The 72,089-nt window shown below is 31.7% G+C and overlaps 3 protein-coding genes and 4 pseudogenes across 3 annotated transcripts; 2 read left to right on the forward strand and 5 right to left on the reverse strand.

The window, feature by feature from the left end:
- Nucleotides 1–3,080: 3,080 nt before the first annotated feature.
- On the reverse strand, nt 3,081–3,853 carry LOC110655264 (uncharacterized). Its single transcript, XM_058148030.1, has 2 exons — nt 3,723–3,853; nt 3,081–3,660 (listed from the first exon to the last, which is right to left on the reverse strand). Exons 1-2 carry the CDS (start codon nt 3,851–3,853, stop codon nt 3,081–3,083), a joined length of 711 nt encoding a protein of 236 aa, XP_058004013.1.
- A 6,793-nt stretch (nt 3,854–10,646) lies between these two features.
- On the reverse strand, nt 10,647–12,203 carry LOC131180673 (wall-associated receptor kinase-like 2; annotated as a pseudogene).
- A 2,817-nt stretch (nt 12,204–15,020) lies between these two features.
- Nucleotides 15,021–18,890, reverse strand: LOC131180674 (wall-associated receptor kinase-like 8). Its single transcript, XM_058148031.1, has 3 exons — nt 18,128–18,890; nt 17,214–17,324; nt 15,021–16,180 (listed from the first exon to the last, which is right to left on the reverse strand). Exons 1-3 carry the CDS (start codon nt 18,888–18,890, stop codon nt 15,021–15,023), a joined length of 2,034 nt encoding a protein of 677 aa, XP_058004014.1.
- A 438-nt stretch (nt 18,891–19,328) lies between these two features.
- On the reverse strand, nt 19,329–26,985 carry LOC110655044 (wall-associated receptor kinase-like 22; annotated as a pseudogene).
- A 20,483-nt stretch (nt 26,986–47,468) lies between these two features.
- Nucleotides 47,469–51,143, forward strand: LOC110654896 (receptor-like protein kinase; annotated as a pseudogene).
- A 6,180-nt stretch (nt 51,144–57,323) lies between these two features.
- On the forward strand, nt 57,324–60,797 carry LOC110637102 (AP2-like ethylene-responsive transcription factor At1g16060). Its single transcript, XM_021787410.2, has 8 exons — nt 57,324–57,707; nt 57,807–57,889; nt 58,035–58,043; nt 58,264–58,352; nt 58,510–58,583; nt 58,689–58,739; nt 59,456–59,532; nt 59,984–60,797. The coding sequence occupies exons 1-8, from the start codon at nt 57,556–57,558 to the stop codon at nt 60,505–60,507; spliced, it is 1,059 nt and encodes a 352-aa protein (XP_021643102.2). The 5' UTR covers nt 57,324–57,555; the 3' UTR covers nt 60,508–60,797.
- Nucleotides 60,798–64,722: 3,925 nt separating this feature from the next.
- On the reverse strand, nt 64,723–67,940 carry LOC110656399 (tubby-like protein 8; annotated as a pseudogene).
- Between the last annotated feature and the right edge of the window lie 4,149 nt (nt 67,941–72,089).

Genomic DNA, 72,089 nt, shown 5'->3' on the forward strand with positions numbered 1-72,089 from the left:
ATCCCATGTGTCACCATCTCATGGTGCCACGTGTCACACTATGAAATGACCAAAATGCCCCTGTGTCTTAATTTTGAGTTCTTAACCCAAAATAATTATTTTTCTTCTTCTAATTAATTTATATCAAGTATAAATTAATTAATTAATCTCTATTAATTAAATTCTCATTAATTAAATTCATATTTAAACACTTTAAATATAAATTTAATTTATACTACACATCCAATAATCTAGATTTGGTTTCAAGTCATGCTAGGGACTTTGCAATTTAATTGCAAACCAAACCTATTTAATTAATTAATTAAATCATATTTAAATAGGTGATAACTTGTGCATGTGTGTGACTTACTAGGCTCATCACTAATTGGCAATGAGACATGATATCAACTCTTAATATCATCAGAACTCTTTCTTACCATAAATGATTTCTCTAAATCATTTTATGAACCTCATAGACCATGGTTAACACCTAGCATAGCATGCCATGGCCACCCAATTAGTAATAAGGTTTACCTTAAATGAACCTATAATCATATGTTACCATGCACTAGAATCTCTCTGTACAAAATCCCAACTCAAGCTGTAGTCATGGTTTATGTCAAACTCCATTTGCTATGAATATTATGTTCTCTTTTAATTCCAGTTCTTGATTAAAAAGATTTTCTCATTAGAAACTCTTTTCTGAATAAATCTATCTGTCCTGGCCAAGAACTTGAAACATCAAGAACAATTAAATGAACATAGGATTTTATCTCTATTTACTTAGAAGAACAGATTCCATCTTGATCAACACCTACCTCCATATATAACTAGTAGGAGCCAACACATGCCCATATACCCATACATAGTACAAGTATGAAAGCAGTATCAAACTCAAACTACCTATATACAAGATAATTGTGCTATCTCAGGTCTAAAGATTATATGCACTGAGATGATTTATGACAAAACATTGACAAGAGTAAACTCCATGTGCTTGTCATAAGTGTCACTGGTTCGGCCTACTTATCATTTATAAGTGCCTATCATGTTTGTTACATGGCATGAGACTCACCATTCCATCTTATTTATATCTCATATAAATAACTTAAAAACAAATATGAATACAATCTTTCTGGATAAGTCATGTCCTTATTATGAAGTATCCTCGATTGTGAACCTATTTATGATACTTTATGCTAGAAATATTGTCACTCATATTCTTAACAACTTAAAAATAATATTTCTAACAAAATATCAATGGACCTTTTCTATTACACATAAATATATTATGTAAACGGAAAAGTGGAAATGCCTTTTATTAATAAAAATATGTACAAGATACATACTAAATGATATGCTCTAGGGCATACTACTAACAATTATTGCGTCAGAAAAATATGGTGGTACTGAAGAACCAGTAGCAGCAGAGTCAGCAGAGTCTGATGTTCCTTCTTTTGCTGCTGAGACTGACAAAAAGGACTGGTAACCTAAGATGGGGCAAAAGGAAAGATACCTTCACAAAAAAAAACATCACGAGCAACAAATTTTCGATGACTATGAAGATCATAAACTGTCCAGCCCTTCTGTCCAAAAGGATAACCCAAGAAAATGCATTTGGTGGCACGCTCATCAAACTTTTCTATAATCTTGGAATGATTGTGCACATAACATAATGAACCAAAAATTTACAGGTTATCGTATGACGGTGCCTTTCCAAATAACACTTCATAAGGACTCTTGCCATCATGAATCAATGTGGATGTTTTATTAATGAGATATCCAGCTACTAAGACACATTCCCCCCAAAAATGAAGAGGTAGATGAGCATCAAAACGAAGAGCTCTTGCAATATTAAGAATGTGGCGATTCTTGCGTTCCACTCGCCCATTTTGTTGTGGGGTATTAACACAGGAAGTCTCATCAATAATACCATGCTTAAGAAAATAAGACAACAAAGGTTTGAATTCAGTTCCTTGTTCAGTGCGAACACGTTGAATTCTAGCCCCAAACTGATTTTTGACCATAGCACAAAAAAGGATGAACAAACTTAAGGTTTCACTTTTTTCCTTCATAAGGAAAATCCAAATACTTTGACTGTAATCATCAATAATACTAAGGAAATAATGTGCCCCAGACAATGAAGGAACATGGTAACGTCCCCATAAATCACAATGAAGTAAAGCAAAAGGTTGTGCAGCTTTATTTTGACTAATAGAAAAAGGATTCCTTGATTGTTTTGGTCTATGGCAAATGTCACAACAATTAATATTATTTATCTAAGAATTATGAAAACTTGGTAAAAACTTCATACTGCCTAGCGACAGATGTCCTAGCCTTCTATGCCAAAGGATACCATCACTTCCTGAAGATGCAATAAGAGAAATGCCTGATTTGTGTGCCATGCCTTTCAGGTAGTACACTCCACTCTTTAATTCACCCACACCAATCAGCCTCTTCAAGGTATGGTCCTGAATAAGACAAAAATGAGAGCTATAAGTCACCATACAATGCAAATCCTCTGTTAATTGATGAACAGAAATAAGGTTGTAGGTAAATGTGGGTGCATAAAGCACATTATGTAAGATAAAATTAAGTGCCAAATGCACTGTTCCTGCTTGTTGAACTAGAATAATGTCTCCGTTAGGCACTCTGATTTGCAGAGGAATCTTCAAGTGATATAAATTTTCAATAACAGATGAATCAGAAGTCATGTGATGACTTGCTCCACTATCTAATATCCATGAGAGTTTTGGTTCATGTAGAATATTACCAATCATTGCATCTTGGACCTGCTTTTCTTTAGATAAATCAAATAACTGATTGACAACTTCTTTTGTGAGAAGACTATTTCCCGAACTCTCCTTGCTTTTGTGAACATGTTGATTAGTTGCAGAAAATTTTATACCTTGAAATTCTTCTTTAGCCTTACCAACATTATCGGTAGGTGAAATAGGGTTTAACTGAGCAGTATTTGCCATGGCAAATAGCAAAGAAGATCCATGTCTGCCTCTGTTGCCTCTACCGGATTGCCTCCCTTGATGATCAGTTGGGTATCCAATAATCTCCCAACAAGAAGCTTTATCGTGACCTGGTTTGCCTCAGTGAGAACAACTAGGCTTATTGACATAGTGTGATCCACCAGCATGGAAAGCTGCTGCTTCAAATGGCTTTGCTTCAAGTGAAGTAATAATGGTGCTTTGCCTTTCTTCCCTTACGGCTTGTGCATAGATTTGATCAATATCTTTCATTGATTTTGAATTCAAAATCTGAGATCTCATTGTACCAAAATGATGATTGTCTAATCCCATAAGGAATTGATGTATCCTTTCTTCATTTAGCTGTTTGGAGAACTCATCAGCAGCTCCACAAGTGCATTTGGGAATAGGGTTGTAGGAAGCAAGTTCATCCCACAACTCTTGCAATTTATTGAAGTAATCTGTCACACTAAGATTTCCTTGTTGCAACAAGCTAATCTCCCTTCTCAGTTTGTGAACATGAGGAGCATTAACCTGAGAATACCTTTGCTTAAGGATTTCCCACATATTCTTTGCTGTCTTAGCGTACATGATCGTCCCTCGAATTCTCTTTTCTAAGGACGCCACAATCCATGCCATAACCATAGAATTGCATCTGTCCCAAGCATTAGCATCTAGGGAGGTCTTATCAGGTTTGGAGAGGCTTCCATCAACAAAAAAACAAGTTTGTTTTTGGCTCTCAATGTAGTAATCATTGCACGAGACCAATTTTTGTAATTGAGGTCTCCTGTTAGGAGGAATCGGACAATAGGTATTCCAGGATTCTCGGATGTGCTAAGGTAGTAGTGAGAAGTAGGATCGACAGTGGAGATAGTGGCCTTTGTTTCTGTCGTCATTGTTCTTGAATCTGAGTGTGTGTTTGAGGTTTGGGTGTTTTTGGTAAACAGGCTCTAATACCATGTAATTTTGGTGAAGAACTTGATATATTTCATTAAAGATGAGACAGAATATATATAATACATTCAGGTATCTAATGGAAACAAATCAAGTATACAGCTATTCACACAAATCACTCCTAAGAACTTCACATAAATTACTCCTAAAATTACTCCTAGTAATATGAATGTATACGATAGCTGTACAAGGAAAATATCAATGTAATGCGTTCATGACATTAATAAAAATAATTTCCATAAAAGTGACAAAATTGGTACATCTAGTTATAGTGAGATGAATTTGAAATAATAAAGTAAAAATAATTATTTTAAATTTTTAGTTTTAAATTTATCAGGAATACACGAGATTTGGATCAGATTCAAATTCATTTGTAATATCCCAACAATGTATTTAGTTTCAATCCAAATCTATATGGTCAAATCCCTAAATCCAAATATAGCATAAATGAATTGCAAATATTTGCATAGCTAATATAATTATAATTATAAGATGTTATTCAATTTACATTTGCCAAAAATATTTTATATCTCTAATTGAATTATGTACAAAACTATACCCCTTTTAATTCTCCAATAGGTATGGCAAACGTTTTCAAATCCAACCTGTCTCGAACTCGATTAATTTTCTCCGATCTCACACCGATCTCAATTTGTGTGGGGCAGGGATGACAATACCTTCTCGCTGCCCTAAATTTCCGTAACCTACCTCGCATAGTAATATATTATTATTTTATTAAAAATAATTTATTTTTATATATTTATACATTTAAATATTATAATTTTAATAAAAAGAATATAAATATATTGTTAAAATAATATATAAAACTTATACTTCTAATTATATTTTATTTTTTAATAAATAAATTTATATTATATACTAATAAATTAAAAAAAAAAAAAAATAAAATTTCCCACTGAAAAACCCACCTTGCTTCCTATGCTAGCAAGGAAGTCCCTACCCAACCTCTCGCAATCTTGTAGGGCAGGGACGAAAGGAGTGATCCCCGCCTTCGATCCGCCCCTTTGCCATTCCTATTCTCCAATTGAATTTTATATAAGATATGTTTCAATCTATAAATGTTATATACCATCTAATTTCTAATTGAATTATAATGAGTAATTTTATATAGAATTAACATATATTATAGTACAATTTACTAATTATATGAAGTAAATATATTCATAACTAATATAATTATAAAATATGTTTCAATTAATAAATGTTGAGCCATATACTATTTAGTTGAATTAAATATAATTTATAATTCATTATTGCAATATATGCTTCAATTCATAAATGTCACATACTATTTAATTTGTAATTGAATTATAAAGAGCAAATTTATAAAGAATTAGCATATATCATAGCGCAATGTACTAATTATATGAAGCAAATGCATACATAGTTAATATAATTATAATTAAGTATAATCTATAAGTCATTATTGCAACACATGCTTCAATTTGTAAATACTATAATATTTAATCTATAAATTATAAATATCAAATTTATACAGAATTAGCAATGCAATGTACTAATTATATGAAATAAATATACATAACTAATATAGTTATAAAATATTGTTGAATTCATATGTGCCAAAAAGATTTTTTATATATGCAATTATTATATGATTAACTATTTTATATCTCCAATTGAATTTTAAGAGGACTAAGAAGCAAAATTTAATTTTTATTAAAATTTTATTAATAAATTTATTCTCAATTTATATTAATTATAGACTTAATAATTTTAACTCTTAATATTATTGTTAATAAAATTTAATATATATTAGAATTCTAATAATAACTTTATTATTAAAAGTAAAATGTTATCAACTTATTCTCATTAGTAGTTATAATCTTAATAATAATTTGTATTAATTTTTAAAATTAATATTTTATTTTAGTAGCACTTCCTTGATTGTTCACTCTTTCATTGGGCTTATCCTGGGCTTATCCTAGATCAGTGGCACATTCTTCCGTTTTCTTGAGCTTAGGCTTTGTGTTTCCTACCCAAAAAAACTAGTATTAATTAATTAATTAACATTACCATTTCTTTCTTTATCTTAATGTAAAAGAGAATAAGATATTAATTCAACACTAATAACCTTGGCGTTTAATAAAATTGTAAAACAATTATTGGATTAAAGGTTGCTCTATAATCAAAATAAAATTTGAATATTGCCCCTCTTCACATTAAAGGGTATTTATGTCATTAAATAATACTTCTCCGTTATATTTTAACAACTTTTAAAGTTTTTACGTAAATGTTAAGGAAATAATTGAATAGTTTTATGAGCAGTGCTAAATAGCTCAAATTGAGCCAACTCAAATGCATTGATTATACTCTTAATTAATGAGAGTAATGAGAAGAAATATTTTTATGACTAGTGTATCCTTATAGAAAAGCTTGATAGCTTGAAGGTAGTTTTTGGTGTCATATATTATGCATGCATTGATTACTAAATCGGTCTAATTGGTCAAATCAATTTACTTGAAAATTAGACTAATAATCCATTCAATTTGAGTGTTAAGTTTGAATTTCATAGAATTAGATTAAATCAATACGAACCAATTAAAAAAAATTTAATTTCACATAATTGTATTAAATTAATGTGAACCAATCAAATAACTAACGAATAAAAAATCTAGCTGATTTAAAACAAGTATTGCAATCGAACCAGTATACTTTAACGGAAAAAAAAAAAAAAACGCAAAGAGGAGGCACGAGGATTCGATTTTGGCACCTTTAAAGATATTTTGCAACTAATTATAGATTCAATACAATATATATATATATTAGTTACTTATTTCATAAATTATTTCTTTTATTAAATTATATTATATTAATATATAATAATTATTAATTATTAACCTTAAAAAAAATTTAGCTTCTCCCACTTATAATTTAAATAATTAATAATATCAATAGTTTATTTTATTAATATGTTAAATTAAATTATTAAATTATTGTTCTATTTTATTATCTTTTAAATAGCAAAAAGTATATAAAATTTTTCTAATTATTGTGTTATATAATTTTAATATATTAATATTTATATTTCATTAATACGAATAAATTTTATTATTATAAATTTTTTTACAAATAATTAAATAATATTATTTTAATTTTTATTTATTTTCTAAAAAATATTTAGAACTTAACTAAATTTATTTTAATAATTATTTATAAAATGTATAAAATTATTAATTATAATATAAACATTATTATTAATCATATAATATTTATTTATTAATATAACTTGGTTGAATTTTAAACATTTAACTCTCTATCTTTATCAGTTTAATGATCGGATCGAGTTTAAAAACTTTTTTCAACACATACTACAAATTGGTTTATACATCATATCACCTTTACAATATATTCCATTTAAATATATATAATATTAATATATAAGGGTATAATAATATTTATTATTAATATTTATTATTTAAGTATAATTTTAATATAAAACTTTAAAATTGTAAATCATATTCACAAACACAATTAGATTATGCTTAATTCTACACCATATGTAATTATATTGCTATTGCTCTTAATCCATTTCTTCATTAATAATTCTTATATATCAATTAAGGTATCTTATCTCTCTCCTCTTAGACTCTATGGTATAGATTTCAAATTAAATTCTATTTATTTAAAATATAATATATAAAAATTTATAAATATTATTATAAAAAAAATATATTTTATATTTAATTAGTCAATATGCTTAGCGTTATTGATGGAGGAAGAGAAAGAGAAATAGGGTTCTGCAAATAAGGAAATGAAAGTTATGGTCAAATGAGTTTAATATGAGTTAATATTAAGATTTTCAAATTCGATTCAGTCATTGAATCGATAAAAAAGAGAGTTAAGGGTCTACAATTCAACTACAGTCAAATCGAAATTTAATAAATATACTATTAAATAAATATTAATATATAAATTAATAATATTTTAAAAACAATAATAATATATTATTATAATTAATAGATTGGTATATTTTACAAATAATTATTATCTTATAATAAAAGAAATATTTAGAGTAAAAATTAAAATAATCATTTTAATATCAATGAATATAAATTTTAATATATTAAATTTTTATACATTAAAAAATTGAATCAGAAACTAATTAAATAATTTAAAATAGCATTAAAATAAATTATCTATACCATAAATGTCAAAAGACACATATTGACTAAGTGAAAAATGTTTTTTTATTTTCCCACATAAGTCGAGGGTTCGACACCTACTTAAAAAAATGCTTTTTTTTTTTTCAAAATGAAAAAGATTCATGATTTTTAACAAGACCAAAATCGACTAGTGATCCAAATTTTGTTTAATCCAGCTTAACTGGTCTGTTCGGTAGATATTAAAATTAATTAAGATTTTCAAACCCAACATAATAATAAAATCCATGAAAGTAAATGGTTAAAGATTTAAGAATCAATCAGAGTTGAATTAGAGTTTAATTGGTACATTATTAAATAAATATTATAAAATTAATAATAATATAAAAAATTAATAATTCAAGTTAATTTATTAATATATCATATTATTAACATTATTAATTATTTAAATAATAAATGGATAAAATTAAGAATTTTCAATTTTCTTTGTAATAGTTATAGGTTAATAATTTTTAATTATTTTAAATTAATATAAATAATTTAAATAATAGAAAAAATTTTATCTTATAAATAAAATGAAACTAAAATATTAAAAATGAGCATAAAATGCTTTTACTATATATTAGTAATTGGTCCGTAATGCAAACATTTTTAGAAAACAACATTAATATTAATATTAAAGAAGAAATAAAATAAAATAAAGAAAAAGGTAAAAAGTCTAAATCATAAAAAATTAAATACAATTAAAAAATAATTTATTAATTTTGAAAGTCAGCATGATATATGCATAAATGTGTATGTAAAAGATTAACTAAATGTTGTGATAGTTTAGGTGATTTCTTCCCACGTTAGAGGTGGTAGGATCAAATCCACCAAATCCTTTCCATTTTGCAAAGGGTTTTCACTTATTAATTAAATTAAATCAGATTAAATTTTAATTTCTAATTAAATAGGTCTGATTGGCTAGTTCAATTTTATTTTAAAATAATAAAATTAATTACTTGTTAAAATTAAATAAAAAAGATGATGAAATTTAAATTTTAAAAAGTAAATAGTTAAATGATTTATAAAGTTTAAAAGAAGGCTTAAATGGCTAATAAAGTTAAAAGTCTAAAAGAATGTAGATTATTTAATATACTTTTCACTAAAATTATTTTTTTAACCCATTTGATTTAGCCTAATTTTAGCTGAATATCATTATTGTAGTGTTATTTTTATAAAAAAAAATATTGACTAAAACAGTCTTATAGTGTCATTAGAATGTAGAAAGGTATTCAGAAGAAATAAATGCACTCCAAATAATAATAGATAAGAGTAAAGTTAAAAAAAAATAATTAATATTTTCTTAATTTTTTAAAATAATAAATAAAGTTGATAATTTTTTTAAATCTTCTATTACAATGGGATGGAAGGAGCAGTATTTACTATTAATTTTTTATTAATATAATTAAAACCTCCCTATTGATTGGATTAACTTGACCCGCTAAGCATTTTTGTTTTTCTAAATAGTTCTGTTTAAAATAATTGCGAATGAATTTTTAAAATAACTAGAATAATTAGCACATATTGATGTGCACAAATTTCTAAGTAAATATTTATTTTGATCTAAAAAATGAGCAGCTCCTTTTTACATGGGAATTAATTTAATAGCTACACATAAAAAAAATTAATTTTTTTATTGAGAATTTTTAGTAAATATTTATTTTTGTTATTCAACAGTTTTAATTACTTAATAAAAAACTAAAAAATTAAAAAATTATTCTTCTTTAATGTTAAGTTTTCATTTTTTTTTTCTGCTAATTTGTGGACAATATTAATATTCCAAAAATTTTTAAAAGTTACTATTATTTTTATTTTCAAAATTAATTACAGCGTCCTTTTCTATTATGGAAATTTTTAAAATTATTTTTAAAAATTTTTTGACACTGTAGTTATTTATATATCAAATTAATTTATAAAAAATTTTCACACTTTTACAATTATTATTGTATTTTTAATTCTCATATTTAATTTTTTACTAATTTATAAAATAGATAAAACAATCTTTTTTAGCATATTCTCATAAATAAAATAATTATAAATATTCATAACAGTGAAATTAAAGATTAAATTTTATTATTATTTTAATTTTCAACAAAAATAAATATATCTATACAAAAATGTTACTAATAAAATTTAATAAAATAATTACAGGAGTACTGTTTTATTAGATTTTTTAATTGTTTGTCAAAATTTTTAACTTTTTTAAAATTATTGCTAAACTATAAACATCTCTTTTACCTAAGAGAAAGCCATCCAACGGCTGAAAGTGAAAAAGAGTTGAGAATAGAGAGGAGAAAGTGAAACAGAGATGTTTGTAAATATGTCAGAAGGTTAGGAAATTATCCACACGTTTACAAGGCTAATAGGTATGTGTTGATATGTCTATTAAAAAATATGGCCTTTGTGGGATCACGCAAGCTCACTCATTTGATCCAAATTGCTGCAATTAATCAAGAGTTGGACCACTGGATTAGTCTCAGTTTCATTCTTGAAGGCTCAATCTTTAGTTTCATCCTTGAGTACCAGATGTTCTCTTACAAAGCGGTAATTGTTATGACACCCTTGTCGAATACTCGTCCGAAGGACTGTGAGAACTTGACATTGTCGAGGTAGATGAGGCATCCAAAGGGTTCTGTTCAATTTCATTGGCTGTATTTTGATGAATACTCATCGTGTCTTTTTGAGGTAATCGAATCCCTTGCAACTCTATCGACACTTCTTTCATAGTGGGTCGTAGCTTGCCTTTCAAGTTCAAGCATCTTTTTGCAAGGTTAGCAACTGCAGTAGCTTCTTCTGTGCCACATTGGTCCACAATTCGTGGATCAAGTATATCAAGGAGTTTGTCGTCTTCCATTGAAAGAATGAAATGTGCAGCTAATCCAACACCTTCTTCTACTCTTTCTGATGAAATTGGTTTTTGTCCAGTCAAGAGCTCAACGAGGACTACTCCAAAGCTATAGACATCACTCTTTTCAGTAAGCAAGCTTGATTGAAAGTACTTTGGATCTACATATCCAAAAGTGCCCTTACATGGATGGTTAGGTGAGATTTATCGATCTGGATGGACCTTGAAACTCCAAAATCTGATACTTTTGCTCTATACTTCTCATCCAACAGCATGATTGTGGACTTAATATCTCGGTGATAAATTGGCATGGATGCAACTGAGTGCAAGTAGTAAAGTGCTCCTGCAACTTCTATAGCAATTTGTAAGCGTATTTCCCACATTAACTGAAGCTCCGCATTTTGGTGATAGAGATATTGATAAAGCGTGCCATTAGGGATGAATTCATAGATAAGAATAGGAACCTCTGTCTCGGAGCAACACCCAAGTAGTTTTACCACATTCCTATGATTAATGTGAGACAGAATAACTATCTCATTAATGAATTCTTGGAGTTTTGCTTCATCTACTTTCATAGACTTTTTAACGGCAACAATTCTTCCATCTGCCAACATTCCTTTATAAATAGTTCCTTGGCCACCTTGACCAAGAATTCTAGTCACATTAAAGTGATCAGTTGCCATTTCCAATTCCTTAGAACTGAATATTTTGGTCTTTCCAACATTGGCTTGACGTGAACAACGTTGTTGGCTCAACAATAAACCACCGTTCTGCTTGAAAATTTTTCTTTTACGCCTGATCTTTTTCCTCATAATAAATTTATATAACCACCGTCAACCAATTAGGAGAATCAATGCTCCAAAGCCCACACTAATGCATGTTTAACAATTAACATATATAGTTGTCATAGGATGCTTGTTAGATAATTATTTGTGAGCCAAATGCATATTTAAACCCCTATATTATTTAGTATTAACCAACTGAACATCAGAATTAAAATCATAATTTACTGAACACCTAAACTTAAAAAATCATAACAATTTAGGCATGTCATCAATAACTGATATTAAAAAAAAATAAAAAATGGTCCAACTTATTGTTGACTACACTCTAAATTTTATTGATTGTGCTCTAAATTTTCATTGATAACAATCATTTTATTGAGAGTAAATTTGTCATTTTATGAAAACTTATAGTCTGCAAAATTTAGAGTACAGTCAGCAATAAGTGAGACTAGTTCTACCTTTTTTTTTGACAAGTCATCAATAACATGACCAATTTATGTTTAATTTTATGATTTTTATATGTTAGGTGTTCAATAGGTTATAGTTTTAGTTCAGGTTGATAAGAGACAAAATCCCTTGACTCGGCTGATAATAATTTCTCAAATTCGGAGCTAATGGTGGCAAATACAATCCATAATTTTGGAAAAACCAGTCCCCCTAGTTTTGACAAATCAATCACCAACAGCTACAAATGACAGCAAATGACAGCTCCACTAACATAAAAGATAGCAGCTCCTAATTATAGTTTTTGTATTAACAGTCATTAGATATTCACTCTTGTAGCTCCTAACAAATTGTCACTTGGTTCATCAAAGCCAAACAAACTCTGTTTTATAGATTCTGGATTTTGGAACCAATAACAAAACTCGAAATTTTTAATCTGTCCTTCTGGGGATTATCACCGGCCCTTCGAAATAATTAAGGCATACCTTGCTTTCTCCACGAGCAGAGATTAAATATCAATCAATGTACAATATATTTTTTGAAATGGAGAATACGTTTGGTAGTTTGTTCTTTGCACGTCCGCTTCGCCAGTCGGCTGTATTACTATTCACTAGAGATGTCCTTGGTGTAGGGTTTTATTGTCCCTATGTTAATTCTGCATCCCTTTGTGGCTCATCTTAATACATATTTTGTTTATTAAAAAATTAATATAAAAATTAATATTTACTTGCCATATATGACCGGAGATATCAACTCTGTCCAGTGGTGTACCAACTTGTTAGTATATATTTTTTTTTCCTTTTGCTAAAGGTAAATTTCATTGGAGAATAAATCTCGGTACAAGGCTCAAGTCTCATATTATGAAATTCAAATTAACAAACCCAACTACTCAAAGCCCAAAGAAGAAACAGAGACAAGAGCCCACGCAACAAAACCTTAGAGCTTTTTTTTTTTTTTTTTAATTGCAAACCCTAGAGATTAGCGGTGGTTATACGACACGTAATATTCATGACCCCACAAGCGAAGGATGTTGTGCATCAGAGTGCTGCCTACAACGCCGAGCTAAGCCAATAGCCAACCGGACGACATCAATCAACTAGGGCAACAAAAATGGGGGAGCCCTGTTCTACCAATACTCATGCATAGATCATAAAGCCTATCTGAGGCCAAGAGGAAGCCCTCGCTTCTAAGAAGTCGCCCTAAGAACCTCAAGATGGTTGAATCAGGGATCTATCTTCAATGACCCTAGTGGGAGGTATGAGCTCATAGCTTCCCATTCTCTTAGTGGGATAGAAACCATCAGCTAATGCTAGCAAGTTGCTAAAGGTGTCATCCTAGTTACCCCTTAGTCGAACCCCATAGAGCCAAAACAAGTGCCTAGGATAGATTTCTTCAAAGGTTCTTTCACCAAAAGCTAAGACCTGCAAAATAACGCCTAAAAAAGCTATATATATACACTCGACTCTAGAGTTGAAGAGGGAAACCCACTCTTGGGGCAGAGAATGAATTTTTCCTACTCAAAGAGGCAGAAAAGGTCTAAAAAAGGCAGAGCTTTTTGTTGAAAAACTGGGACTTTTTCCAAATGGTTGTAGCAAAAAAAAAAAAAAAAAAAAACACAAGAGGGTGAATTTCAACTTAATTATTAAAGGGATGAAATTTTATCGGCTAATTTATGGATGGGATGCTACTTTGAGCAGCGTTCCACTTACAATTTAGTTCTTATAATTTTAAAATCAAATAATTTAGTTCCTAACATTTTAATAAACATATAAGTTAATTCTTACTATTAAAATTTCAATTAAGTTAATGCTAATTTTAAAAAAAAATTATCAAAATATCATTAACTCTATTTTCAATTTTCAAATAATTTAATTCTTGAAATTTTATTTATTAATAATTTAGCCTTGAAATTTGTAAAAATTTTAAATTGAAATTATAATTATTAAAAATATGAATTAATTACTTTAAAATACTTAAAAATTTTAGATAATTACAAAATCATCCATATATTTTGCAAATTAATCCCTAAATATTATAACTATTTGCAAATAAAACCTTATAAATTTGTATATAAATAAAATAAAATATAAATCTGGAAGCAAATTGTTAATAAAATAAAACATCATGAAGTAAATTTTTTTTATTGAGAATAGAGTTAAAGGCATTTTGATCATTTTTACTAAATTTAATAAAAAATTAATGGTGATTTTAACAGTAAAAACTAAATTGTAAATTTATTAAAATATTAATTATTAAATTGGTTGATATTAAAATTATAGGGATTAAATTGTACGTTTAAACAAACTTTAGGGATTTATAAATTTATACATTACTTTATTATATTTTATTATTATATATTATATAATATTATTATATTTTATTTTTAATTTTTTTTTGTTGTAGACAGTACTTATAGTTGCATCCCATTAATTTTTTTTTTTAATTTTTTATGGTCCGCTGCTTATAGCGTCCCTTTTTGTCCAATTTATAAAATGCTAATACAATTAGTGTTCAACCTCTAAATCTCAATAAAATTTCATCCCTTTAATTAGTAATTACATTTCACCTCTAAATTTATTGTATTTTTAATATTAAAGATTAACTTATAATTTTAATCAAATTTTGAGAGCATTCTGCAATTTATTCCATATTATATATATATATATATATATATATATATATATATATATATATATATATATATATATATATATATATTTTTTTTTTTTTTTTTTGAAAAATTTGCATTACATCTAAATGGAAAATAAAAAAAAGGCATTCCATAAGATGATATATTGCAGTTTGCAGTGCTAATTCACCAAGGTTTTGCTAGAAGTCAATGCTTAGATTTCTATATAGACAAATCAGTACCACTATCAGAATTTGAGAATGTTGTAAAAGGGAAGGCATCCCAGAGATTGGATTCAAATTCATCACTTTTTCTTAGAATACTCAAGTGATCTTTTTGTGGAAATTTAAGCCCCTCCAATTCCACTGTCACCTCTTTCATCGTAGGTCGTTGCTTTCCATTTAAGTTCAAGCATCTTTTTGCAAGGCTAGCAACGACCATCACTTCTTCTCTATCACATTGGTCCACAATTCGAAGATCAAGTATGTCAAAGAGTTTACCTTCTTCCACAGAAATGATGAAATGTGTGACTAAACCAATGCCACTTCTTAAACTTGATGAAGAAAGTGGTTCTTGTCCGGTTAAGAGCTCAACAAGAACTACTCCAAAACTATAAACATCACTTTTTTCTGTAAAATGATTCGACTGAAAATACTCTGGATCTAAATATCCAAAAGTGCCTTGTACGCGGGTGGTGAGATGAGTGTGATCAATCGGAATGGACCTGGAAGTTCCAAAATCTGATACTTTTGCTCTATACTTTTCATCCAAAAGAATGTTTGTAGACTTAATATCTCGATGGTAAATTGGTATAGATGCAGCTGAATGCAGGTAGGAAAGTGCTCCAGCAACTTCTATAGCTATCTGCAATCTCATTTTCCAAGATAATTGGAACTCCTCATTTTGGTGATGCAGATAGTGAAAAAGGGTTCCATTAGGGATGAATTCGTAGACAAGTAAAGGAACATCAGTCTCCAAGCAACATCCAAGAAGCTTTACAACATTCCTGTGGTTAATTTGTGAAAGAATGACAACCTCATTAATGAATTCTTGAATTCTTGATTGGTCTACTTTCTCAGACTTTTTAACTGCAACAATTCTTCCATCTACCAACATTCCTTTGTAAACAGTTCCTTGGCCACCCTGACCAAGAATTCTATTCACATTGAAGCGATCGGTTGCCTTTTCTAGTTCCTTCGAACTGAAGATTTTCGTCTTCTCAACATTGGCTTCACTTGAACATACTTGCTGCCTTAACAATAAACCACCATTCCTCTTGAAGAATTTTTTCTTACGTTGGATGCTTTTTCGTGTTTTGATGAATTTAGATAACCACCATGAAGTAAAAAGAAGGCTTAATACAGCAAAGCCCATGCTGCTAACTGTTTAAAAATGGCCGAGCAATATGTTTATTAGTACTTCTATATATATTTTTGAATGAAAAAATTATGCGGGCTAAATGTTCAATTTCACCTTCTTTATTTATTGGAATGTTCAATTTTTTTTTTCTTTTTTTTTTTTTGTAATTAGTTCTAATTGGGATGTTCAATTTAGTAGATTTTTAACTTTTTGTCCAAATTAACTCAAAAATTTTAATTTAAGCTCAATTTAATCTAAAAATTAAAAATTTTTAATTAAATTTTTTGATGTCATAATTTATACAAAAAATAAGAAGTCTAATTTCTTTATTTTTTAGCTAAATTTTTTAATTTCCTGATTTAGCTCAAAAATCAAGAAGCTCAATTTTTTTATATTTGGGTTAAATTGAACTAAATTAAAATTTCTGAATTAATTTAGATAAAAAATTAAAAATAAATTAAATTGAACATCCTTAATAAATACAAAGATGAAGATAAATATTAAGTCAAATTGTGCTATACTTCAATGTATCTTCCCTCATATAAAATTTAGGCAAAAGGCCTTCGTGAATCATTGAAAAATAGGCTAATAGTCACTTAAATCAAATGGGTTGCTTAAACGTTAAACTTTTTTAAAATAGCCACTTAAGCTCAAAAACTTTTAAAAATAATTCAAAACTTAGCACCATTAAGTCTCCATTAAAGAACTGAAAAATAATAAATATTTAAGTCCTTAAGAAGTAATTCAATAGTTATTCAAACTCCATTGAACAAATAAATTTAATTTTTAATATTTTAATAATTAAGTTTATAAAATATTGTTAAAAATAACACTATTTTATAAAATCTATAAAATAAATAAAAAATATTAAAAATTTATAAAAATAAGTTTAAATTTATTAAAAAATATAAAAAAATCCTTTACTTTAATAAAATATAGAAAAAAAAATTCAGGTTTTTCTATCTTTTCTTATCAACCAAATACTTTAAAATATAACAAGTCATCATATTTCAAATTAAAAAAAATAATAATAATTTTAGGGAGAAAAAGACTGACCTAAAATGATAATCCATGATTTTTGGGCTTCGCATCTGTATGAACCATTCGTATTTATGCACTTTCCACTGCACCGACTTCGTACTTCCAAATCCAAGCATTCATCAACATCTGCGATAATAACCCAAGTTAATTTATCAATATCATAATTTAAATCTTCAATTAGGAAGTGTCTACTTAGCATGTTATAATTATTTTGTATGTATAAAGGTTGAAAAATTATATAGTAAAGCCATTATTCCATATCAGTCTTTAATATGAAATGACAATTCAATAATAGTTATACGCATATGCAAATGTAGTTATTATTTTTTTTATATATGAATGTGCAAATGTAGCTATTACTTTTTTTTTATTAAAAAAAAAGAACTTTAAGGTGGTTATAAATTTTTGAGACCCACCAATTTATATATATAGATTCACTAATGCATATATATTTATTTATTATTATTAAATTATCATTTAATATAGGATATTTTTGATAAAATAATCACTTTACTGTATAATTATTTACAAAAGTTTGAGAAAATTTTGAAATCAGGTAGAAGAGAGAAATTCTCAAATCAAGATAAAAGGGGACGGAAAGACAAATTTAAGGTATAAATCAACAAAGGTTTGGCCTGATTTAGGTAAAAGTTTTCTATAAATCCAGTTGAGATTTTTTGTTTGGTAGAAAAAAATTAGATAAGAGAAGGCTTTCCTAGCTCAGATTAAGAGATACTACCAACCTCTTTGAGAGATTATAAGGGAGGCTCATAAGACTTGAACTCTCAATTTAAGGAGAGCACTCAATGAATCTTACAAAAACCCCTTGTGTTCCCTTTTATAAACTCCGCCAAGAATATAGAGAGAAAAAAAAAATGTTAACCTTGGATAAAAGTTTGAAAAAAAAAAAAAAAAGAATGTTAACGTACCTTGGCAACCATCGGGTAGATACGGATTGCCAGCATAACCTTTCCGGCACATCAACATACTGTTGTTGGGATACGGGAAATCAAATCCATTGTAGTACCTAAAAGCCCAGTTTGTGGTTTTCTTATTTATTCCAAGCGATTCCAAGGCTGTTGCATTGATCTTCCAATCCACCAGCATTGGAACATATTCCCTCTCTTGCACCTTATAGGGATCTTTTATGTTAGACTTGAACCAACTATTTTCCACTATGAAGGCTAGCTTGCATCCCCTTTTGCCTTTCCTGACATTCACGTTCTCAAATCTCGGGTTAAATACCTGGAGATAATAAGGGATTGCGGTCTGGCAGCATTTGTTGCCAGAGCATGGAGGGTTTTTTCCCTCAGGTTTAAGCTTTTTGTCGCAGGTCGGCTGGCAACCAACAATGTCTGGATCAGCATAAGTCAGCAAAACACGGTTTTTGCAGCCCACAACGGTAAATCTGTTGTAGTTAGAGATGGTGAAAGGAGTCCGTCTCAAATCCACGACTCGGCCAGAGTTATGCACCGTACAATTGATGGAAATTACTGGGCTTTTAACTCGCAGGCGGCTTCTTTCATATAAAAAGTCTACCACCTCCAGGTTGATGCTGCTTATGAAAGCTCTCCGATTATTGGCAGTTCCATTGCAAACAATCACAAACCAATCGTTCATGGAACAATTGGGTCCAATACCAAATGGGTACTGGATATCAATGTCGCCACATTGAGATTCACAGCTCTTCATTGGTAAACCCGATAATTCTGATGACATTATTTGCAACAGCAAGAAAATGAGCGCAGATGCCAATTGCAGACCCATTCTGCTTCTACTTCAGTTGAAAGTACAAAGCTATATAGACAAATTATGTAGTACATATAGAAGATTAGTTGCCGGCCTTAAAGAATTATTGCTGCTTTTATATTATATGATCTGTCTCTTCTTTGTAGAGCATTATCTTTTGATTTTTTTTTTCTTTTTATTGGAATTTTTGTTGTTTTGCAGAGAATTATTGCAGGTGGAAGGAATATACTGTAGCACTAGAGGTAATGAATCGTGCAGTATATCTGTTTTAATTTTTTGATAATTAATGAACGAGTCAAAATCCAAGAACTCGTCATGCACAATTGTATATTTGGCCGGCACAGACCCTGGACTTGTTTGTTTGTATATAACAATTCTTAATCACCAGGTTTTGCCAAAAACCAATGGTTCAATGTCTATAGCACTATCAGAACTTGAGAATGTGGAAATAGTAAGGTTGGATTCAATGTCCTCACTATTGCTTGCAATCCTCAAATCTTTTCTGGATAATCGGAGTCCTTCCAACGCTATTGTCACTTCTTTCATCGTAGGTCGTTGCTTTCCATTTAAGTTTAAACATCTTTTTGCAAGATTGGCAACCACTTCAACTTCTTCTTTAAGACAATCGTCCACAATTCGAGGGTCAAGTATCTCAAAGAGTTTACCATCTTCCATAGAAATAATGAAATGTGCAGCTAAACCAATGCCACCTCGTCACTTTGCTGAAGAAATCGGTTCTCGTCCAGTGAGTAGCTCGATGAGGACTACTCCGAAACTATAAACATCACTCTTCTCTGTAAATTTGTTTGAATGGAAATATTCAGGATCTAAGTATCCAAAAGTACCATGTACACGAGTGCAAGATGAGTTTGATCAATGGCAATGGACCTTGAAGTTCCGAAATCTGATACTTTTGCTCTATACTTCTCATCCAAGAGAATGTTGGTGGACTTACTATCTGGGTGATAAATAGGTATAGATGCAGATGAGTGCTCCAGCAACTTCTATAGCTTTTTGTAACCTCATTTTCCTTGATAGTTGGAGCGCCTGATTTTGATGATGGAGATGCTGGGAAAGTGTTCCGTTGGGAATGAATTCATAGACAAGCAATGGAACCTCAGTCTCCAAGCAACACCCAAGAAGCTTTACAACATTCCTGTGGCTAATTTGAGAAAGAATGATAACCTCATTAATGAATTCTTCAACTTTTGATTCATCTATTTTCTTTTATTTTTTAACTGCAACAATTCTTCCATCTACTAGCATTCCTTTGTAAACTGTTCCCTGACCACCTTGACCTAGAATTCAATCCCCATTGAAGTGATCTGTTGCCTTTTCCAATTCCTTTGAACTGAATATTTTGCTGTTGTCCACTTTGGCTTGATTTGAACATAGTTGCTGGTGTAATAACAAACCCCCATTCCGTATGAAGAATTTTTTCCGGCGCCGGATGCTTTTGCTTTTCTTGATGAATTTGGACAACCACCATGAAGTAATGAGTAGGCCTAATAATCCAAAGCCCATGCTAATGCCTGCTTCAAAATGGAAATTATGTTCATAAAATAAATAAATAAATAAGGCAAATATGTTCGTAAGCCGATCGACACTCTTAACACTCAACGCTAATTCTTGCATGGCGAAGAAGTTTTTCGAAAAACTTATCTAGAGTTTGTTTATTATAAATTTAAAATATAAATATATAAATTTTATTTATTATATATATATATATATATATATATATATATATTTATTTATTGGACTAATATTTCATATAGAATATATTATATATAATAACCGTTTCACTGTAATTATTTCAAATATAAAAGAATTTGCGGAGAGACTTGCCTAAGATAACAATCCAAGAGTTGCGGCCTTCACATTTGTATGATCCTCGTGTATTTACGCAAGTTCCACTGCATTTGCTTACGACTTTAGGATTCTTGCATTCATCAACATCTGCAAACAAAATCCCAAACATATGTATAAATATTTTTTCATATACAATTTTTTAAGGAAAAAGCACCTGCCATAGTTTCAATATTTAACCATTTTCAATAAATTCAAATATGAAAATATTACTCTAATAATATAATTATTTCATTAACTTTAATTTGTATCACTAACACTTCATTTAGAATAAGTTTTTGGATTTAGGGTATGGTTATTTAATGTAATTAAGACATATAGACTTATTTAGGAGAGAAATTCTATAGGAAAGGCAAGATTTTTGGGGGCTTTTGGAGGTTTTTAAAAATTTTATTATCTTTACCTTCTCATAGTTTTGATCCAAACAATATAAGATTAGTAAATCATAATTTATCTTATCTTCATCCCAAACAACCAACGTAATATTAAAGTAATCTACCTTACTTTTCATAATTTTACCTTACCCAACTTCAAAAAAAAACCTTTTCTTTTTACCCTCCTCCCAACTGAAGTGTTAAGTGTTTGTACCACTTGAAATTTTCTTTTCTCAACCAACACATAAATAAATATTTTAATCACTTTTTTCTCAATTATCTTTGAATTAATTTCTAATTTTTACTTAAATTTGAGTTGGGAAAACTTAGATTACCTAAGACATGATTAAAGGCTAAATATGAGTATGTCATTTTCATAATCATAATATCAAAAAATAACAATATGATTAAAGAAAGGAAAATCGTAATTAATTTACCTTTGCATCTGTTAGGATAATTACAGCAATTAGTATGATTATAGGAGATTTGTGTAGCATAATTACAGCAATTATTATTCTTGTCTAAATTAGCTCATATTTTCATGTATAAATAGATGTAATATCTCTATAAATAAGACAAAGATAAATACACAATCTTTTCCTTCATTACTTGTATTATTTCTTCTAACATGGTATCAGAGCCGTAAAGCTTTTATTTCTAGTTTTTAGGGTCTCTCTTCTCTCTCTACAACCTGTTCTGGTTCATTCTTTCATTCCTGTTATTATACCATTTTTTTTTTCTCCTCATCTTGTTATCAATGGAGAAATCTGATATTTCAAAACCTATTGCAACAGTTCTGACTGGTTCCAACTATAATCTTTGGGTTCAAGGAATGAAATGTTTTTTGATAGGTTACAAGCTTTGGCGTATTGTTACCGGAGATATCACCACGCCGACAAGAGAGAACGATGAAACTGATGAAAAATTTACTGACCGTCTTGAGGATTGGAATAGTAAAAATCATAAGATCATCACCTGGTTTCGCAATACCTCTGTCTCGTCCATCCATATCCAATTTGCTAATTATGACTCTGCAAAAGAAATCTGGGATTTTTTGGCTAATCGATATCAGACCACTAGACTTGCCCACTATTATCAGTTGTGGACTACTCTTCATAATCTGAAACAAGAAGTAGGTCAATCTGTGAATGATTTTCTTGCCCAGGTCCAACCCAGTTGGAATCAAATATCTCAGGCCAAAATCAGTGAAGATCATCTTCATCTCATTCAAGTTCTAATGGCTTTTCGATCAGAATATGAGGCCGTTCAAGCGTCCTTGCTGCATCGAAATTCACTCCCATCATTGGATACTGCTATTCAAGAGATTATTTTTGAAGAGACTCATCTCAGTTTGGATAAAACTCCTCATTTTGAAATTGCTCTTGCAACTACTCGACCTTCACATCAGAAATCTGGCAATCAACTCTGTAAGAATTGTAATCAAATTGGTCATGGTTTTGCATATTATCCTACTACAAAATGCAGATATTGTCATGGTTACGGTCATATTCTTGAACATTGTCCCACACGCCCTCCAAGACCAAAAGGAGGGCATTCTAAATTCAAGAATGTCTCAAAGCCTGGATCTTCCTCTGTCACTACTGTGGCTGCTACTGAGGGTTCTACTGCCATCACCATGAGTGATCTTGAGGTACTATTCAAACAGGTTATCTCTTCTAATTCTCCTGCTGCCATGTCTGTCACTCCGGGTAATTCTTATTGGCTTTTTGACTCTGCATGTTGTAATCATATGACCACTAATATTAAATTCTTGTCTTTTACAAAACCTGTATCTTCCTTACCACCAATCCATACTGCAAATGGTACTAAAATGAATATCACACATACTGGTCATGTGTCTACCTCAAATCTTCATCTCCCTAACACCTATTATATCCCTAATTTGGCACTCAATCTTATTTCTATTGGTCAGTTGTGTGAAAAGGGACTAAATATTATTTTTTCCTCCCCATGGTGTCCAGGTACAGGATCCACAAACAGAACAGATTCTTGGTGAGGGTCGCAGAGTGGGTCGATTATTTGAGCTTGCATCTTTACATCTTCCTCAGAGATTTGTGTCTGCAGCTACAATCCCTAATTCCTCCATTCACCAATGGCATCTTCGTCTTGGTCATGCTTCTGCCAGTAAAATTCAACCTTTAATTTCTTATGGATTATTAGGATCTACTAAGTTTGAGTCATTTAATTGTTTAAATTGTCAGCTTGCAAAACAACCTGCATTATCTTTTTCTCATAATAATACTACTTCAGACACTCCTTTTGGTTTAATTCATTCTGACATTTGGGGTCCTTCTCCTATTTCTTCAATAAATGATTTTTGTTATTTTGTGATATTTATTGATGATTATTCTCGGTTTACTTGGATATTTTTTGAAACATCGATCTGAGTTATCACAAATTTACATCACATTTGCAAAAATGATTAAAACTTAGTTCTCTTGTGACATTAAAATTCTTCGAACAGACAATGCCGTGGAATATCGGGATTCTTCTTTACTTTAGTTTCTTAGTCAACAAGGCAACGTTGTTCAACGTTCTTGTCCTTACACCTCTTAATAGAATGTGCGAGCCGAACGCAAGCAGCATCATATTCTTGATTCTATACATACTCTTCTTCTTTCTGCCTCATGTCCAGAAAAATTTTGGGGAGAAGCAGCTCTTCATGCTGTTTATATTATTAACCATCTTCCTACCTTGGTTCTTCATAATTTATCTCCTTTTGAAAAGTTGTTTGGACAATCTCTTGACTATTCCATCCTTAAACCTTTTGGATGTGTTTCTTTTGTTCTTTTATAACCTCATGAACATACCAAATTAGAAGCCCATGCTCGTCTATGTTGTTTTCTTCGTTATGGCATTGAACACAAAGGGTATCATTGTTGGGATCCTGTTTTTAATAAGTTACGCATCTCTCGTCATGTTACCTTTTGGGACAATACTATGTTCTCTTCTCTTTCCAAATTTCATTACTCTGTCAATACTGACTCTCTATTTTTCACTGACTCCTCCAAAGAACTGTTTCCAAGTCCTGATCCAGGTGATTGTGATGTGCTCAATATTAGCCCAACTACATCTGCCCCTATTGAATCTGCACCAGTTGTTGATCCAGTACCTACGCCTGCATCTCTTCCTAGCACTACTCTTCGTCGTTCTACTCGTGTAAGAGAAACTCCTCATTATCTTTTAGATTTTCACTGTTACTCTACTATTGCAACCCTTTATAAGCCTCGTTCTTATCGTGAGGCAAGTACTGACCCTCTTTGGCAGCAAGCTATGACTGACGAACTTTAGGCTTTAGAGAAAACTCATACTTGGGATTTAGTTGATCTTCCACCAAACAAGACCCCTATTGGTTGCAAATGGATTTACAAAATCAAGACCCGTTCTGATGGAATTATTGAATGCTACAAAGCTCGCTTAGTAGCCAAAGGGTACACTCAAGAGTATGGTATCGACTATGAAGAAACTTTTGCTCCAGTGGCCCGATTAACATCTATTCGCAGTCTCTTAGCTATTGCTGTAGTTCGTAAATGGAAACTTTTCCAGATGAATTTCAAAAATGCTTTTCTTCATGGTGATTTAACAAAAGAGTTTTATATGCACCCTCCTCTTGGTTATCATTCTTCTCATAAGGTTTGTAAACTTCGGCGAGCCCTACATGGATTAAAATAAGCTCCTAGGGCCTAGTTTGCCAAATTTAGTTCCACTCTTGCTCAACTTGGTTTTCTCTCTAGTCCACATGATTCTGCATTATTCACTCGCCAAACTGACAGTGGTATTGTTCTTCTGTTGCTTTATGTTGATGATATGATAATAACAGGAGATGATTCATCTGGTATTTCAGAGTTACAATATTATCTCAATCAGCATTTTGAAATGAAAGACCTGGGTTCTCTCAGCTATTTTTTGGGTCTTGAAGTTTCTCAAAATTCTGATGGCTATTATCTATCTCAAGCCAAGTATGCATCTGACTTACTTTCTCGAGCAGGCATCACTGATAGCAAAACAGTATCAACCCCATTGGAGCTCAATTCCAAACTTACACCTCTTGATGGCACTCCTCTTGATGATCCTACTTTATATCGACAGCTTGTCGGGAGTCTTGTTTATCTCACAGTTACTTGACCTGATATTTCATATGCTATTCATCTGGTCAACTAGTTTATGTCTGCTCCTCGCTCAACTCATTTCTCTGCAGTACTTCGAATCCTTCGTTATATCAAAGGCACTCTTTTTCATGGTTTTCACTTTTTCGCTAACTCCTCCCTAGTATTATCTAGCTACTCTGATGCTGATTGGTCTGGTGATCTGACAGATCGTCGCTCTATAACTGGTTATTGTTTCTTCTTGGGTAATTCTCTTATCTCTTAGCGTAGCAAAAAGCAAACTATTGTTGCACGTTCTAGCATAGAATCTGAATATCGTGCTCTTGCTGATGCTACATCTGAGTTACTTTGGTTACGGTGGTTATTAACTGATTTGGGTGTCATTCATTCTTCTGCCACAATGCTTCATTGCGATAATAGAAGTGCCATACAAATTTCTCATAATGATGTATTTCATAAGCGTACCAAACACATCAAAATTGATTGTCATTTTGTACATCATCATGTTGCTCATGGCACTATATGTTTGATTCATGTCTCCTCTGTCAGCCAAACCGCTGATATATTCACCAAAACGCATCCTCCCGCTAACTTTCAGGATCTCTTAAGCAAACTCAAGTTGGCACCTATGCTACCACCTTGAGTTTGAGGGGGGGGGGGTGTTAGCATAATTATAGCAATTAGCATGATTATAGGAGATTTGTGTAGCATAATTACAGCAATTATTATTCTTGTCTAAATTAGCTCATATTCTCATGTATAAATAGATGTAATATCTCTGTAAACAAGACACAGATAAATACACAATCCTTTCCTTCATTACTTGTATTCTTTCTTCTAACAGCATCCATTGGGAAGATAAGGGTTGTCGGATTAACCTTCACGACACGTCAAGTAAGTGTTGTTTGGGTAGGGAAAACCATGTCCATTATAGTATCTAGTAGTTGAGTTCGTGGCTTCCTCATCTATTCCAAGTGATGCCAAGGCTGTTCCATTGATCTTCCAATCCATAATCATTGGAACAAACTTCCTGTTCAGAACCTTATAGGGATTTTTCACGTTAGACTCGAACCAACTATTTTCTGCCATGAAGGCAAATTTGCATTCTTCTGTGTCTTTCTCTTCTACCTTCTCAAATTTCGGTTGAAATACCCGGAGATAATAAGGGAGTTGAGTTTGGCAGCATCTATTGCCAGAGCATGGAGGGTCTCTTCCCTCAGGTTTAAGCTCCTCATCGCAGGTGGGTTGGCAGCCTACAATGCTTGGCTCTGTGGAGGTCAGCAAAGCACGGTTGTTGCAGCCCACGGCGATGAATCTATTTGCGGCAGCAATGGTGAAAGGGGTTCGTGTCATATTCACCGGTTGGCCTCTTTTATGACCGATACAATTGGAAATTATGGGACTTTTAACTCGTAATTGGCTTTGTCGATGGAAAATTTTTAGCACTTCCAAGTTGGTGCTGCTTAGGAAAGCTCTACGAGACTTGGCAGTTCCATTGCAAATAATGACGAACAATTCATTCATGGAACACTCAATTCCAATACCAAACGGATATTGAACATTAATTTTGCCACATTTGGTTTTACAACTCTGCATTGCTGCTGTTCCTGCTAATTCAGAAATTTGTATTAGTATGAAAATGATGAGTTTCAAAGCCATTCTTCTTCCCATTCTATTGCTATAATCTAGTTGAATTGTGCTTATCCAATTCGACAATAGTTATTTATATTCTTGGGTTGCTGGCCTTTAAGAATTGTTGCCTGTGTTTTGTATATTGTAAAAACGGTCAAATTATTAGGTGCATCTACTTACAAAATATTATATTCAATCTTTTTAATTTTATAATATAACTGCTTTTACGTAAATACTCAGTGTATTCTATAAATTACCTTAGAAACGACTCTTTCCAAGAGGCACAACATTGCTTTACTGTTCTTTATAGTAATAAAGTCTATCTTGAGATTGATATGTTGTAGTGAGTGTTGTCTGCTAGACTTTTGTTTTTATTTATTCGGCTGATCAACTAGTAAAGAAAATCTAATAAAATTTCATGGCCGGCATAGGCACATCTAATTAATGAAATTTATACCAAATCATCAAATTTAATAAAATATTTAATTGCCTTGCTAAATTATTAGTCAATTGTAATTAACACTCACTTGAGATCATGTGGACACAAATAGAATTGACTCAGTTATTTGTTTTTTTTTTTTTTTTAACCAGGTAGATTGATATATGCATCCGCTAAATAGTACACTCCACTTACACATACAATAGGATTTAATTATAAAAACAATGAATAAACCTTTAGAATTTTCATATTTATGGTTATTCTTATTATTGTGAATCTCAATAACTAAAGAAAAACACTTTCCTTAAATTTAATTAATAATTTTTTTAATATATTAAAATGTTTTATCATAAATATCCCAAGCACTATTATAGTTATAAGAGTAGTAGTACTACTCAAACTCCATTTAGTGTTATATGTTTAATAACATATAAAAAATATTTTTTTATTTATAATTTAAAATATTTATAATTTTATACAAATATTTAATTATTATATATTTTTTAAAATATAACATCTTAAAATTATACGAGTTTAATAATGAATACTCAATCTATAAAATTTAGATCCAAATTTATCATATTTATTAAATATAAATATATCTATTCTTGATTATATATTACTAAACTCATTTTATTAGGGTTGAATCGAATACTTGAAAATACTTTGATCATTATTATACCTACATTTTATATATATATATATATATATATATAAAAGTATCTAATAAATTTAAAATTGAGATTAGAATGACAATAAATTAATATTAATATATTGCTCATTAAAATAATATGAATTACATAATTATTCAAAACATTTATATTGGGGATTGAGTTCCCATTAGGGGTGTGTGGGTTGAATTTCGTTTCAAGATTATTTAGAAATTAAAATTGAATTAAAATTTTAATACACTTCCGATAGGTTTTTTGATGTTTTGTTTTTTATTTAATTTTTATATTTCGATTCCAGTTTGGTTTGATTAAGTTTCGACACGAAATTCAGTTCGTGAAAAAATTTATGTTATTGTTGTCATGGAAATTTATATTTAAATTACAATTTGAGCTTTAAAATTTTTTGTTAATGTACAATATATCATATAATATACATTTTAGTTATTTTTTAATGATTAATCTTTAAATATAAGTAATTAGTACATATAAAATTTCTTAATTTTATATATATATATATATATATATATATTTTAATAAAAAAAATCAAATCAAAATAATAAAATAAGAGATTTCTTTTATGATTAGTAAAAGATACTTAAAAGGAAATTTGAATATTGTATTTATTTTAAAAAAATTGTTGATGATTCTTACATATACTTACTATTATATGTTGATGACATGAAAATTGATTCTTAAGACATATATGAGATTAATATATTGAAAGCACACAACTTAATGGTGAGTTTGAGGCTGCAAATATTCTTGGAATGGAGATTAGAAAAGATCGACCTTAAAGATATATTTTAGTTGACTAAGAATAAGTATTGAGAAGGTCTTAGAGCAATTATTGGCATTGACAATGTCAAATGTTTTAAGGAATGCACGCCAAATGTTTCATATTTCATTGTAGTCAGCAATCTTATTTAGTCTTCCAAATATTGTACTTGCAATTTAACCCCAAGCTCAATAATTAGACTTTATTATTAGTCTTCAGCATTCTTTAAATCAGAAATTTTCACAGGAAGAATGTTGAGTGAACTTAATTATAATCATATTATGACAGTTGTTTGCTATAATATAATAGAGTTCTTATGCTTATAGATCTCCTATGTATCTCTTTGTATTTATCTTATCTTGCTCTATTGTTTCATTCCCATGTAACTACTACTACCAATGTTGTACCCTATGTATATATAAGTTTCACACTCAATGAATGCAAAATAGATTCAGCCAACCTTATTTAGATCCTCCATGGTATCAGAGCCGTTCTTTGGCTAAAACAGCCACTTGCGACCATGTCATCCTCTTTAGCCCTTGCTTCCTCTTCAACTTCTTCTATTGTTCCTTCTCTTCCTTACATCAGTCAGTATCTTACCGTCAAGTTAACTTGTACAAATTATATGCCATGGAAGGCATAGCTTATGCCCATTCTCAATGGTTATAATCTGGCGTCACACATATCCTCAACATTAACTCCACCGTCTCATCACCAAGCAGATAATACACCTAATCCAGAATATAAGTTGTGGTTTTGACAAGATCAGATGGTTATGAGTTAGCTATTCTGTTCTATCTTTGAAATGCCATTACCGCAGATCATTGGGCTCTCTACTGCAAAGGAAGTATGGCTTAAGTTGGAAGCCATCTTCTCGCAAGGAACACGTACACAAGTCATGCAACTACACAAGCAGCTTACAAATCTCAAGAAAGGGACCGATTCCATTAATGAATATATGAAGCGTACAAAAACATACCTTTGATCAGTTGAGTGCTTTTCAAAGTGCCATTCCTGAAGAGTCTTTTGTCAATGATATTAGAGGGATTGGGCTCTTCTTATCGACCATTCATAAGGGTTATCAAAGCAAGAAGCACACCTATTTCTTATAATGATTTATATGCGCTTTCATTTAGTGAAGAAGAGCAATTAAAAATGGAAAATTCTTTCTGTTGATTCAACTGTTCCTCCTTCGGCACACTATGCTAACACTGCTCCATCCACCCATGGATGTGGTAGAGAACGTGGACGTAGCCATTCATCCACTTATTCGCCTAATCCAAATCCCAATTTTGGCACTCTTACTTATTACAATTGTAATGATTTTAGGCATATTGCCAGACAGTGTCCCTCCGAAACTCCCCTTAAGTACCGAATCAACCTAAGCCAGTTTCTAATCTTGCTGCATCAACCACTCAACCTGTGCAGTCTTGACAATGGATTCTGGTGCCAATTACCATCTGACTGCTGATTTGGGAAATCTTATGCAACATATTCCTTATCAAGGAATAGATGAAATAGTCATTGGCAATGGTAATAAACTTCCTATCACTCATATTAGTTCTTCTTCTTTTCATGCTTATAATAATTCTTTTCGTTTGAATAATATCTTGTGTTCTCTGGTTATTAATTATAATCTTCTTTCAGTGCATACTTTTGTAAAGCAAAATAATGTTTCAGCGGAATTCTTTCCTAATTCTTTTCTTGTGAAGGATATCCCCACAAGACAGGTTTTGCTCCAAGGCCCGAGTAAAGATGATTTGTATCACCTGCCTCTACAACTCTTAGATCATGTCCCACCTGAAGTAAATCTTGCCTCCTTTCAAACCTGGCACGCCAGACTTGGTCATGCCAATCATCGTCTGGTTAGTCGAGTCATTAGTTTAAATAATTTGTCTTGTGGTTCTTTTTCTAAAAGTCCTTATCATGCTTATCATTTGGGTAAAATGCATAAATTACCTTTTCCAGAATCAATTACTCAAGTAATAAACCATTAGAGCTCATTTGCTCCAATGTTTAGGGCCATCACCAATACCTTCTGTTGACGGTTTTCGATTTTATGTAAACTTTTTTTATCATTTCAGTAAATATACATGGATTTATTTCATCAAGTGAAAGTCTGTGTTCTTAATGTGTTTATTAAATTTCCTGCAATTGTTGAAAAGTATTTTGATCTTCCCATTAAAAATTTCCAAGCAGACGGAGAAGGAGAATTCCAAGCATTAAACTCCTATTTACGTGACAATGGCATTAATCAAAGAGTATCTTGTCCTCACACCCTAGAACAAAATGGTTGTGCCAAACGCAAACATCAACACATTGTTGAAATAGGTCGAGCCCTACTACATCATGCTAATATTCCTAAAAAATATTGGACTTATGCTTTTGATGCAAGTGTACTTGCCATTAACAGATTGCCATCAAGTCACAATCCCACCTCCACTCCTTATGAGATCCTATTTCACACCAAACCAACTTGCAATGAGTTGCATGTTTTTGGTTGTTTGTGCTATCCATGGTTAAAACCCTATGCCAAAAATAAATTGTCACCACAATATAGTAGATGTTCTTTTCTTGGGTATAATAAGATTCATAAAGGTTTTCTTTACTTGTAAATTACTTCTGGTCGTATTTATATCTCACTTCTTGTTTCATTTTTTGAGCAGGATTTCCCTTTCCACAGTAAAGATGATCATATGGCAACATCTTCTCCAGTGGCCATGACTGCACCACTTACCCCCAGCCCGCTACTTCCCTTTCCTCTGTCACTCCTACCTACTACCCATGTTGGCATATTTGAACCACCACCACACACACCATACCACTCACCATCCATCTCTAATAGTAACCTGAACACCAAGTATACCACGTCCATCTTCATCTCACCGTGGTCTCTCTCTCCCTATGGACCTCTCATCCCATGCTAAACCAATAACTAAACTCTCAATACCTCAACTGCTACACCTGACTCACCTTCCCAAAACTGACAATGTCCTCCATCGCCATTCTACCGCCTCTCCCACTAAAGCTTCACCCCATGGTAACTTGAAGGCAAACTAACAGTCTAAAACCCAAACTATATGCTGCTATGTCCATTAACTCCTCCACTCCAGCTTGTTACACTAAAGTGATTCTTGATAAACACTGCTGGGATGCAATGAGTGAGGAAATTAAGGCCTTGATCCAAAATGGCACATGGGAGTTAGTTCCACAATCATAAGATGAAAACATCATTGGTTGCAAATCGGTGTTTCAAGTTAAACAAAAACAAGATGGCAGCATTGATTGTTATAAGGCACGTCTTGTAGCCAAAGGATTTCACCAAAAACCAGATGTTGATTTCTCTGAAACTTTTTCTTTAGTTATCAAACCAGCTACCATTTGTGTAGTGTTATTTGTTGCAGTATCAAATGATTGGGAGATTACTCAACTTGATGTATCAAATGCTTTTCTCAATGACACACTAGATGATACCGTATTCATGGAGCAGCCTCTAGGTTTTCAAGATCCAAATAAGCCTGATTATGTGTGCTGCCTCAAATGAAGCCTCTATGGTCTTTGCCAAGCTCCTTGACAATGGAATAAGTGCCCTATGGAAGTATTGGTTGCTCTTGGATACCAACAGTCGTAAGTTGATTCTTCTTCACAAAGATGGTGTTCAAATGTTATGCATGGTGTACATTGATGATATCCTTCTTACGGGTATTAATAGCTTCTTTTTGCACCCCATAATTCACTCTATTCAGTAGCAATTTAAAGTTAAAGACCTCGTGCAACGCCCTCCGTTTAGGTAGTCCGTAAACTCTACTGTTCCGATGACTAACGTCTGTTCGGACAGCTAGGATGTCTGGAACTACACTCAAACTAGAGTGAGGAGGCATAGATTGACTGAATAAAGATTAAGAAAAATCAAGAAAAAATAAAACAAGCAAAGTGCAACTCGATTAAACGAGCCGGGGTTACAGCGATGGGTGACCTTACCGAAAGCGACTGCAGAGACAGTTGCCAATCTCATACTTGTGGGGAAACCCTATGAGACAAATAATAGGATTAAATTGAAGGCTTTAAGAAGTTTAAAAGACAATAAAAATGCTAAGAAAAAAATTAAGAAAATTTAATCAATTAGTACAGACATATATAAACAGATAAACTCAATAAGGGGCATTTTGGTCATTTCAACCCTAGAGTTGAATTTTGACCTAAATATCAGTTAAAATAAGAGAGACTAAAATATATAAAATAAATTAAAAACATGAATTATGTAATGAAAAAATGAGAAAAGAAAAGAAAAGAAAAGAAATAATATATATATTGCATATGTATAATGTCATAATGACATCATAAAAAGTGATAGCCAATAGGAAATTAACAAGCAATTATGAAGAGATAAGAGAGATATAAAATTAGGCCAAATTAATAAAAAAAAATGTCATCTTCCTCATTTTTTTCTCCCATGGCTGGCACACCTCAAAAAGTGTCTTCCTCCATTGTTGTTTCAATTAAGCTAAATTTCTCCTTAAATTCCATCATAAAATCCTAATTTACCTTCACCAAAATTTACCTCCACACCAAGAGGAAGCTTTTGATTATCATAAAGTGAAGAAATTCCAAGGTTTATATAAGTCAGACCTATGAGTCCAGTGTAGTATTTAAGCTATAAATAGAGTTGTATTACTCCAATTGATATGAGGCTAATTGGAGATGAAACTAGGGTCATAATGCCCCATTTTTCATGAAGAAACCATACCTAAAAACTGTCCCTAACCTAGCCTAAAATTAACTTGAGTCTGGGTAACCCTAATCTAGACCTGGAAAAATGAACAAATAAACGGTAAATGTTCAAATGGCCATAACTCACACTAGGAAGGTCAGAATGACTTGATTTTAAAACCATTGGAAAGGTTAGACATAGAAGCACATTTTTTGTGGAGAACATAGAACCCAGATCTGCCCCTAACCAAGTCAAATTATTAGCGAAAGTTAGATCAACCAAACTGTCCAGAACCAATCTGCCCAGAATTTGTTGGACATAGACCTACTCGACTAGTTTTAGCAAAAATGCCATAAGTTGGTCTACAAAATTGCAAAAGCAATGAAACCAGTGTCAAAATTTTTATAAGACATAGATTTATAATATTAATGTTTTGACCAGAACCCAGAACCCAAGGAAAATAAGTCAAATTGTTAGAACAAATTAGTACACCGAATCCTGGAATTTACCTCAACTACCACTTGACACCAGAATAGAATTTATATCATAACTTTCACTAGAAAATCCCAAATGACATGAGCCAAACTGTTCTGGAAACCTAAGAGACAGGACTTCAACTTTGATTTAGAAAATATTCTCAAAATTTGAGTGTAAGAACCCTAAAATGAGAGTCAAATCCACTGACCTGAACCTAGAATCCTGTAGACATAGGGAACCTGAGTCTAGGCCAATTAATTTGCTATAATTAATTCTACTAGATCTGAAAAATTGTAATTCAAAATTCTGAGTAATCATAAGACATAGGGTAACAACTTCTATGAAGAACATTAGGCCTAAAAGTGGCTGTAACATGTCAAATAATTAGGAAAATATTAACTTTAAAATCTGCCTGGTTCTGGAACTTAAGTGAGTTAAGAAACCAGTTTTGGTTATTTGACCATAACTTGAGTTTTAAAACTCAAAATGACATGATTCAAAGACAAGACAAGACATGATTCAAAGAAAAATAAAGACAAGACATAGAGAGACAACTTCCATGAAGGAATTGTAGTCAAACAGTGGTCACATCTTGGCCAAATTGCTAAGAGAACATAAGATACCAAATCTGGACCTAAAGAAAAGTTTAAAATATTATTTGACACATGACATGTAAATTACCTATATGAATTGACAAATGTATAAGTTACAAGAAAATGAAGGGGAACCTATTTTCCCACTATAAATTGACATGAAACTACTATAAATCACTAATAGTGCATGACATAAAATGATAAGATCATAAGTAATTAATAATATTAATTTGCCCAAAGTATACCTAGACTTATTTATATATCATGGATCGATTGGTATCAATTAGGGACTACAGATTGGAATACTGCCCATAGGAATAATTATTGATAGACAATATATATCTGATATGATTGTTCTACAGGCTTTATGTCTGCCCGTTGGCCATTGTGCCTAATTTTATTTCTGACTTTATGCCTGCCCGCTGGCCTTGTGCCTGATATGACAGATATATACATGATAGGCATATGAATGTCTAACTTGTGTACTCCCGTGTATCCAGTTTTTATAGTCTGTCATAGGTTACTTGGGCACAGATATCAGTAATACACTTTAAATTTAAATAATTACATGAAGAGATCACAGATATGAGTAATAAGATTGAACATGGAATAAATGAACAGAAAAGATCCTGATTAACTTAATTGCTTCCAAAGTTCTATAAACATGTAAAAGACTATAAAATCATGAAATCTATATTTCTCTACCAAGTTATGCGTGAAATAAATATTTCAATTATTTAGTTATTTTTATTTCAAATTTATGCACCACTAAGCAATATGTTTAGCGCGTTGGTTCTTACCACGCGTAGGTATAGGAAACCACCTGCAGTCGCAGTAGAGCTTAGACAGGGTTTTGATCAGATCTACTGCAGTGTAGATTGTCACCTCAGACTGTTATTTTGGGTAGGGCTAATGTATAGTTAAATTTTACATTTTGAATATTGTATGTAATTAAATGATGTAAATCATTTTGTGATTGTAAATAGAATTGTAAATATTGTATTTGATTTTATATGAATGAAATGAAGTATTTTATTTATTTGAAAATTTTATGAGTAATGGTATGATATGGTACATGAATAATTGACATGAGAAATGATGTGATGAAATGGAATAAAAAAAAATTTACACGTGATATAATATAATTAAATAGACATTAAATTAATATTGTACATGAAAAGACAGGATAGGGTGCTTCGATACCGAATATAGCACACCTAGCTCGACTACACTGTAGACGGGTGAGAGGTGTTACACCTCGAAATTGTTGATTATTTCTTAGGCATTAAAGTCACCAAGGTGAAAGCTGGCTTATTATTGATGCAACAAAAGCATATTAGTGATCTTCTCACCAAAGCCAATATGGCTACATCTAGTGGGGTTTCCACTCCAGCAGTCGAATGTGAAAAACTCACTATTGATGGTGGAATGTTGTTTGATAAACCAACTCTATTTTGAAGCATAGTTGGCAAACTGTAGTATCTTGCCTTCATCCCTCTGACATCACTTATGTAGTAAACAAAATAGCATAATTTATGCATGCCTCAACAGAGGAACATTGGATGGCTATCAAAAGAGTACTGCGGTATCTTCCAGCAACGGGTCATTATAGGCTTTAAATAACAAATCACCGCACCATCAGCCGCACGTTTATACCGATGCATATTGGGCAAGCAATATATCTAATTGTGAGTTCACTTTAGGTTTTGCTATTTTTCATAGCTCCAACTTAGTCTCCTGGACTTCATGTAAATAATGCACAGTAGCTTGTTCATCAACTGAAGTAGAATATCAAGTTATAGAGACCGCAACTGCTGAGGTTACTTAGCTACAAACACTTCTGTGTGACATTAGTTACCCTCTCAGCCACCTACACTATGGTATGAAAATATTGGAGCCACCTACTTGAGTGCTAACCTAATTTTTCATACCCGAACGAAGCATATTGAAGTTGATTACCACTTCTTTCGAGACAAGATCTCAAAGAAAGAGCTCATTGCTCAATTCATCTCATCCAAGAATTAGTTGGCAGATATACTCACCAAACCTCTTCTTGGAACTTCTTCCATCACAAGCAGCTAACAATTCAGGCTTTACCAGCTCCGAATAGAGTTCTTATGTACATAGATCTCCTGTGTATCTCTTTATGTTTATCTTATCTACTCTAGTGTTTCATTCCCATGTAACTATTGCTACATCTGCTCTAGTATTTCATTCCCATGCAACTACTGCTACCTATGTTGTACCTTATGTGTATATAAGTTTCGCACTCAATGAATGTAAAACAGATTCAACTGGCCTTATTTAGATCCTTCATCATAGTCATAGTACTTGCTATTCATTTAGCTATAAATTCTTTGAATTAGTTGTGTGGAAAATGTGGAAATTTTTATTTTACTTGGACAATTCAATCTAATATATATAGAGACTTGCCAAAAACAAATTTGGCTTTGTAGATGGAAGTCTTCCATAGCCTAATGCGAATTCACCAAATGTACCTGTGTGGGTGAAAGGAAATTCAATGGTTTTTTTGTTGGTTATTCAATTCTCTGAATCCTTCTCTACACAACAGTGTAGCATTTTTTATACAACTCAGGAAATATGGGTTGACTTACAAGATCAGCTTTCACAAGGTAATGCTCCTTGTGTCTATCAATTAAAAATTGATATTGTCAATACTCAGTAGCAAGAATTAACAGTAGTGGCGTGCTACACAAAATTAAAAGGCCTATGGGATGAGCTTGCTTCATACTCACAGACTACCGAATGTACTTGTGGGGCAGCAAAATTATTGGTAGCTGAGAAAGAAAAAGAAAAAGTGCATCAGTTTCTAATGGGGCTTCATGACAAATTTGGTGTGGTAAGATCACAAATACTAAATACTAAACTTTTGCCCACCTTGTCTCATGCATAAGGCTTGGTTTCTTAGGAGGAAAGACAGCAACATGTTTCAGCAGTTAAAGGAACAAACCCAATTGAGGGAGTGGCCTTTTCTGTGAAAAATATGAATAATAAATCCTCTTCTATTCATTCTTCATCTGGGAACAAGGATGTCTCCAAGCTATATTGTGATCGTTACAAAAAGCCATGGCATACCAAAGAGACATGTTTTAGACATGTTTCGAGTTGCATAGGTACCTTGACTGGTGGGAGGAAAATAAGAAAGGCAAAGGGAAAACAACCAATTCAAGTTGAATGACTAAAGAAGAGGTTTCAAATGCTACTTCATCATTACACAAGCTTACAAAGGATCATTATCATCAATTGCTTTCTTTGCTAAAAATGGAAAAGGTTGCAGGTCTAATAGCAAATTTTACTGGTAAAGTAATTACTATTTCTACTACTGGTAGTGAATGGATACTGGATTCTGGGGCTTCTGATCATATGACATTTCAGAAAAATTTATTAAGTAATCAAAATTAGCTTTTGCCAGACTCTAACGTGAGATTACTAGATGGATCTTTTATTTTAGATGATGCTTGTGAAGATATACCTCTAAGTGATTCAGTAACACTTAACAATGTTTTACATATACCTGCTTTTGCTTGCAATCTTATCTCTATCAGTAAATTAATTCAAACATTAAACTGTGTTCCTCACTTTTTTCCCACCTTCTGTGCCCTATAGGACCTAACCACGAGGAGGCTGATTGGCATGGGCGATAAGGAATGGTCTCTATTTTTTCCAGAATTCCACCATTATTTTGGCATTAACTTGTCATAAGGATGAAGTACTACTTTGGCATCAACATTTGGGTCATTCTTCCTCTGATTGATTGTCTCTTATTTTTGAACTACAGTCATCTCGTTTTCATAATAATATTGGTTGTTGTGATGTTTGTCATCGGGCTAAACAGATTCATCAACTTTTTAGTCTTAATTCCATTAAAACTAAGAGAGCTTTTAATTTGATTCACTATAATTTATGGGGTCCTTAACATACTCTTTCTTTATCTAAATCACATTATTTTCTTACCATTGTTGATGACTTTACTAAAACAACCTGGGTTTATTTAATGAAATCAAAAACTAAAGTTTCACATTTGTTGATTTCTTTTCTTGCCATAATTTCATAAACAGTTTAATTGTCTTATTAAAATTATTCGTAGTGATAATAGGACGGAATTTACCAACATTTCTCTTTAGTAAATTTTTCAATAAGAAGGCATTTTGAGTCATTTTCTTGTGTTTCCACTCCACAACAAAATGGTGCAGTGGAATTCAAACATAGGCATTTATTGGAAGCACTAGGGCCTCAAGGTTTCATTCTGGTTTACCCATTAAATTTTAGGGTGAATGTATTTTAACTAAAACTTACTTGATCAATTGCACACCCACTGCCTTACTCTCCATAAAGAGTCCTTGTGAACTTTTATTTTCTTCCAAATCTCCTTACTCACATATGCATGTGTTTGGTTGCCTGTGTTATGCCTCAGTTATACCTCGTACACATGATAAGTTGCATGCTAAGGCTACACCTTGTGTGTTTTTGGGATATCCATATGGCCAAAAGGGGTATAAAGTCTATGATCTTACTTCGCCTTTTTATGTCTAGAGATGTGGTGTTTTATGAAAATATATTTCCCTTCCAATATACCATGATATCCTCACCCAATCACAACACTCCACTTCCCTTACCAACTGATGATCATGTGTCTGGTCAAACTCTATCACATTCACAACCATTGTCCACCACAAACTCTATCCCATTTAGTCATGAAACTGAGCTACCACTCAATAATGAAACTGAACCACTTATGGCTGTTGAAAATGATGTTGAAATAAATGATGATACTACAGTTTTTCCAACTGAATCCAATGTTACACCTTACCCATTGAATCTTTATTAAACACTGTACCTCTAATAGTGTCTCATCTAAGGTGAACTAAAATCCAGCCAGCCTGCTTGAATGATTATCAAGTTGATTTGCTTGGATTGCATAAAGATCATTCTTTAACTTCTACTAATGCTACAATCTCCACAAGTATACTTTATTCCTTATCTAATCATGTTTCTTACACCAAATTTACCCAAAATCATGCTTGTTTTCTCTCAGCCCTCACCAATGTGGATGAGCCCACCTCTTATAAGCAGGTTGTGTAGCATAAGTGTTGAAGAAAAGCAATGGAAAACAAGCTAGCTGCTCTTGAACAAAATCAGACCTAGACCTTAGAGCAATTACCAAAGGATAAATGGGCTATTGGATGTAAGTGGGTGTAAAAAATCAAGTTCAAATCTGATGGTACCATTAAGTGTTATAAAGCTAATTTAGTAGCTAAAGGATATTCACAAGTAAAAGGCATGGATTATGATTAGACATTTGCACTAGTAGCTAAATTGACCACTATCCGCACCTTATTAGCTATAGCTGCTGTGCACAATCGGCAATTATATCAATTGGATGTTCATAACGCTTTTATTCATGGTGACTTGCATAAAGAGGTTTACATGTAACCTCCACTAGGTTATTTATCTGCCAATGACAAACGTGTTTGTCATCTAAGGAGATCCCTTTATGGATTAAAACAGGCCTTGCGAAAATGGTTTGCAAAGTTTTCTACTGCCATTTTACACTACGGATTTACTCAATCATAGGCTGATACTTTTTTGTTTACTTACCATAAAGGTAGATCTTTTGTAGCCATATTTGTAACACCTTGAACTTTTGAGCTCTGAATAGTACTATTTTCAGTCAGTGAAAAGTACTATTCAAAGTCAGTTTGAGAACTAAAAATGAAATGAAAATAAATTAAAATAAGTAGTATAAAAATCAAAGTGACCATCAGATTATGGACTTAAACGTCATCAATAAAAAAAAATAGACTATAACCCGATGAGGGGCATTCTGGTCATTTCACTCCCAAAAGTGATTTTTGACCTAAATGTCAATTAAAATGAGAGAGATTAAAATATTGAAAATAAATTAAAATTATGAAAGTTGTATGGAATTAGAAAGGGACATAGATGGAATTAATGAGATTGTTAAAATTATAATAATTATAATTAATAATTAAATTAAAAAGTTAGGATAATTATTAAAGGAAGAGACAAAAATCATTAAATGCAAAAACTCCATCTTTTTCTTTCTTCCTTTGATGGCCGAACCACCTCCCTTGCTTCTTCCTCCATTGTTGCTCTTCTAAAGCTCAAATTCCCTTGGTTTTCTTCCATAATTCCCATAGCCCCCAATATTAAACTTTGATATTTGACCTAGAAAAGAAGATTGGGAGCAAAAAGAACCAAGAAAATTGAAGTTTTAGCAAGAAGGAAATTTGGTCAATTGAGGTTAGTGCCTAATCTAACTTTCTTCCTTCTTTAATTCTTAAAACTAAGTTGAATTGATATGGAATTGCATGAAAAGTGATATAATTAATGCATATATGGACGACCAAAATTTCGGCAGCCATGGTAGGAGGAGGAATTGATGTGTTTCATTGACTTTAAACTTGAATCCTAGCTTGGATAAGATGAAATATATGATTCGTCTATTGAATTGCAATTGATTGTATGAAGTTGGGATTATGTGAAAGTTAGGGTTTTGGAAATTTGGAGATTTTGTGCTATGCTGTGTAATCAATGTTCTTGAGGTCAAATATTGACCAATTAATGTGTATTGATTATGAAATGAAGTTGGTGGTTGAGATGAATTAATGAATTGGAAGTGTGCTTAATGTGCAGGAATTCTGGACCCTTGAGTCCAATAGGTTTGAATGAGTATAAGTTGAGCTACATCCCTCCAATTAGTGTGAAGCCAATTAGAGATGAAACCTAAGACATAATGCTAGAAATATTATGAAGGAAGGTTTCCCAGAAAATGACTATAAGTTGCTTTAAATTAGGCTTGCATCCGGAATTGACATTCTGAACCTGGGCAGAATTGACCATATGAACAGTGTTTAGTAAATTAGGCATAACTCACTGTAGAAAACTCTAATTGACCTGATTCTTGAACTTATGGAAACTTAAGAAATAGGAGAACATTTCATATGAGGAACTTAGAGCCAAATTATAAACCTAACTCAACTAAATTGCTAGGCAAAATTGGTCTAGTAAATTTGCCCTTTTCCTAGACCAAACCTAAAAATCCTGAACTTTAGGGTATCCAACCAGCGATGGCAAAAATGCCAACTTGAGTTACAAAATTGCAAATGCAGTGATTCTAAAGTCAAAATTTCCATAAGACATATAACTAAAACTTTTATCTTTTGACCATAACCCAGATCTTAAGGCAACTTAGGGAATTTGTTAAAGTAAGTTAGAAATTGAAATGCTGGAATTCCTACGATCCAGCAATCAGCCTTATAACCTTCGATTGGTTATTTAGCTATAACTTTCTCTAGAAAACTCCAAATGAAGTGATTCAAAAAGATTTGAAAACCTAAGACAAAGGCCTAAAATTTTATTTGAGGGACCTAGATCAAATTCAGAGCTTAAGGTGCTCTGATGATAGACATAAAAATTAGTGAAAATTCTAACAAACGTGGATATGCAGGGTTCAGCACTTAGGAATAGCACTTAGTAATTTGACCATAACTAGAGTTACAAAACTCCAAATTAAATGATTCAGAAAGGGAAATAAAAATTTAAACATAGGGGAACAACTTTCATGAAGAAAGTGAGGCCAAACTGAATTTACATTTTGGCTAAATTTTTAGGGAAAATTAAACCATCAATTCTGGAAATTCATGAAACTTTCATAAATGACTTGAAATGTGATAAGAACTTGACATAAATGGATTAATGATCACATGCACCACATGAATAGGTGATTGGGACTTAAGTTTCCACTATGAATAATGTAATAATGCTATGAAGCATGAATAGTACATGTGGTGAATAGTGAGATTTATGAACACATAATGATACCAAATTACCCTTGTATGCCTAGACTTATATGTATGAGTTAAATCGATTGACATGTCAATTAGGAACCACAGATGCAGTACTACCCATGGCTTTTGAGCCCACTTTATGAGTGATCATTGATAGACAATGTATGTCTGATATGGTTATTCTTCTAGCTTTTATGCCTACCCAATGGCTTTATGCCTAACATGATTTACTGGCTTTTATGTCTGCCCTCTAACTTGATGCCTGATAGACGTGTACTTGAGAGGCACTTGGAGTGTCTAACTAGTATATTCCCATGTATCCAGTCTTAACAGTCTGTTATAGGTTGCTTGGGCAATAAAATGAGATACGATAGTTGAACATCAAATAAATGAATAGACATGATAAATAAATTGTGAATGACTCTCAATATATGAAAATACATTTCTTTATGATGATTACACACCTGAAACATATACTTCTATTTATTTAGTTTATTCTCGATTTTATTATTGCACCACTAAGCAATATGCTTAGCACGTTGATTTTTCACGCGTAGGTACTGGAGATAAGGACCAGTAGTGCTCAGATCTGCAATAGGAGAGTTGTTACGTTATCAGAGTATTTTGGTAGGGCCCATGGATGTTTAGTTATGTAAATTTGTATTTCATGTATACATTGTAAATAGGAGAAAGCTTGTAATTAATTTTTGGATTGTATAAGTTCCGTAAGTTATGTACATAAACTTTATAAATGAAATGAGATGAATTTCACATGAATGACTATGAAAAGTTTATATGAGTGTAAATGATGTGATAGATGATATGAAATGATGATTAAAGTTGAGAATGATATGGAATTATTTAAACAGGTATTTGATTTTAACAAGTCAAATATTAATAAAACAGAGAAAACTCTATTTGTTTTTCCTTTAAAAAAAAAACCAATAAATGGAATATCACTAATAAATGAAATTTAAATTAATAATGCATAAGACAAGATAAGATAGGGTGCACCAGCGCCGAATATGACATTCTTTACTCGGCTACACTATAGATCAGGTAAGGAGTATTACAATATTAGTTTACGTGGATGATGTGATTTTGACTACTAACGATGGTTCATAGTTGAAAGCTTTGAAAGATTATCTGTCCACATGTTTTCCAATTAAAGATCTCGACAAACTCAAATATTTTCTTGATATTGAGGTTGCTTGTAGTCCTGAAGGCATTGTTTTATCACAACGAAAATATGCCTTGGATATTTTATCCGAAATAGGAACGGTTGGTTCCAAACTTACTCTGTTTCCTATGGAGCAACATCAGTGCTTAGCTTTGGATGAGAGCCCTTTACTAAATGATCTTGGACCTTATCGTAGGCTTGTAGGACATCTCATTTATCTCACCATTACGCGGCTTGATATTTGTTATGCCGTTCATGTCTTATCACAGTTGATGAATGCTCCTCAGATCAATCAATGGGCAGCGGCTCTAAGAGTGCTGCGTTACTTGAAGAAAGCACCTGGACGAGGCATCTTCCTTTCTATTGCTAGTCCTCTTACTGCCTTTTATGATTCAGATTGGGTAGGTTGTCCCATTACTCAGCAATCAATCAGTGGTTATTTTGCGTTCCTTGGTCATTCTCCCATTTCATGGAAAAGTAAAAGCAAGTAACTGTGTCTAAATCATCCGCTGAAGCTGAGTACCGTGTTATGTCTGCAATGGCAAGTGAACTTATTTGGTTGAAATAATTATTATCTAAGTTGTCTGTTTCTCATCATCGCCTATTCATTTTTCTTGTGATAATCAAGTAGCTTGTCACATAGCCAATAATCCTGTTTATCATGAACAAATCAAACACATCAAAGTAGATTGCCATTTCATTCGTGAATGTATCCAGAAAGTTCTCATTGAATGTAAGCATATTTCTTCTCAACATCAACTTGCTGATATCCTTACCAAATCATTAGGTGTGCATTAGTTCCAGATATTAGTTGCTAAGTTGGGCATTCGTGATCTCCATGCTCCAACTTGAGGGGGCGTATTAACGTGATGTGCACGTGGTAGAAAGTAGAGCATGAGTTTGAAATTGTCAAGCAATAGAGCAAGAGTTTGAAATTGTCAAGCAACTGTAGAGTCCAAGAGTTTGAAATTGTCAAGCATCTGCAGAGTCCAAATCCAAACCGTGTTCGCCTATCTTGGAGATTTTGTAATATAAAATCTTGTAACAACTTTTATTTCTGTTGGCTAACTTTTGTATTTATACGCACTGAGTATTGAACTGTATTATGAATAAAAATACACAAAAAGAAGCTTTAAACTCAAATTTTCACCATCTCCTTCTGCAAATTTTATCACTTGAATTGTTGGCCTACAAGCACTCATAAAAGAATCATTGTTGTCAAGATCATCTTCACATGATATTCAAATAGATTTGGATAAAAATTAATGACATGGCCTTTGAAGAGTTAGAAAATTCTTCATAAATCCTGGCTAAATTTTGCTTCAAGGTATGCTAAATTGTCATGTATGTTGAGACCAAATCAAGCACATGCGATTACTATAATTAGCCATATTTTCGAAGTACCTATGAATGAAAATGATAGCTTCATTAAATATGTCAAGCGTAAGGTATGATCCAGAAATTTATTTTAGTGGGTATATATATACTCGCATCCGCACAAGCACACACGTGTGTGTATATATATTTATAAAATGTTCGTAATTATTTTACATTTAAAGATGTAAGCATAGAATAATATTCATTTATTACTTGTTACAATTTTTTCAATATTTTTATACTTTTAAATTTATATTAAAATTCTTTTGATTAATTTGCCTTCAAATATTAAATAAGCACAATTTTTAACTCAAGTGTTTCTTCGATATTAATCTCACTTTGACCTATTAGATTAAGGCAATATTTTTAAATTAATATTATTAAAAATATGACTTTTTAATATAGTATTAAGTAATGATAAATTATTATAGGTGAGATTTGAATCCCATTCCACTAACTATTAGGTAGTTTAATGTAAACCATTAAGTGGTTATTTAAGAAATTTTTTTTATAAAAATAGTAATACAAAATAATGTTACAAATTAAGATTATGATGGATATAGTAAAAAATAAAAATATTAATAAATAATTTAAATTTAAACTTAGGTTGTATAAAAACAGTGATAGTATTATTTATATTAATTATTAAGATTAAAAAAATAAGATCAAATTAAAATAACAAACAATGTAATACATAGTTTTATTTAGTCTGAAACATTTAAATTATAAGTTTCATTTGAGTCAAAATATATCATTGAATTATAATAAATGACAAATAAAATAAAATCAATGAATAATTTAAATTTTAAAATTTGTGGATAAATTTAAATTATTAAGTAAAACAATATAGGATAAATATAAATTTTTAAATATGAATACAAACTTTAATATTTAAAGAAAAACAATATAAGGATCTCTTTAGGGCATGAGTCTTTTGAATTTAAAAGTGACCTTTGAATTTGAAATCTTTCACTTACAATATTGTAATCCACAAATAGATTGTTGATTTGAACAAAAGGAATAAATGTCATAATAATATAAAAAATTAAAAATTAACTCACATATTTATTCATAATTATACTGATTTAATTTATAAATAATATAATAATATAAATCTACTTTAAAAAAAAATTCTCAATTTCAATTATCCAAGTGGTATGAAAAGGGGAATGATTGCTATTATTATTCGAGGAAGAATGTTTAAAAATACAACGGCCAGACGGTGCCCTTCACTACATTTCTATTCATAGATAGCCCTTTTTCTTATAGTTCACTAATTTTGCATAATTTTTCTAATTTGAGATGATTTTGCTACGAATTGTAACACCTTAAATAATTTTCAGATTTTTAGTAGTTGGCTATAAGGCTATGCAAACGCATAAACTTGTTTATTTTCCACCGATGGGACTTAATTGCACCACGTCTTGAAACATTACATAACATATATCAAAAAGTTTACAATACAAGGATTTGACAAATCTTATTTTTAATTCTTTTAATTCTCCAATTGATTTTGAAATACTAGCTTAGGAAATGTTTTCAACCATAAAATAATATAATTCATATATCAATGAAATTTTAATTTAATAATATTAAAATTATTTTTAGAGATATAAAATTTTAAATTTAAATAATAATAAATTCATAAACCATTTGCTAGTTAAATCAAAACGGAGGCAAGCACCTATAGATTTACACATTAAACAAATCCCTTTTTGCTCATTCGCAATTGACTAAGAATACATGTTTACCAAAAGTGAGGCAATAACCTTTAGGTTTACCCATTAGACAAATGACTAAGAATAAATTTTATTTTTTTTATTTCTTTCAAATAAAAGGAATTATTTATTATTGGGCTTGACTATTATATGAGTAGGACTGTCATAATTTAATTATAATAAAAGGAACTATAGTTTAATTTTTACCGATTTAATATTTTATATTTTTTTATTAATAAATATAGTTGAAATTGTTAGTTACTATAAAATAACATTGATACGATGAACACATGACACTGTTAAAGTCATGTGTTTGAGTGGACAGCACATAAACATCCATTTACTATGTATTGCTATGTCAGTATATTCGAAATATCAACGTTTAACAATAATTAACGTTTAAATAATATTTACTCGTGAGAAAAAAATAATATATTAAATTAATAAAAATTAAATTAGTTTCTCGTGTATAAAATTGCAAAATTATTGAATATTTTTTTATATTTTTTTAAAAACTTATATAATTATTTTTTAATTTGAAATTTGGTCTAATTTTAATTAAATTGAAATAATAAAATAACCTCAATTTGACTGTAATAGATATTGTTCTTCCAGTCTCAAGACCAATGTGCACCCCTAGTTTCAACAACTCAAGCCTCAACATTATTATTATTATTATTATTATTTTTTAAATATGCCTCCTTTAAGCTTTCTCTCCCATATCTCTCTCTCTCTCTCAGTTGCTGATATCCAATCCTGTTTTCCTTCATTCTCCAGGACAGGTACTTCAAAACTTAAAACATTAGTCTGTAAACGGTTAACTTCACTTGCATGCTTGTAGCTGGTAAGTGACAACTCCTCTTCCTCCTTCCTTTCTAGTTTTGAAGTACTAGATTGTACGTAGCATGAAGCTTGTTTTGATTCTCTTGTTGTTGCAACATTTGTCAATGTTGCTTGTTTCGGCTTTGAACTCTGATGGGTTCACTTTATTGTCACTCATGAGGCATTGGACATCCGTACCTCCTTCCATAGCCTCGGGGTGGAATGCTTCTGATTCTACCCCTTGTTCATGGGATGGCATTCAATGTAACAGTAGAACCCACAACGTCATCTCTTTAAATCTTTCAGGCTATACCATTTCTGGTCAATTGGGACCAGAGATCGCACATTTGGCCCACTTGCAGACCCTTGATTTGGGCAATAACCATTTCTTAGGTGCGATTCCATCAGAGCTTAGCAATTGTACTCTATTGGAAACCTTAGATCTTTCTGAAAATTATTTTACTAGAGAAATTCCGTACAGCTTGAAAAATTTGCATAATTTGAAGCTGTTGAGTATTTACTATAATTCTTTGAATGGAGAAATAGCTGAAGGTTTGTTTCAAATTCCACACTTAGAGACAATATACCTGGACCAAAACAGTTTCACTGGTTTAATTCCCAGTGAAATTGGGAACTTGAGTAAGGCTTCCAAGTTATGGCTAGACTCCAATCTATTGTCAGGTACAATTCCTGATTCAATAGGAAATTGTAGTGAATTGAAAGAATTTTGTTTGAGTGAGAACAAGTTGGTTGGTCTTTTGCCTCAATCTCTAAATTTTCTTGATAACCTCGTTATCTTGGATGTCAGCAATAATAGTCTTGAAGGTAATATTCATTTGGGTTTGGGCAATTGCAAGAATCTAGAAACTCTAGTTTTGTCATACAATCGCTTTGCTGGGGGTCTGCCACAGGGTCTGGGCAACTGTAGTAGCTTAGACCAGTTGGCCATTGTGGGTAGCAACTTAACAGGCAATATCCCTCCATCTTTTGGCTTGTTAGATAAGCTTTCAATTCTTTACCTTACTGAAAATCATTTGTCTGGAAGAATTCCATCTGAGCTTGGGAAGTGCAGGTCGTTGAAAGAATTAAAGTTATACAGAAACCAACTTGATTGGGAAATTCCAAGTGAATTAGGAATGCTGAGTGAACTGCAGAACCTCGAATTGTTTGAGAACCACTTGACTAGTGAGATTCCAATCAGCATTTGGAAAATTCAAAGTCTTCAACATGTTTTTTTGTATAGGAACAATCATTCAGGCGAATTACCTATGGAATTGACGCAGCTCAAGCATCTGGAAAGCATCATATTGTATGATAACCAGTTCTTTGGAGTCATACCTCAAAGCTTGGGAGTTAACAGCAGCATAAATATACTGGATTTGACGGATAATCAGTTTACTGGTAACATTCCCCCAAATCTTTGCTTTGGGAAGCGTTTAAGAGTTCTGAATTTAGGTCATAACCGCTTCCAAGGTAGCATACCATCTGATATAGGAAACTGTCCGACTCTGTGGAGACTGATCATTTACCGTAACAATCTCTCAGGGCTTCTACCGGAATTTCCAGAAAATCCGAGCCTTTCACACGTGAACATCAGTGACAACAACATTACCGGGAAAATTCCATCAAGCCTGGGGAACTGCAGCAATGTCACTTCGATTGACTTGTCAATGAATAAACTTACAGATTTTCTTCCCCCCAGAGCTTGTTAATCCCGTAAATCTTACGGAAGTGTTTCTGGCACATAACCGTTTGCAAGGTTGTTTGCCTCCTCAGCTATCGAACTGTAAGAAATTATACAAGTTTGATGTTGGGTTCAATTCACTGAATTGCTCAATTCCCTCGAGCTTTAGCAATTGGACTAGTCTATCCACTTCAATTTTAGAAGAAAATCATTTTACTGTGGGGCATTCCACCATTTCTGGAAGAACTTAAAAGGCTTAGTCTTCTGCGAATGGGTGGAAACGTGCTGGCAGGGGAGATTACCTCTTCAATTGGAAGCCTGAGCAATCTTCAATATGGTTTGGATATCAGAAGTAATGGATTGATAGGTCATATTCCTCAGGAACTGGGGGATTTGAGCAAGCTAGAAAGTCTGGATATCTCTAGCAACAATCTTACAGGAAGGTTGGACGATCTTAATAGAATGCAGTCACTATTGGAAGTTAATATTTCATACAACGGCTTCACTGGCGCAATTCCTGAAAAACTGATGAAATTATTGAATTCGTCTCCATCATCATTCTTGGGCAATCCTGGCCTCTGTGTCAATTGTCCTGTATCAGATGGCTTGAATTGCATTGGAAACAGCAATTTCAGAGCTTGTGCCCGGAATTCCAATGATGGAAAAATCCTTAGCAAAACAGAAATAGCAATGATTGCCCTTGGATCATCATTAGGTGTATTTCTGCTTCTGGGATTAGCTTGCGTGTTTCTATTTTGCAGAAGAAGAAAGCAGCATGAACAGTTGGGAAGGGAGTCCATGCAGGAGGATAAGTCCCATGTCAATCAAATAGTGGAGGCTACTGAGAATCTAAATGACAGGTATATTGTTGGGAGGGGAGCTCACGGAGCTGTTTTTATGGCTGAATTAAGTCCAGCCAATGTTTTTGCTGTAAAGAAGCTTGTATTTTCAGATCAGGAAGATGGAAATCGAAGTATGATCAGAGAAATTCAAACCATTGAGAAGATAAGGCATCGGAATCTGGTGAAAGTGGAACACTTCTGGTTTAGAAAGGATTACGGGTTAATCTTGTACAGATACATGGAAAATGGGAATCTGCATGATGTTCTATATGCAACGAATCCGCCAAGAAAGCTGGAATGCAGTGTTCGATGTAAAATAGCAGTAGGAACTGCTCATGGATTGGCATATCTCCACTATGATTGTGATCCCCCTATATTACACAGAGACATCAAACCACAGAACATACTCTTGGACACTGAAATGGAGCCTCACATCTCTGACTTTTGTATTGCCAAGATCAGTCATCTGCAACATCTATGTCGATGGCTGGTACATTTGGTTACATTGCACCAGGTGATTTATCTTCCCACATTTCTCACTGGTTTTTCTTTCTTTTACATGTTTACAGCTTTCTGAGAAGGTTTATTTTGGCCTTGACAGAAAATGCATATAAGACATCAAGGGGTAGAGAATCTGATGTATATAGTTATGGGGTCGTTTTGCTTGAGTAAATAACTGGAAGGAAGCCAGCAGATTCATCATTTATGGAGGAAATAGATATTGTTGGATGGGTTAGGTCAATCTGGAGTGAGACACAAGATATCACTGCAATTCTTGATTCAAGACTGATGGAAGAAACTCTGGATTCAAGTACTGCAGAACAAATTGTTGGTGTGCTTCTAATTGCATTGAAATGCACTGGGAAGAAGCCAAGCAGCAGACCCACAGTGAGAGATGTTGTGAAGCAATTGCTAGATGTGAAATCCCCTAAGAGAAGCAGACACAGCAGAGTTTAGCTTTTAATTGCACTGGTAGATCAAAGGGATAATATCTTCTAAAGTTGTTTTGCATAAAATAGCCCTGTAATTTTGTTATGCAATTTGTGGTGTATTGTGGTTTGCGGCCTAAGACCAGAGTGAAATGTATGGATAAAATATAAGGTCTCAGGCCTAGACTGGAGTTAGGCTCATGGTTTGAACTCCCCAAGCCTAGCCCTTAGATTGTAAGAGTTTCCTACAAATTCAAATAGACAAAGGTCTCTCTCCTCCTAGGCTTCTCAGTTGGGCCCTAAGAGAACATTTTCTTGCAAGATATAACAATCAATGTTAATTTTTATAGCCCTCCTGAATTTTATCATTTATTTCACTTTTATTTTTTAATTTTAATTTATTACTACAAAATCTTTAAATTTTAATTTTATTTTGATAAAAATCTCTTTAGCTTATAATAACAAGTTTTCAAGCTAAGAAATTCCTCTAAATTTCAGTGTGAAGTCTATAAATATAGTTTTAGCACTTTTTATATTATAATGTGACGTCTATAAATGCCTTTTTATCTTTAATTTATCAGTAAATGTAAATTTCATTTCTAATCCATTAAATATTAATGATAAGTGTGTATCTTTGATGATAATTGTGCATTTTGTAATTGCTTCTCAGAAACAAGGGTGCTCACAGATGTATCGAAGAACTTTAAGATAACTGAAGTATTTTTCCAAGTCTCAGTTTTTTAAATCTAGAAAACTGGAAACCGCATTGGGTTAATGAAATTGAAGGTGAGCTTCTTGGCTCAGGCTCTTTCTAGTCCTCCCAAATTATTTTCATATGCTCTGTTGTTTTGAGGTCAATACAAGCGCATCTTTTGTTTCTTTTTTGACAATTCCTGTAGCTCTTCAGTTAACATCAACCTGAAGCCCAATAATCAATCTTAATGAATTAGAATGAGAAAATAGATTGGACTTTGGCGACTGAAGGCTCATTTTCATCGTGAGAAAACAGATATCAAGTTCAACATATAATACAGGCTAATCACACTATAGGAAAATATTTAAGGTATCTCACTATGTGAGTTTAAAGGTGTGTCCGTCGCTTTTAATAATACTTATTTCGGAATCAAACATGAGTTCTCCTTTTAGAAGTGTGTCTTACCACTGCAATCAATATTTGTTGGTGACCTTTTTTTTGTGTCAAGATTGGCTCATCGTTCATTGATTCACCAATTTTATTGTCACGACCCAACCTATGGGCCGGACCGGCACTAGGACCTGGGCCAGCCTAAAGCCCCCGAGGCCCGTAGTAAGCCTAACTATTCCTTAACCCAACTCTAAGGCCCATTGGGCCCAATTTCAAGAATTCAACCGAACAGAGTCCGGCCATAAAGTGGACCTTTCAACGGGGAGTTTTTGACTCACCCGACCTGTAAACACGATATATAATCAATTAGGGAGCTCAGCTCACCCTCCACATACTCAATGTCATAAAAATAAATGGGAGCTCAGCTCCCTCATCCAGTCCATCAAACATGCATATAATAATACGTTTACAGGTCCAACATGATAATTATATTACAGACCCAAATCAAATAAATATTTCTAACACATGCGAAAATTCTAGGAGTTAATAAAATTACACAAACATTTATAAACAACCTGCGAAGGAGAAAAGCAGGTTAACCACAATAAAAATCCTCCTGTAGCCTAAAAAATAATGAACAGGAGTGAGCGTTCGACTCAGAGAGTAAAATATCAATTTTAACCATAATCTCTATAACTATCTAAAGCTAATGCACCCTGTAGAGTGAAATGCAACATCAGCAATATTTTCACATCATAACAGCAAAAAGGTAATTTGGAACACTCACACACCCGATAATATCAAACAATACATATATGGGAGTTGATCCCCTATACAGCTCTCTTAATCCAACCTGTGCCAGCGAAGAACTCAGCTCGGACTTCCACTTAATAAACCAAATCGGGGTCCCAGCGAAGAACTCAAGCCGTGTCTACCCCGAAGGACCGGGTCCCAGCGAAGATCTCAAGCCGTGTCTACCCGTCCTATCCATAGCCAACACCACATCACACGCCAACGCACGCACACTGCTCTAAATTACCACAACAACATCCATAGCACTTTAACAGTTGTAAATGCAACATAAAACTTGCCTAGAATTTAACTACATAGATATATATATATATATATATATATATATATATATATAAGTGATGTATTGGCATACTTGAACATATAATAATATCGAAATTATAATTAAAATTAATATTTTACTCACAGTTGACAATGATCCTTTGTGGAGGTGAGCGGAGGAAGAAGGTCATCGGCTCACTGACAATTTTATTACAATCATTTAATAAATTTGACTCAATACAAACTAAGAAAAAGACCAAAGACGTCCTAAGTCGTGCCGAAAATCTGGCAGAGTCTCCCCTATACCTAGGACCTACCCAACCTACAAATGGATTTAAAACACACTTCTATATCCACAAATCATACACTCACAACTCAATCATATCACACAGCCCCTCCTGGGCCCATCCAAATAGTCATCAATCACAATATGTAAATTTACAGTTTATTCCTTACAATTGATCCTTTTTACAAAAACTACCCAAATAAGCTCTAAAAATTCTAAAACTTTGCCCCGCGGTCCTTAGCAATATTACTAGACTAATGCAAAAAGAATCATAATTTTCTGAGCTATCACGAATATTTTATGGATTTTTAATCCCATTTAAGCACTAGAAAATTACGAAAAAGTAAGGTTCGGGTTTACCTATGCCGATTCCGATCTCGGGAACGCGCTCGGGGCATCTGACAAAGGTGGGGTAGCCAAAATCCTGATTCAATTCTAAGACTTTTTCGGTAGCCAGTGCATGCGGAAATTCTGAACCGGACATTGTCAATTTTCGCGAATTGAAGGTACCTACACGAAGCCCATAACACGGGGGTTAGTATATAATTTTTAAATAATTTTCTAAGCCCATTTAATACTCAGAAAAACACTACGAAGTTCCGTGGGACCCACCGAAAAATGGTGTTGAAAAATTTTGAAATTTATATTGTCGTGAAGCTCTCGACGAGTAGGGCGCTCTGGTACTCTCGGTTTTCTCGTGGGGTTCACGGTTTGCGAGAAATCTAACCCAAAAATCAAAATGGGCTAAAACTTCCCGGACAAAAATTGGACAAACCGCTAGATGGATTTTGGTGTTCTTGGTGTCTATGGAAAGCTCTCGAGGTGTAGATGGTGTTTGACACAAGACCCGGCCCAATTGGTGACCGGATCGGTCGAATTTTAGTCGGGAAGCTGAAACGGCGCATGCGCAGAGGGAGCTTCACGCGTCGTTTCCGGCCGCTTGGAAGGCCAGCCTGCGGTGGGGAGGCAATCGAGGGGGTGTGCTAGCGAGGTGGGGAGGCTGGGGAGGTGGCGGCGCGGCTTGGGGGTGAGGGAGGAGTGAGAAAATGGGAGAGAGAGGAGGAGGAAGGACGTGATGCGCGGGGGAAGGGAAGAAAAGAAGAAGAAGGCCGGTTCGATTCGACCGGTTCGATTCGGTCCGATTCGATTCAGTCGGTCCGATTCAAGATACAAAATTTTGAATTTTTTCTCTGCCTTGCGACCGAAAACGAAACTCAAAAATTCCGAAAAAATTTTAGAAAACTCAAAAAAATTCGTAAATTCCAAATATATTTTTTAATTTTACCATGTGGTCTTTAAATTAATTTTTAAAAATCATCAAAGTTTTATATTTTCGGGAAATCAAACCCGATTTAAAAAATCTGAAAAATTTCAAATAATTTCCTAAAATTTAAATAAAATAAAAATATTAATATCACTCACAAAATAATATATTTAAAATTTGGGGTGTTACATTTATAGTGTGATTTCAAATTTCAAAAGATACCCTATTGAATTTGACTTCAATTTGAACGCAAAAACCTTATAAATTTGGTTTAAATGTAACAAAGGGATTTACAGCAACCTTTGTGGACATTGAAAATGCACGTTCTATAGATAGTAGGTGAGTTTTTTAGTGTATCCAACTTTAATGTGGAGTACTGAAAATTAGGCTCACGCCGCAAAATATAGCACACCAAGAAATGCTGGCACTTTAAAGCCCTCCAACCCACTAATTTTTCTTGCCTGGTTGGTTGCTCTTTCTGCATATGTGTCTAGAGAAGGACCAATCAATCTTCAGATCTTTTCTCCCGCTTCAATAAGTTCATATAATTTACAAAAACCAAACGATCTGCTCTTGAGAAGGTTTATTGAGTTTATTGAAAGGAAGAAAAAAAAAAATTAAAGAGAGGGGAAAGATTGCATTAAAAATTGAAATCAATTTCTTGTTTATAGTAAAATGAATGTAATAAACAGGAGATTATGAATTAAAATTCTAATAATTATTTCCTCTTTAAAAATTTTAAGATATTAAAAAAATAAAAAAGAATCATATGTTGTTACTCACCTGAGGCTCATCATATAATAATAGGTTGAATACACATTCACTTTTGAATTTTTTTTAAAAAATTTCGTGGCATATTGAATTTTTAAAATGTCCCATAACACATCTCAATTTCTGTAAACGTCCCATGATGCATTTCAACTTCTGTAAAAGTGGAATTAAAATACCCTTCGAATTTTAATAAGTAACTTGTTATATCAACAGATCGAAAGGTATCTTAATTTCACTTCTACAAAAGTTGAAGTATATCATGGGACGTTTATAAGAGTTGAAGTGCGTTATGGGACATTATAAGAGTTGAAGTGTGTTATGGAACATTTTAAAAATTTAGAATGCCACGAAAATTTTTATTAATAAAATTCAGATATGAAAATGTATATTCAACTTATAATAATATATAATTATCCATTCAATATACAGAGTTTTGGAGAAATGTCCAAAAGAAGTCAAAATTACGTGCCAATTACAGCACAGAATTACTAGGTTAATAATTGAGTTATCATGCACAACTGTCACAACTGTTGAGATTGGTAGCCATTGGCAAGTAGTACTTGTCTGTGGCAATACAAATATGACAACTAATAAGCTTCCATTTGAGCATAGCCTGCGCTTAAGTCAATGACTAAAGGCATAATATCTCTCATTCGAGTCCTCATTCTCCTAACTTTTTTTATTAATTTTTTTTTTTAAATTCCATTTTGATCTCCTTCTTATCGATGGCTAGCCCTATTCATGGCTAGTGATGAAAATTGCTGGTATTATTTTTCCATTTGTGTATAATTTTAACATTTTCAGAGTTGTCTCCAAGCTAGCTTCCATTTAGAAAGTGTGTAAGGTTCCATCATAGGCTCCACCATATCCAATTTCTGAGTACACATACAGTTCATAGCTTTCAATGGAGCCTCTGCCTCTTATTTCGATTTATTAGTCAAATAGAACTCTAAAACTGATGTGTTCTTTAAATGGAAACCAAGCAACTGTTGGGATACTTTTTAATTAATTTTTAATATAATTGTTGTAAAGACAGTGGTAGGTGAACTATATAAAGCATTAACAATTATATATATATATATATATATATATATATATATATATATATATATATATATATATATATATATATATTGATAAAAAAATAAAAGTTTCAGAAAAATTTTTAATATTATTTTGTTGATATGCTAAATAATTATTAAGAATATAATTATTTTTATAGTATATTATAACTATATTTTATTGTTTTATAAGAGTTAAATGATTAGAAAAAGCATAAAATATTAATGAGCAAAGTCATAGTTAATTTTATCAGACATTCATATTATAAATATTTTTTTTCATCTACAAATATTTATATCATAATTAATAAATCAAGTAATACACATAAAATTTAATGAACATTTCTTAGTATCGTCTAATTATAGATAATTTGATTCCATCAAATGTTTCTATAAAAAGTTTTTCTTTAATCAACCCAATCAAGTTTAATTTATAAAGTAATTTAAAATCACTATAAAATAAATTTTAAATAGAAAAAGCCATTAATGAAGATGAAATTAATTCCTTTTTTTTTTTGAGAATTTTTTTAAAGTTCTTTAATGGAATGCAAATGTGGAGACACATTAAATAATCATTGTAATATCACCCCATAAATGCAATGTAGGAATTGCAAAGGCTGGACAGCTTATTAATTTTTCAAATGAAAGAGATTTCTCTTTTTTATAAAAATGAAAAATATTTTATTAATTAAAAATATAGTAAAAAAATTATTATATATAAATAAAAATATTATATTTTCTATAAATAAATTAATTATTCATCAAATAATTCTAATTATTTTCCCCATATAACAGAAACAACGCATAACACAAAAAAAGCCCATAAGCGAAGACAAAGGAGAAGAGACGAGACGGCCACTAAACATCTTCTTCGCCAGCCGGCTTAATTTCCCCTGCATTTACCCAATACCCAAAGCTCTCTCTTTCTCGTTCCTTTTAAAACCTTCTCATTGGATCATACATGAGCTAGTCCTTCCTCTTCAGAACTTTGTCTTCTCTCCACATTTTCGACGTGGGTTTTAATGGCGAAGATCTCACAGCAAAGCCAAAGAAATAGCAGTACTGCAAACACTGGCGCAAACCCTACTACTACAACCAAGACAAAGCGGACAAGAAAAACTGTGCCTAGAGACTCTCCTCCTCAACGCAGCTCCATCTACAGAGGTGTTACAAGGTTGATGGAAATATCATTTTCATGGCTTATTCACAAGCATAGATGTGTACTTTTCTTCTCAATTATTCATTTTCTTTTTCTGTGTACGATTGCGTTTAGGCACCGGTGGACTGGACGTTATGAAGCTCACTTGTGGGATAAGAATTGCTGGAATGAATCACAGAACAAGAAAGGGAGACAAGGTTCTTCATCTTCTCCTTTTCTTTTCTTATTTTTATTTGCAGAATTTTGTTAATATCGATTTATTGATTAATATATATTTTCTTTTTGTTATTTGGGGCCTGATGATATGAATGTTCATGGTGGTGGAATTCAACTGAAATACAGTATATCTAGGTGAGTTTGGTATCTCTAATTTTGTCCTTGTATGTATGTTTTCTTCCCTTTTATTTTCTTTTTTAATCATCATGTCATTTTCAAATTCTCAAAGGTGAAAACTGAAAACCCATTTTCTTAAATTTTCAAAATGTAGACTTTTTTTTTCAATTTATAGTTTTGAATGGTTTTGGTGTTGAATTTGCAAAGTGTATTAAATTTGCTAGAATGGATTTGTTAGGGGCATATGATGATGAAGAAACTGCTGCACATGCCTATGACTTGGCAGCATTAAAGTACTGGGGACAAGAAACCATCCTTAATTTCCCCGTAAATTTTCTCTTCTCAAAAACACTCTTGTATATTTGCTTTAATCTTTCTTTCTTTCTTTCTTTCTTTTTTCCAGGTTTTTGTTTTGAATTCTTGGGTTTTGCTTTCTTGATTGAATTTAATTACAAGAATATATATATATGTTGATTGATTTCAGTTGTCAACTTATCAAGAAGAGCTCAAAGATATGGAGGGTCAGTCAAAAGAAGAGTACATTGGATCCCTCAGAAGGTAATCACCAAATAACAACTAGATATAGCTTAATTAATTAGTTTAAATATATATAAATTTTATTAAGGTATTCATTTTTATCTTATCATGAATTGGGATTTACAGGAAGAGCAGTGGATTTTCTCGTGGGGTGTCCAAATATAGAGGTGTAGCCAGGTACGCTAATAACGCATCAATTATACAAATTCATTTTCTTCGGGATTTTATTTTCCAATTATGGCATGTAAATGGAAAATTATATTGACTATTATATGTTAATAAGTTTGAAATAATTCAATTATCGAATTTTTATGTATTAAAAATAATAAATTAAGCCATATTGGAAAATTTTTATTTATCTATTTCACATGAACTTAAGACAAAAAATATATAGTCAGACTCATCTGTCAAATATATGAATCTCACGTATTTATATTTTAGATCTATAACAAATCAGGTCTAAATAAGAAAAATATATATTTCGAGGAAAATATTTAACTTTTTTTTAATGGTGCCGTTAATGTTATGTATTGGAAAATTCTTACTTTATCTGATCTATCATATACTAAGACATAATAGATGAATTTCACTATATATTTTACATTTTAAATTTATGATGAACTAAATCCAAAATAGAATAATTCATATTATGTGGTTTAAAATTGCCCAAAAATTAAATATGGATATGAGGCTCTCTAAAGTTGATTATGTTCATGGATTGTCCACATTTAGTGGCATTAGGAAAGTCATATCACTTGCACTAGTTCTTGTTGATAAAAAGAAATTTATGAAAGAGTCTGTGTCTGTCAAAATCCATATGGCTGCTATATGTTATACTTTTATCCTTTGTTTGATAGTGGCATTTACATATTATTACTCCTAATTTTTTGTAGGCACCATCACAATGGAAGATGGGAGGCTCGAATTGGCAGAGTTTTTGGCAACAAATATCTCTACCTTGGAACTTATGGTAATTTCTTCTCCTAATTAGGACATTTTTTTTCCATTTTTTTCTTTTTATTTTTCTTAATAATTAATTTAATTAATCAATGAGCATTGATTCAGTCTTACTAAAATCATATTTAATTAGAAATGCGAAATCTTAAATTCAAGTTGTAATCAAAATTAAATATATTTTTTTACTATTTGGAAAACAATAAATTAAATATAGCCCAGAAATTATAATAATTTAGAAGTGGGAAAGTAAGTCAAAGATAATTGGATAAAGACTTAAGAGGGCTCAATACACAATCACATCCCAGTTAATTGAGATATAGATCTCCAAACCTCAATTGCTTAATTAGTGAACCTATTTAAAATTTCAAACTAACACCAAAATCTGCAAGCAAATTAAATTCTCCATTTCTATTCCCAAACTACGCCCAGGCTTGAGTCTTTTTTGTTACATGTTCTCTTTGCAGCCACTCAAGAAGAGGCAGCCACAGCTTATGACATGGCAGCTATAGAGTACCGAGGACTTAATGCCGTTACAAACTTTGACCTCAGTCGTTACATCAAATGGCTACGTCCAAATACCCAAAATGACCCTCACCAAAACCCTAACACTAGTGATAATGCTAATTTGATACCAAACCCTACGCAAGACCTTGGGTTAAGTTTCACATCCCACCAACAAAGCTTAAGTGAGACGGAAACCGCCATGCCTCCGCCACGGCCTACTGGCAGCAGTGGTGGCTCGGCATCATCTGCATTAGGGCTTCTTTTGCAATCCTCAAAGTTTAAGGAGATGCTAGAGAGAACATCTGCCAATGATTGTCCTTTGACGCCACCGGAGTCTGACCCGCCACGTCGGAGCTTCCCAGATGACATTCAGACGTACTTCGATTGCCAAGACTCCGATAACTTTGCAGGGGGCGATGACATTATTTTTGGAGAGCTAAATACATTTGCATCACCGATTTTTCAGTATGAACTTGATTGTTAAAGAAGGATGCTTGGCAAAATAAAGCTATCCTTACAGGATAAAAATATTTATGGGTTCTGAGAATATGGAGGTAAGGATGGTTACAGAAGAGATGATGACGAACAAGGGTATGACAATTCAGAATTATTTATTTATTTATTTATTTTATAATGAGATACATTCTTCTCTGAATTTTTTTTTTTTTAGTTTCTTGTAGATATAGTGAAAAAAAAAAAAGACATTCTTTTATCAATTATTTCCCTTAATAAGACAAGTATGGCAAGTAATTAATGGACTTCATTTTATTTTAATTTTTTATTATGCAATATATGTTGTCTCTTAGGGTTTTATGTTACAACTCAATTTTCTTGAGAAACAATATTGAAGAAATGATTGAATTAGTCAATTTTACATATTGAGCACTCAAAAGAAGTTTTTTATTTTTTATATTAAGAATTTTTAAAAGAGAGAACAGAGAGTTATTAGGATTTGAATATTTTAGTTTACATTGAGACAATATTGATTTTTTTTTTTTAATGATTGACTTGAACTCAATGACTCTTGGCATTAAAGATAAGTCGAGTATTATTGAATTAAAATTTATTAGTAATAAGTAGGACTTTATTAAAATTTTCTTTTCCTATTTATTCATTTTACCCTTATTCACCTAACAATTTTATAACATAAATTGATAATATGTAAGTGACATATGTAAATACTAATAGACTTATAAGGCATTTAATAAAAAAAAATTATAGCAACAATTACAACTTAATTAATGCTAGAAAAATTAAAGGTTATAAATTATACAAATCAAAGCAATCTTTTTATTTTTCATCAAATTTGTCACCCCCTAATGCACATGGAAGAGACAATGTTCACTCAAAATTTTATCTCAAACCTACTAAATGATATTTTAGTAACCAATGCATTAAAAGAAGATGACGAACAATTTGCACAAATATCATTAAGGTAATTTTTATCTTATAAAAATTTATTTATATACTCTTTATTGATATCTTATTATTTATTCTTTTTATTCATTTTCAATTTATATTTATTCTTTATTTTTATATTTTCATAATTTTTTTACAAGCTATTTTTAAAATATTTTAAATAAATTAAGTATAAATATATAGGTAAAACTATAAATCCATATCCTTATTTAATTAAATAATATATCAATAATGATGATACTTGCGCAATATACCGATAGAAATCTAGTCTTTTATAAATTGAGACCAACGACATTAACAAAATAAATAAATAAATAAATCGTAATATTATCAAACTAGAGGAATTTTTTTGCAATTAATTTACTCTTCATAACAGCAAAGATAAAATTTCCCAATAAAAATTAAAGAGTGATGGAGTTTTACCCAGAAGTAGAAAAGTCTACATCGACAACAAATTAGTAAAAAGTTATTTTCTTTTATATATATATTTCAGCTAATTTTTTTTATTATAATTAACTCGGATTGATATTCAAAATTCAGAAACTTTAAAATTTTATAGACGATTCAAATATTATTTAGTTAAAATTTATTAATATATTTCAGCTAGTTATTCTTTTCCCTAAAAATAACCAAAAAATTAAATGCATCTTTAAACTACTAATTGCTTACATCTAGGGAGAAATTTCAAAACTTAGAAAATGATAATAATTATGAAAAGGTGAAGCTTGGTAGGGGAATTTAAAATATAGAGATTCTTAAGTGTTAATAAGATGAAGGATTAATATATAATGACATTAGATTAATTAAAGTAGTGCAATTAATTGATATGATAGATATTTGTAGAAGAGTTAACATGGACCACAGAATTTTGTACTTGCAGACTCATTGTTTGGTAGTTGGCAAAGTTATAATTACAAAAATGTTGAGATAAATTTCCTTTTTTCTAACCTTTTTAATGCTCTTTAACTCGTCCAAGAGTCTGTCTCTGCTATGTTCAAATTCTGATTTAAGTTGTGATCAAGGGCGTTAGAGGTTGGGAGCTACTATAATTGACACTACAAAATTGGATTCATTAGTGATCAATTCTACTAAGCATACAAATCGAATTACATGACACAACAATGCATGAAAATTGTGTAACGCATGAGCGCAAACTTGCATCTATTAAGATTCATTTAATACACTTCATTAGTATAAGAAATTACAATTTATAATTCAGTAACTATATAATTTACACCATCTAGTAAAATTTTTCATGCAATATATTATTAAAATTATATTTTTCTAAAGGGTGCATTAAATGAATTTTAATAGATGCAAATTTACAGCCAATAAAGGGCACAAGAGTTATTATGATTTGGATCACTGACCTGACCTGACCTCCTCTTGTGCTATGAATAAAGCATTCAACCATTTGTGCTATATTCACACATTCTTTAGAAATTGTGGGTGGATTTCATGTCAATATTAATGATTTTAATTAGTTGTACTGGGATATTGTGACTTGTGTCCCTAATACTGTTCGTATAGATCTGTCTTAAATAAGAATTAATAAGAAGTTTTGATAGAGATGTTAATATGTATTTTTTCAAAGATTTTGACTTATGATTATGCGTTGGCATGCAAAAAAATAAATAAGTGTCTGGGTACACCAGAGTTGGTTAGGCAGATACACATTTGACTTAGTTTATTGATAAATGGTTGGCTAAAATTAAAAAGAGGGTATAGTAGTTGTAACTGTTACTAGCAAATTCTTCCAAAATGATGCAATGGGTTGCCTACTCTTCGAGATGCAGACAAATATATATATATATATATATATATATATATATATGTTCTCTCTAACAAAAAATAAAAATAAAGTCATGGGGATGAAGGTGAATTAGGTGATAATGGGCGGATATCATTAATAAGGGTGGCAATTCGTGTCGTGCATCCTAAATGTGTCATGTCATTTTCTAAAAATGACTAATCCAAATCCGTTTTCCATCATTACATGATCAATATAAAAAGAACATGATATTAATGTATCACATATTCATTATATATATATATATATGTTCTCTCTAAAAAAAATGAAAATAAACTCATAAGGATGAAGGTGAATTAGGTGATAATGGGTGGATATCATTAATAAGGGTGGCAATTCATGTCGTGCATCCTAAATGTGTCATGTCATTTTCTAAAAATGACTAATCCAAATCCGTTTTCCATTATCACATGATCAATATAAAAAGAACATGATATTAATGTATCATATATTCATTATATTTAATATAATAATATAAAAGAAAATAATTATAAGAGTATTTTTCAAATATAAACGTATAAAATATTATATATAACAGTTCAAGTTTCAAATCATTTCATATATTTTAAAATTTTACCATTCAACATAGATTAAATGGTTTTTATCATATCATTTAAATTTTAAAAATTTAAAGATTAAATGTTAGCATGTGAGTTTTAACCTTTAAAAATATATAAATATTAATAAGATGAAAAATATTTTAATCTTTTAAAATATTCAAACAATATTAATAAAGGATTAAAATTTAAGTAATAATTACTCTTGATCCAAACTTATTTATGCTTAATTTAAACTCACTTAATTATATGTCTTGTCATAACTTAGCTTAATCTAAAAGCGTATTACTTACTTGATGGATTTATATTCAATTCTCTGTTCTTTCAATCCCTTACTCTGCTTAGTTGTAATTTTGAAATTTAAAGTTTAAACAGGGAGTAAAATATAAATAAAAACTAGCAAATGGCCACAAAATATCTCCACAGTTACGTACCTATGCACGATTCATAGTGCTAGAGATTAGAAAGTGAGGAAAGTTATAGTAGAATTTAATTGAAGGATCAATAAGTATTAATTTAATACAATATTCTTTATCAATTAATTTTCTTTTAAAAGGTTTTTCAATTAATGTTTTAGCCTAGCAATAAGGTGAAAACTAATGAGAATTTCCTTTCTTTGAATTCTGGAACAGACATAATTCTAGTATTCTAAAATAATATAAGATGGAAATATCAAAGTGAATGTCACCTAGAAACTTCCAACTGAATAATTGTTGAGATTTTGAGCCCTTTTTTTTTATCACATGTAAGAATGCTTTGAAGGATTTAACCAATTAACTATGGGGTTGTCTTAAGAATTGTGAAGTCTAGAGTTCGAACGCTAGAGTTCGAACCCCAGAGCTAAGTATAAAGATTTAGAGGGGAAGAAATTATGAGCGATCAAACCTGTCTAATAAAAAAATGGAAGGCAATATTCTCTTTGTTACGTGCTATTCTTTCATTCAGATCAGGGAGAACAATGAAATAAATGGTTCGATTCAACACAAAACATTGTTACTAATAATCTAATCCATCAAAAGGGGCCTTGCCTGCAGTTAAAGAAAACATTATGTGCATGTGAATGCCAGACATCAGAAATCAAATGGCATTTACATTGAAATCTGGAAGGCTCAGATGCCAAATGTTCATTAACGAGTAACTTCTAGCGTATACCCTTAAAAATCGACTCTTTGTATCTAGTTGTGCTTCTGTTGAAATCAGAAGCAGAGTCAAGAACCACAAAATAGAAACTATAAAAGATTGTTGCCCAGAAGTTGAACTAGAAAGGATGGTGGTAGCTTGTAATTAAACTATGCAACAAAGTTTTGAATCAATTGAAGCCAAACATATGCAAAATGCTTGGTAACCTGTTAAAGGGTATGAAAAAAAAAAAAAGAAGACAGGATACTGTTATATTTTCTTATGCAGAGTCTTACATTTCAAAAAATCCATTGCTAGAAAATATTATATGCACCTGAAATCCATCACAAACTTTGACTTCCCCACTCTTCCAAGCTGCAAAATTGTCTGCCTTCCATGCTCCTAGGCAAGCGTACATGAGTTAGCAATCACTCAGAGAATGAAAATCTTTTAACAGATTATACTTGATAATGATTCATCCTAAATTTCTATGTCAAGAGAATTCAGGATACCTCCAATTTAAGGTGGAAATTCTTCACAGATCTTTGGATGCTAAGATCAGCTCTGCCCCTGTCTCTGTAGTCTAATTCGTGTTGTCTTGAAACCTTCAAAACCAAAACAAAACAAATTCCATTAAATAAAAATATAAATGAAGTCCAAAAATCATTTTCTTTTATGATATGAATATATATATTTTTCCCAATCTTACATTATTGTACTTTGGAGTCTTTGAATGTAGCTGAAGTTCTTTATCCATTTTTTCCTCCCAATCCTTGGGCAGACCAATAATGTGCTGCATCTATTCCACAAAAAAATAGCAAGTCAAGAAATCATCATAGCATAATTAGTTCCAAATCCAAATATGCATAATCCCAATTTAATTCACCAGAGCTGTGTTCTTTAGCTGCATAGATTGGTGTTTTGGTATGTACACCCTTATGCTTCTGTAACTCCCAGTGCAAGTGACTATGGTAGGCATGAATCTGCAGAAGAAAAGAAAAAGGAAATTACTGGCAATGAGAACAAGCAGGAGAGAAGAACAAGGAGGGGGAGCTTCTGCGTTACGTAACAACAGCCTGGAGAGGATTATGCTTAGATGGCAAATTGAGACAACCACCCTGCATTCAAACAGATCATAATTAGACTTGGTTTACTTAGAGAAATAGCTTTATTTCATTATAAAGTTACAATTTTTTGAGGAAGCAAACCTGATCCCATATGTGATACTTGGAACCCATGACGTTAGCTGTTACATTCCCAACAAAACTATTATCTGAACTAGATAAAACTCCCTTCAAATTCTAAGCTATAGTAAACACTGACTTCCCATTACGCCTCTCATGGTGAGCTATAGCTAATTTGCCATCCTGTCGTCCCTGTCCTTCCCATAATTGTCACACATGAAAAAACAAAGTTAAAAGTGTAAATTTTGGTCCCACTGCTAGACTTCAGCCATCTTCAGAGCAAGAATTCAATTAGTATTTTAGTTCTTTTATAAAAGAAAGCATCATTTACACCTCCACCAAATCTGTAAAACATCAAACATGAAAGAAAAGGAGGTTGATTATGTGTAGAAACACAGTTCATCTGATCACTTGTACATGCGAATGCAATTTCCATAACAATCAGATAGAATGACTCAAAAGTCATGAAAGAAAAATGGACATGGTCCAAAATGAATGCTTTTATATATAAACAATAATTTGCACTTAGATATTTTAGTAGTTAAAAAGATACGAAAATTTCAACTCTGCTTGTTAGTTATAACATTCAATTGAATAGAAGCCTTCATAAATTTTGTTAGTTCTCAATTAATAAAAAAAATGAAAAAACTAATCTCTGCTTGTTGCTATGTATTTATGTTAGCATTAGAATCATTTGAACCTAATTACAATGAAAATGTATATATGACTAAAGATTTAGTTGGATGCTGTTGACAAATTGATAGTTGATGGAGGACATGACACTGGTTCATGTTTCATTGACAATCGAGATGAAACTCAACTTTCTCATCACAAGATGATTAAAAGAAAACAAAATTTGTTTAATGTATCTAATTTCTTAAGTAAGTTCAACAATCTTTTCCTCCAATAATAAATGAAAAGAGTCAAATTTCTCTAACAATTGAAATTGCCACCTGTATTCATTGTGACTTTTATTTTATTTTATTTTATTTTTAATTTAAATTTTGTGAGCAATTCATGATATTATTTTCAAAAATAACTGGCCGCATAGGACTATAGCGGAGCTCAACTCTCTACTCCTCTATGAAGCCAACTAGTAATAATGGCAACATTAGATCAAAACTTCACAAAGATTCATATAAATTAAGAAGCTATTCACAATTTCAAGAGATCTTACATCGGTGTAGAGGGAGTATAGGGTACCCCCATTTAACCTTCTGGCGATGCTTCCTTTAAAATAACACAAGTGCATCTCCCTATATCCAATGGCAACGGCCTGCATAACAAGGCTCTGAAGACAAAAACACAAACAATAAGTAGGCAGTGAAAAACATGCAAATCAAAAGACATCTGATGAGAATTCAGAATTGAAGGATACAAACATGAACGCACCTATTAGGCAATGTAGACCAAGAAGAAGCATGAGCAGTCTCAGAATCCGAATAATCCCAAATATTTAAGGAAGAAGCTGATTTCTCAGATTCAACTGAGTCCCATAAGTTGGACTTCAAAGCCCTTTCAGGTTGATTCATCTGCATACAGAACTGCAACGAAGTCGGCTTCAGGACTCTCCCAGTAGACAAAGACTTCATATTTGATAACGGCTTTTGGCATTAAAGGAAGAGACCCATTTGCATTAGAGTTTTTGGGCATTGCGTTTTCTTTATCACTTCCAAAGATGGGATTTTTCTCTTTGTTGTCGGTGAAAACTGTGGTGAGGTCTCCTTCGCTGCAGCTATGGTGGTGTTTGGGGTCATTTAGGGGATTGAGATAGAGGGAATTGTATGAACAATTTGCTTGGAACTGCGGGTTTCTTAAAACCAGCCATGTTCTAGTAGAAAGAGAGAGAGAGAGATTGAGATTTGGAGGATATAGCTTCAGTCCTCAATTGAGCAGTGGATCTGAATTAATGCTCTGGGAAGTATTTAGAATAATGGGATTTTGTAGTTCATCCCCTACCTGAAAGCAGTCATGCTTGAATGAAGTTGAAGAAAGGGATAACACGATCTGCCATGAACTGAACTTTGGCTAGTTTTAGCTACGGAAAGATGCAAGCTTCAAATCTGGTTACAGGTTACTGTCCCCATTACAAAATTTTTCTTTTTCTGGTGACTTTCAAATTCCCAAAAAGAAATCTAATGTCCTGATTTAGCCACGTCATCAAGCAGTAACGGGTCCCAATGTGAAGTAGTAGATGGTGATTAGGCGTGATTGCTTTGGGAAAGCATAATGGTGTCTATTGTGAAGTATTTGAATTTGATAGACAGAAATATGAAGGCGTTTCGTTGGAAAATGGGGCCTCTGCAAGAAGAAGGACCTTTTACTTAGAACGGGGCCGACGGTAATTGAAAAAAAAAAAAAAAGCAAACCGTCGGAAGTTTGGAACTTGTCGTCGAGTTGCTCGCAGGCTGTCTTGTTGGTGGAGTCTAGATTTTGACGCTTCGAAGATTTGATTACTGCATTGTATATCTCAGATCTTGAGTAACTCTGGCAGTAACGCAGTTTGGAGGTGTCTTTCCCTCATATATATATAAAGAAAATATACATTTATTTATTTTTTTAAATACTTTAAATATTAAAAAATAAAAAAAAATATTTTTCATAAAATAAATAAAATTTCAAACTAAAATAACCGATAAAAAATTAAATGACATTTATCTTAATTTGAGGTAAAATAATAACTAATAATTAGTTGAGTGAGTACACTAATTATAAGGAACAATTGCTCAATTAATTTTGAGATAACTTTATGCAAATTATAAGATACAAAATAATATTCACAAAAAAAAGTTTTTAATTTAAGAAAATTAAGCTTATACATTTTATAAAAATATGTTACCTGACTTAAGAGTGCATACAAAAATATCATATGGTGTATCATTTTCTTATTTTTCTTTTTATATTTTTTATATAAAAATTTAATTTATCATATTAAATATCAATTTTTATATAAACATTTTTAAATTTCTATTATTATTTAAAAATAATAACAACTCTACTCATCAAATTATATATTATTAAAATTAATTTTTTTAATTAAATTTTATTAAATTAGAAAAATATGAATTATTTTTTAAAAATTATATATATATATATATATATATATATATATATATATATATATTCACTATAAAATTATTTAAAAAATTTAAACGTTTAGTTTTAAAAGCTTTTTTTTTAGAATCTAAAGAATTTTAGTAACGACTGGTGTATATTTTTTTCTATTTTTTTCTACTATATGTCAAACAATTTAAAATATATATATGTCAAATAATTTAAAAAATAATAAAAAATAATTTATTAAAATATTTTTAATTATAATTTTTTATTTATTAACATTTAAAATAAAATTATAATTAATTAATAATTTTATCATTAATAAAATTTTAACATATTATTATAAAAAATATAAAATATAAAAACATAAATTAAATTATATTACTAAAATAAAATAATAAATAATCTACATAATCATCGAATAATTCCTAAAATTTATTAACTTTATTTGCTGACACAGTTAAAAGAAGTGATTACTCTATACATTTAAAGAACAAATTTTTTAATTATACTTTATATATCAACATATATATAACTCTATAAATTATAAAAGATGAATTTCATATCTATATAAATAAAAGGATCATTGCTCCTAATATATTTAATAATTTTTCTAAAATAATTTAAAAAAAATGTTTATTTTAATCCTCCATTTCAATTTCAATAATTATATTAGATATTAATATTTATTTTCAATTAAACAGGTTGTTTATATTTTTGTCACGACCCAACCTATAGGCCGGACCGGCACTAGGACCTAGGCCAGCATAAAGCTCTCGAGGCCCGTAGTAAGCCTTACTGTTCTCAAACCCATGACTAGGCCCACAATTTAGGCCCAATATGCATATAAAATAATTTAAATTAAACTGTTATAATTATATTTTGAGCCAACTTAACCCAGTAATTATCAGAAACTAAAATTAGGGGAGCCCAGCTCAACCCTGTTACCTCATTTACAACTATTTAAAACTCATAAAAAAATTTTCTTTTCATTTATTAATACGAAAACTTGAATTCATACAGTCCCTGACAGGCTTAATACTACTACTAGTACATGCGGAGTCCTAAATTACAAATTTAGAGAATAATAATACAATTAAGTAATCTTTTCATAACCTGAGAGGAAAGGGACAGGTTATACTGAAAAATGTCTCCTCCTGTAGCCTGGAAAAATATGGTGAACAAGAGTGAGCGTTTGACTCAGAGAGTAAAATATCAATTTTAACCATAATCTCTATAACTATCTAAAACTAATGCACCCTGTAGAGTGAAATGCAACATCAGCAATAGTTTCACATCATAACAGTAAAAAGGTAATTTAGAGCACTCACACACCCAGTAATATCAATCATAATATATGGGAGCTGATCCCCTATACAGCTCTCTTAAATCTAACCTGTGCCAGCGAAGAACTCAGCTCGGACTTCCACTTAATAACCAAATCGGGGTCCCAGCGAAGAACTCAAGCCGTGCCTACCCCGAAGGACCGGGTCCCAGCGAAGATCTCAAGCCGTGTCTACCGGTCCTATCCATAGTCCACACCACATCACACGCACGCCAACGCACGCACACGGCTCCAAATTACCACAACAACATCCATGGCACTTTAACAGTTATGAATGCAACATAAAACGTGCCTAGAGTTTAACTACATAGATACATATATATAAGTGATGCATGGGCATGCTTGAACATATAATAATAGTGAAATTATAATTAAAATTAATATTTTACTCACAGTACACCGACGACTATTGTGGCTGCTGGATGCAGGAAAATAGTTGACATCGATCACCTAATAATTAAATTGTAAATTTATTAGTACTAAGTCAAAATAAAAACTCTAAAGAGGCAATAGACAGACTAATTTATGCCGAAAATCCGGCAGAGTTTTCCCTATACCTGGGACCTACCCAACCTGAAAAAAGGCTCAAATAACACTTCTAAATTCAACTCATATCTCATTATTATTATATGGCCCCTCCTAGGCCCTCCAAAGCAAGCAATACTCAAAACCTTAAAAATTATGTTTTAGTCCCTATAATTGACATTTTGTAAAAATCCACTCAAACAAACTCTAAAAATTCTAAAATTTTGTCCTGTGGTCCTTAATTATATTATAAGGCTATTGCAAAATAAATTGTAATTTTCTAATCACCCATGAATATTTTATTCAAGAATTTTACTCGATTCCATAAGTTTCCAACGGCTAACATATTCGTAATTCAACCTAATTCAATATTCACATATTTAAACCTCTATCCTCAAGCTTCAATCAATCATATAAAATTTAAATATCTTAATTTCAAATAATCTTTTATGCCCATATGTTAAAAATCTAACTAAAATCCATCTATATTTCTCAAAAAATATTCTACAATCACTCAAAAATTCAACTAACACTATAGAATATCTCCAAATAATTTTACTTTCATCATATATTTTTCTTAGAATTTTTCTCCAATTTTTCCTGTCTAAGAAACACTGTATTTATGCTCCACAGACAGAGAAATAATAAAAATAGTATTACCCGAAGTTTATTTGTGTCTCAAAAATTTCAAAAATTTATGAGGAAGCCTCTGGAAGTTGAATCATCTCCATAGCCCACCGGAGCCACTGCTGGAACCACCACGCACGGTGGCCGGCCACCTGTCGTCGGCGACATTTGCCGGATCTGATCATACCACCGTGTTCCTCTCCTCTTCCTCAGTCCATAGGTGGTCTCGGATTGTCGATCCAATGGTCGGATCGTCCTAGATCTGACGAAAAAGCTTGAAAAACCCAAAACTTATCTCCTCCATATCTCACTCATCCGACCTCCATTTGCTGCAAAATTGGTATCAAAAGAAAGGTCTCGGAATAAGCTTTCCAACGCCACCTGAATCGCCTCGATCGGACGTCGGATGAAGCCGGAATAGCG

Source organism: Hevea brasiliensis, chromosome 6, assembly GCF_030052815.1.
Source record: "Hevea brasiliensis isolate MT/VB/25A 57/8 chromosome 6, ASM3005281v1, whole genome shotgun sequence".
Lineage (NCBI taxonomy): Eukaryota > Viridiplantae > Streptophyta > Magnoliopsida > Malpighiales > Euphorbiaceae > Hevea > Hevea brasiliensis.

Bases quoted from the DNA above. Each gene is read 5' to 3' on its own strand.
- LOC110655264 (XM_058148030.1), bottom strand. From the start codon at position 3,853: ATGACGACAGAAACAAAGGCCACTATCTCCACTGTCGATCCTACTTCT. The intron at 3,661-3,722 runs GTCTCGTGCAAT...TGTTGATGGAAG, and splicing joins GACCTCAATTACAAAAATTG to CCTCTCCAAACCTGATAAGA.
- LOC131180674 (XM_058148031.1), bottom strand. From the start codon at position 18,890: ATGAAGAGCTGTGAATCTCAATGTGGCGACATTGATATCCAGTACCCA. The intron at 17,325-18,127 runs GTACGTTAACAT...TTATTATCGCAG, and splicing joins TCTACCCGATGGTTGCCAAG to ATGTTGATGAATGCTTGGAT. The intron at 16,181-17,213 runs GTCAGTCTTTTT...ATTTTTAAACAG, and splicing joins ATCATGGATTATCATTTTAG to TTAGCAGCATGGGCTTTGCT.
- LOC110637102 (XM_021787410.2), top strand. From the start codon at position 57,556: ATGGCGAAGATCTCACAGCAAAGCCAAAGAAATAGCAGTACTGCAAAC. The intron at 58,740-59,455 runs GTACGCTAATAA...AATTTTTTGTAG, and splicing joins AAATATAGAGGTGTAGCCAG to GCACCATCACAATGGAAGAT. The intron at 59,533-59,983 runs GTAATTTCTTCT...TTCTCTTTGCAG, and splicing joins TCTCTACCTTGGAACTTATG to CCACTCAAGAAGAGGCAGCC.